The sequence below is a fragment of the Sander vitreus genome, chromosome 14 (assembly GCF_031162955.1).
Source record: "Sander vitreus isolate 19-12246 chromosome 14, sanVit1, whole genome shotgun sequence".
Taxonomy (NCBI): Eukaryota; Metazoa; Chordata; class Actinopteri; order Perciformes; family Percidae; genus Sander; species Sander vitreus.
Genome location: NC_135868.1, coordinates 28,485,743 through 28,557,831, shown reverse-complemented (window position 1 = coordinate 28,557,831; position 72,089 = coordinate 28,485,743). Strand labels below are relative to the sequence as shown.

The window sequence follows — 72,089 nt, the reverse complement described above, 5'->3', positions numbered from 1 at the left end:
TAATAACTGGTTGGGCCACCCTTAGCAGCAACAACTGCAACCAAGCGCTTGCGATAACGTGCAATGAGGCTTTTTACAGCGCCCTGGAGGAATTTTTGGCCCACTCATCTTTGCAGAATTGTCCTAATTCAGTTACATTAGAGGGTTTTCGAGCATGAACGGCCTTTTTAAAGGTCATACCACAACATCTCAATAGGATTCAGGTCAGGACTTTGGCTAGGCCACTCCAAAGTCTTCATTTAGTTTTTCTTCAGCCATTCGGTGGTGGACTTGCTGGTGTGTTTAGGATCATTGTCCTGCTGCAGAACCCAAGTTCGCTTTCAGCTTGAGTACACGAACAGATGGTCGGACATTCTCCTTCAGGATCTCTTGGTAGACAGCAGAATTCATAGTTCCTTTTATCACGGCAAGTCTTCCAGGTCCTGAAGCAGCAAAACAGCCCCAGACCATCACACTACCACCACCATATTTTTACAGTTGGTATAATGTTCTTTTTATGAAATGCAGTGTTCCTTCTACGCCAGATATACTTGGACACACACCTTCCAAAGAGTTCCACTTTTGTCTCATCGGTCCACAGAATGTTGTCCCAAAAGTCTTGGGGATCATCAAGATGTGTTCTGGAGAAATTGAGACAAGCTTTGATGTTCTTTTGCTCAGCAGTGGTTTTCTCCTTTGGGAACTCTGCCATGCAGGCCATTTTTTGCCCAGTCTTTTTCCTGATGGTGGAGGCATGAACGCTGACCTTAACTGAGGCAAGTGAGGCCTGCAGTTCTTTGGACGTTGTTGTGGGGTCTTTGTGACCTCTTGATGAGTCGCCGCTGCGCTCTTGGGGTAATTTTGGGCGGCCGGCCACTCCTGGGAAGGTTCACCACTGTTCCATGTCTTCGCCATTTGTGGATAATGGCTCTCACTGTGGTTCGCTGGATTCCCAAAGCTTTGGAAATGGCTTTATAACCCTTTCCAGACTGATAGATCTCAATTACTTTCTTTCTCAATTGTTCCTGAATTTCTTTGGGTCTCTGCATGATGTGTAGCTTTTAAGGATCTTCTGGTGGACCTTACTGTGTCAAGCAGCTCCTATTTAAGTGATGCCTTGATTGTGAACAGGTGTGGCAATAATCAGGCCTGGGTGTGGCTAGAGAAATTGAACTCAGGTGTGGACAACCACAGTTATAGTATGTTTTAACAAGGGGGGCAATCACTTTTTCACACAGGGCCATGATGGTTTGGATTTTTTTTTCTCCTTTAATAATAAACACCTTCATTTACAAATTGCATTTTGTGTTTACTTGTGTTGTCCTTGACTTTTGTTTAAATTGGTTTGATGTTCCGAAACACTTAAGTGTGACAAACATGCAAAGGAACAGGAAATGAGGAAGGGGGCAAACACTTTTTCACACCACTGTACATGTAGAAATATGCTCGCTCTGTCCACGCTTTAAGTACTGATTATTTAAATGGAGTCTGGTGGGTTTGCCAATGGCAATTTCGGAGCTGTTTCTGGTTAAACAAAAAGGATTTTACTCTTTAACAGAAAGGTCTATCTCTGTGGGGATCCTTTCCATAATGTTGTCAGACACTTAGAATAATAATCTGAGTCTGTCAGCGGCAAAAACTGAACTTTTAGTGGACCAAATTGACGATGCACATTGGCCCAATAGGGTTACATTGCAGCCCGATTCGCGGCTACCGGTTACAGCGTTCTCGCTCAATCCTGGACCAATTTCAAGATTTTTGTTCACATTAGTCACTTAGACAACACTGCAAGGGGAAATAGGGTCCAGGTTGGAAAAAAAACGAAACTACCCATTAAAGGGGAACCCAACTGATTTTACATGATGCTCAGTTTACTCGTCACAAGTTAAAAGAACCCCGGTGATGTCACAGTCACGGTTATCTCATCTTGGGCTTGAGGCTTTTAACGGAAAGCCTGTGTTACAAACTGGAGTTGTTGGGTTTGAAATAAGTTGTCATAAAAGACATTATTGAGTTGCATTACGGGTACTGAAGGAAGGATACAGGGTTTTGGCCGCTTCACGCATAAAGAGACTAAAAGTCAGGATATCTTGGCCTCTGCTGCTTTAAGTTTAAATTTGACCATTTGTTCTTCAATCCGTCTATTTAATTAGCTTTCCAACATTATAGAAGTAAAGTACTAAATCACTGGAGTGACCCTTTATTTAACATGTTTGGCAGCCATTGCATGCTGTTTCCATGGCGCACTGGTCCCAAAACACCCCGCCAAAGGAGCACAGTTGAAAATGTTTAAAGAAATGTGGATTAATGTATGTTGCCCTCATAAATTAAATAAATACAATAAATAAATCTTTAAGAAAAAGAAAATCTCTTTTTAAGCTCCTAGATGAAACAATGCCTGTAAATATTAAAGCCTGCTGTCAAATTGAACAAGAAGGGAGTTCCCCTGTCCCCTGTTCTGTCAGAGTTAACAGTGTGTATCCAGCATTTTAGAAATTCCCATTCATTGAAATGTTGACCATAGTAGCCCTTTGATGAAACCCCCACTACACCAAAAGACCATGAAACACATGGAAATCAGATTTTCAAATATATTGGTTTTTTGTTTTCCGTCTCCTTTAACAATAAAAAATTAGATTCAAAAAGTATTTACTTCTGTTTACATATGACCTACATATAAATTCCCAGTTTAGACGGTCTGGATTATTGCCCATATTTACCAGCTATAGGGACACAATTATTTACGATTTACTGAACCACAATTTTTTAGCAGCAGATCTGATTAAGATTAATTTTCTGTCTGCTTTGAAATGGCTGAACATTTCAGAAAAGTGGCCTGCAGAAGCAAAACTTTGAAAAGCATAAAGAATAATATTAAGGGGAAGCTACAGCATAGGGCTTGGAAACAAAAGACCATTAATCCGCGCATAGAATGGGTGGTACATTTAAGTAGATTACAGCAACCAATCTATTAGATTAACCTCATATTCATTTGAATTTAACGGATAATCTGTAGTTACATCTGTTTGCTGTGACACCCCATGTCATCATCCCTTGTTATTGTCCTTTTAAACCCCCTCGCCTTGTGCCATGCTTTCGCGCAGCCTGTGCGTAATTTGACGTGCGCGCACTGGACAGCAGGGGGGCGGGGAGGCTCCAAAAGGTTTATTCCGAGCACCCAACCGGCGGCATGGGGTGACGCTCCAGTTGAGGAGCTGCAAATCGGACCGGAGGCTCACTTTGTCCCCGGTTTGACCTGATAACGCAGAGAAAAATAGGATCGAAAGCAGACACTTTGCCAATGCGTCACAGCGCATAATAGCGCTGTTTATCTAACCTATCCGAAAGGGAACCGTGAAGAGGGGGAGTTCGGCTCCTTGTGCCTTCTCTTATATGCAAACACACAGTCTGCAATCCCTAAACACGATGGACCCAGTGAACCCTCATCCAGCCACGCTCACCGCCCCTCTCCACACACTAGCGCGGAGTGACACGAGGACACGCCACTGACATAAATCGCTGGAACCAGGGGGTCAATTATGTGGCTTTCAAATATTCACGAAAGGAGTTGTGCTACAGACACACACACGCACTACGGCTAAATATAGAGCAGCTTCTTCCACTTAAACAAACCACCATGTGGTGTCAGAACATTCTCTCATGTGGCCTACCTTCCATCCGGCTGAACTGTTGCTGTCGCCTTTATCCTTGAAATAAGGAACAAAGCGAACCATCCAGTCATAGATTTGGGACAGGGTGAGTCTCTTGTCCGGGGTGCTCTCGATGGCACGGGTAATGAGGTCTGCATAAGACAGGTTCCCCCACGCGTTTCGCCGGGAGGACTTGGCTTTGCGCAGCTGGCCGGCCACATCGAGCGCAGCCCCGGACATGCAGGCAGGAGCGGCCGCGACCGGGGCCGGGGCGCCGGCCGGGTGCTTGATCTCCGCCGGCGCGCCGCCTTTTCTCTCGGCCCGGCACGCGGACACGTTGTACTGCTCCACTTTGACCGACGCCAGAGCCAGACCCGCTCGGCTCGCCTCCTCTCCCCCCCCGGGGAAATCCTCCGGACACGGCAACGACCAGGTGCACGACCGCGAGCGACTGTGAGGCTCAAATTCCGAATCGATGTCAACCTGATGCGCATCCATGCCGCCGCCGCCGCCGCCGTTCTTCATCATCATCAGCATGGTGATCTCCCGCTCAATAGATAGTCCAAAATCGGGCAAGGTCACTAGCCTATAACAACAAAAAAAAGCCTGTCAATGTTGACGTCTGCCAGTGAGTTCAAATGCCCAAACTGCTCCCTTTATACAAATAAAAAAAAAATAAGAAGAAATGTGTCTTGTTTCACACACACACGGATGATAAACCAGTATGGGAAAAGCCGGCAGCGGTGTGGGATATTATAATTCTCCTCAGAGCAACAATGTGGCATCCCATCACAACAGATGAAGGTGTATCCGAGGCATCAACAACAGGCTCAGTCTCTCTTCCATGTTAATGGCACAACACCGGCTGTGTTTGTTGGCTGCATGCAGGACCAAAGTGGCGGTCAAACATCCATGATGAGAGCCAGACCTACTTGGAGGAGAATGTCTGTGTGTGTGTGTGTGTGTGTGTGTGTGTGTGTGTGTGTGTGTGTGTGTGTGTGTGTGTGTGTGTGTGTGTGTGTGTGCTCGCTACGGCTGCAGCAACAGTTGATCCCTTTGACAGATGAGGTCCAGTCAGTGCAGGTTAACACGAACGCTTCTCAAACTCCCCAAAAATCATCTGACTTTTATAATTTCCTTGCGGCTCTGCTCCCAAGCTTTACAGCCGTCCTCCTGCAGACTGGTTGGTGGCCGGCTTCAGCTGAAACTCACCGCGAGCACAATTACTCCTTTAGAAATAGAAACAGGCTCTCATGAATCATTTATATGAAGCCGTGGATTTCCAGACGATAAAAAAAAAGCCCTCATGGATTTGATTTGGAGCATCTTCTCTCTCTCTGCGTGTGTGCGTGTGTGTGTGCGTGTGTGTGTGTGTGTGTCTCCTCTGCACGCCGCCAGACGCCTCACTTGGTGTAGGAGATATTTCTACCTTTGTCTTTGGCTTTCCGTTCACATGTCACATGGGTGCCGCGTCTCTGCCTATTGCTCTGCCTTTATACTACAACCCTGTGCGTCTCTGAAGGCTTGAAGCCACTTAACTGTAGCCTGGAATAAAGTGGGAGAAGTGCTGCTTCCATATAATTGGACGCCGCCTGGATCAAGTCACTCCCTCCAGAACAGGTTTCCAAAAGCAGGAGGAGGGTGTGTGTGTGTGTGTGTGTGTGTGTGTGTGTGTGTGTGTGTGTGTGTGTGTGTGTGTGTGTGTGTGTGTGTGTGTGTGTGGTGGGGGTGACATTTGTATACAGCATATTGACATTCATACAGCATATATTCAATCACATACTTGCAGTTTATCATCATGTTTATTAGAGCTGCAAAGATGAATCGATTAGTTGTCAACTCTCAAGTTAATCGCCAACTATTTTGATAGTCGATTAATCGGTTTGAGTCGCTGTTTATTAAAAACGTCCAAAATTCTCTGATTGCAGCTTCGTTGACTGTGAATATTTTCTAGTTTTCTTCTCTCCTCTGCGACAGTAAAGTGAGTATCTTTGAGTTGTGGACACAACAAGACATTTGAGGACGTCGTCTTGGGCTTTGGGAAACACTGATCCACATCTTTCACCATTTTCTGACATGGTATAGACCAAACAACTAGTCGACTAATCGAGAAAATAATTCACAGATAAATAGACAATGAAATAATCCTTAGTTGCAGCGTGAATGTCTTTAAACACATTTTTCACAAGTGATAATCATCATGAGTTCTAATTCAATTATCACGGATTAAAGATAAATGTTAACTTTATTTTCCTGCTTTGTTTGTTATTCACTAACCTAATTAGCGATTGATTGTGCATCAAATCAATACAAGCCTCTTCAAAGAAACACGTCACTTTTAATGTTTGAAATTCCGTCTTATTTTTTTTATTCCAAAGGCAAAAACCTCTACTTTTTATTTGTAAATCCCTATGAAGGCCATGCATGGTGTTTCTATGTAGTTTGGATTAATGAGGCCGCCGACAGCGTAAAAGCGTGTAAATGCTGTTTCAAAGCCTGCTCCACACTCAGAGATACACTTTTGGAGAAGAAATGCTAATGCCTTTATTTGTTCATCATTTTGTTGGCCTAAAAGTGATCCAACTTAAACACATGGAGTCAAAAATACATTGATTTAGCTTATACAATACCAGCGATGTGCACGTTTTTATTAACACAAAACTAGATGATGGACGATTCTGCAGAACACTGACATTTTTAGTTTGATTTGGTTTTTACTAGAGATGGCCCGATACCATTTTTTCTTTCCCGATACCGATTCCGATACCTGAACTTGCGTATCGGCCGATACCGAGTACCGATCTGATACCAGTGTGTCATATATGTTATTATGTTTTAACAGCTGTATACTACTATCCCTGTATGGATGTGATATGATTTCTATCTTTGTTGTCGGTCTGGCTCAGGTTAAACTCTTTGTGAAACATGAACAAACACAAACAATGAACGCCCCAGAACTTTCTTTTATTATCCAGTTTGACAGTCAGTTATAACGGAAAAAGAACATAAATAAACTACTTTAACGTAGATTTTCTTTAGGGCTTTATTACGTGGTATCAGATCGGTGCGTTAACTCCAGTACTTCCCGATACCAGCATTTTAGGCAGTATCAGAGTGGAACATCTCTAGTTTTTACGTCTAATGCCACATTAAAAAAAGAAAATTCTTGCTTTGTATTATATCTGCACAATGCAGCTTCGTTATGTTAAAGATAAGGAAAGGATTGTGGCTGTGGCAAATCAACTATGGTTAAGGTCTGCTTAGGGAAAGATTGTGGTTAGTTTGTAAAAAGGCAAATGTTAATTGTTAACTCTGTGATGGGACCAATGTTACAGTAGTTTAGAATTTTTAATTAGTTTTTATTTTGGTTTTGACTTCGGGGCGGCTGTGGCTCAGTGATAGAGTGGTCGCCTGCTAATTGGAAGGTTGGTGGTTCAATCCCTGGTGCTGCAGTCCCATGTCAAAGTGTCCTTGGGCAAGACACTGAACCCAGAGTTACAAATGTGTGTGAATGTTTATCTGATGAGCAGGTGGCACCTTGTACAGCAGCCTCGGCCACAGTGTGTGAATGGTGTACTATGTAAGTCGAGTTGAGTCGTGAAGCCTAGAAAAGTGCTATATAGAAACAGTCCATTTACATTATATATATAATTATATTATTATTTTTCCCCCCCAAAATTAAAATGTCTGAAAATATACAGTATATGATTCCAACATATTATTAGCAAAGATAAATCAGCCTTATAGTAAAAAACAACCACAACCTCCTCAACGACATTGATGATATGGTAACTGGCCTATAGGTGAGGTAGCCACTATGGTAGCCATCCACAGATACAGTTAAGCTTAAAGCGTAACTCTCGCCAAAATGCAACCTAGGGTCTTTTTGTGAATGTACCCGAGTCAAACTTTCGTTTAAAAGCATAATTAGTTAACGCCACTTTAAGATTGACCGTATTCTCGTTTTCGGTCAAATGGCCTTTTGAATGGGAGCCCTAGGGGCACTACTATGATCGCATCAAAATCGCTATTTTTAAAACAATAAGAAGGCTCGACACAACATGAGACTTTGCTCAAAGTATTACCAGGGCTATGAGGGGCCGTCAGGGACATTATTCAGAATTACCTCTCACAAACATATGTGAAATGCTCTCACATACACTTCTGAAACACTCACATAAACAACTGAGAGATTATTCGCTCGCACACACTACTGAAACGCTCTTATAAACGCTACTGAAACGCTCTTATAAACGCTACTGAAACGCTCTTATAAACGCTACTGAAACGCTCTTATAAACGCTACTGAAACGCTCTTATAAACGCTACTGAAACGCTCTTATAAACGCTACTGAAACGCTCTTATAAACGCTACTGAAACGCTCTTATAAACGCTACTGAAACGCTCTTATAAACGCTACTGAAACGCTCTTATAAACGCTACTGAAACGCTCTTATAAACACTACTGAAACGGGAATTCACTTTCAATAGTGTATATGAGAATGTTTCAGTATAGTGCACAAATCTGTTTCAGTAGTGTATGAGAGAGTTTCAGTATTGCGTGTGAGAGGATTTCAGTTAAACAGGAAGGCGTTTCAGTTGAACAGGAAGGCAATTTGGTGTAACAGTAAGGTGGCTGGGAAAAATTGTGTTTATAAGAGTGTTTCAGTAGTGTTTATAAGAGCGTTTCAGTAGTGTTTATAAGAGCGTTTCAGTAGCGTTTATAAGAGCGTTTCAGTAGTGTGTGCGAGCGAATAATCTCTCAGTTGTTTATGTGAGTGTTTCAGAAGTGTAAGTGAGAGCATTTCACATATGTTTGTGAGAGGTAATTCTGAATAATGTCCCTGACGGCCCCTCATAAGGGGCTCTACACATGAACTCAGCATTGAGAACATTGTTTGTGTACACAGAGTTTACTAAAAAGAACTCACTGTAGCTGTTGGTTTTTCCGGTCCGCGTCCATCTTGCCAGTCAAAAATAGTCGATCTCTGAATGCAACATAACAGGGAGGAGAGTAAAGATAGAAAGCTTAGTTCCATATAAATGCACGGATAATTTGTTGTTTTGTCGTTAGTGAAAAACAATATTGACCTTGTAGTTGAAAAAGGAGCCTCATATAAGAATGACATGTCCTCCTATGGAGTCCGTTCATTCGCATTCAGAGATTGACACTTTTTGACTGACAAGATGGCGAATAGCGTAAACAACAACTGCTAAAGTGAGTCGTTCAAAACCTCTTTTTAGTAAACTCTGGGTACACAAACAATGTTGTCAATGCTCGAGTTCATGTGTTTATTTCCAGGCAAACCGTAATGAGAAGGATGGAGGACATCGAGGGAAACCTGGAGATTCAGCTGCAAAAAGAACTGAAAAACAGCAAATGAGGTAGTAAGACTACAAACAAAAAGATAACACGTCGTATAAAGTTAATTTAATGCTGTTCTTTGAAAATGGCAGAAATATGTACATTTTGTTCACAATTGCTTTGTGAATGCTGTTCAAATAGTGACAATGTTGGCATTTTGTACTATGTCTGCTTCACTTTTTCATGTTCTAAGAAAAAATGCTGTTCTTTGAAAAATGGCAAAAACATGCACATTTTGGTCACAATTGCTTTTGTGGATGTTGGTTAAATAGTGACATAATTGCATTTTGTAATGTCTGCTTCACTTTTTTCATGTCCCATTCATAAAATTTACCCTTACCAGTCACAGTTTATCAAAGACCTTACAATTTACTGCTTTTTATAAAGAGATAAAATTAATATTGAGCAGAATTTAGTTTAGCCCATTGGTAAGACCCTCCACAACAGTCCCTGTTTCTCATGTGGTCCCTTGGGAAAATTAACTGCCCACCCCTGGTGTAAAGGCTTTAGGCCACCATACACATTATTGTTGGCCCAGTTTAATATGCAACTCAATTTTATATAATATAAATGTAATAGGGGGTCCCTGGTTTAGAGCACTGGTTCTCAAACTGTGGTACAAGAACCACTGGTAGTACGCAAGCTCCCTCTAGTGGTACGCGGATGGAATTTCTGATATATTTTTGATTTTAAAAACATAATACTATAGAAATATTTTAACAATTCCAATTATAATACTTAAACTATGATCATTTAAAAGTAACTAATTGTTTGTTTAAGTGTTATATTTTTTGTTTCGATATCAGCTTGCTACGTAGTTACAAATGAGTGCGCATACATCCATGATTAGATGTGATGGCAAGATAGTAAGCAGAGGTAAAATGAATAGTTCAAAAACAATGCCTTGTGTCTTTAAACTATTAGGGGGAGAAGTGTGGATGAGGAGGAGAATATTTCAACAGCCCTGTTGAGACTATAGTGGACGAGCACAAGGGCTAGTCACTACTTAAGAACATTGTTAACATTCTACTGGCTACAGTAAGTAGTTGGTAACATTTCCATTTTAGTTTTTTGTTTTCCTCTTAATCATATTACTTTTTGCTGGTGAAACCATCTAACTTCTCTCAACATATTCATCTAAACTGTGCATTACAATAAAATCAAACAAGATTAATTATCAGATGATTATTCCCATGTATGGGGTCAAAGAACCAAACTACCAACTCCCCTCGCTGTCTTTGTCACACGCCATTGCCTTTGGTGGGTCTGAGTCCATAAAACGGGGCTCAATAGCGGCTCTGTGTGTTTGTAAGCTCTTCTGGAAACCCCCAACACTGATAGAGGCTGCCACTCTTTGACAGCTGGTTGTCAGTGACAACCATAACCTCAAATGCACCTAAATGGAATGCTTTCATGAGGTCTAAATGGGCCTATCAACATGAAGAGACAGCGAGAAAGAGAGAAAGACAGAGAGAGAGAGGGATCAGTGTTTGTGTGTGTGTGTGTGTGTGTGTGTGTGTGTGTGAGAGAGAGAGAGAGAGAGAGAGAGAGAGAGAGAGAGAGAGAGAGAGAGAGAGAGAAAAGTGGAGAGAGATGCTGTAAATGCGAACAAACAGAGGGAAAATTCAAAACACATGGCTCTGCGGTTTCCGAGAGGAGATTTTTTATGTGCTGCAGAGAAGTTGTAACAGGAATGTGGTGTGACTCCTATCATATGGAATGAAAACACTGATGCCGTGCCAGCAGGGTGGATATAGGGTGTTCAGCTGTGGCTTACAGCAAAGCCCTCGTCATCACGGCTAGGCGATGTACCGCCACAGCATAAACATGACGAACATGAGTCACACGACTGGACACGATACGAGGAAGAAAGAGAATTACATGTTTTCACACAGGCGGGCGGGGGGGATTTGTCAGAGATACTGTGGCTGTTTGTGCAAAATATGAAGTGAGCCTGAACACTCTTCCTAGGGAACATATTTTTATTTACATCAGTGTTTCATTTCCAGCTAGTGTATGTCAGATTGAACTGATTTCTGCCAACTGGATTTGTGTGAGAGCCATGTTTATCTATTGTCCCTCGGCATCAAATATTGATCATATGCATGTTGACTGTCACTGCCGCCTCCGTCAAGATGACTCTTCTTATTAATCTCTATTAAGTTCACTGATGCCCTTATGAAAAGATGTAGAAAGGTAAATACCCTGTCACATGAAAAATCTTATGGCACACGCTTTAGGATGGCAGAAATCTGTCCCATTTAAAGGAACAGTCCAATGTTTTGGGAAATATGCTTGCCATTAAACATACAGTAAGATGAGTGGCCAGTGCCCCTGCATTATTAAGCCTCGACCCCCCTCTGGTCCCCCTAACTGTGGCAAATATTTTCATACATTTTTAACCCCACCTTTATCACCAAAGAGGGGATATTATTCATGTCCAGTGATGGATAAAATGTAGCTTAACACTGAATGAGTATTCTTGTGTTTATTGTAATATGTGTATCGTTAGTCTTTTGTTAGTTTATTTCCTTGACGTTCCACTTCCGGGATTGCTCAGTTGCCGACGGAAATTCTGCCAGATTTAGGCCATTTCTCATTTAGGCTGATATCTGTTGCGTTGGGCTTCCTTTGTGTTGGCGTTCTAAACTCTGGTGGATTAATAAGGACTATGGTTAACTGCTCCTCAGATCTCTGCAGGGTAAATCCAGACAGCTAGCTAGACGATCTGACCAATCTGAGTTTTCTGAGACTGAGACTAAAACAACCTTTGAACGTACACGTTCCACCAAAACAAGTTCCTTCCTGAGGCTATTTTGCAGAGGCGGCTTTTCCCGGTGCTTAGCACCAGCCAAGGTGATTGTGATTGGTTTAAAGAAATGCCAATAAACCAGAGCACGTTTTTCTCCCATCCAGAAATGCTGTGTGGACTAGCCAGACCTTCCTCGGCTCCATAGTGTGTGGATGGTCTGGCAAAGCGAGACTTGTCTTTTGTATTACATGAATGGGTGGACATATCAGGAGTGGCCCTACACTGGTTTACATCCTATCTCTCAGATAGAAGTTTTGATGTCTCTATTTGGGATTCCCACTCTGCATCATCGCCCCTGTCTTGTGGTGTTCCACAGGGTTCAGTGTTGGGCCCCATATTGTTTACTTTATACATGTTGCCTCTGGGTCAGATTATTCGCAATTTTAACATCTCTTATCACTTTTATGCAGATGACATTCAGCTTAATTTTACCTTCAGGCAAAATGAGTCATCCAAACTTACAAGGCTCCTAGATTGCATTGACGCCATAAACAACTGGATGGCTGAAAGCTTTTTGCACCAAACCCAAATAAGACAGAGGTTTTAATCACAGCACCAGACAGCGCAATCCCTCTGATTAAGCGGAACATTGGGCCTTTGTCATCTGCGGCCCGGCTTAGTCTAAGGAACCTTGGAGTGACATTTGACAAATCCCTATCTTTTGAAACTCACATCAAATCACGGACCAAATCCTGTTTTTTCCACTTACGCAACATTAGCAAATTAAGGGCTGTGGTCTCTCAGTCAGAACTGTAGATGCTCATCCATGCCTTCATTTCCTCCCGTATTTACTATTGCAATTCACTCTTATCCTCACGCAACAAATCTGACCACCTGCAATCCATTCAAAATGCTGTTGCTATGCTACTTACTAGATCAAACAGGCGCACCCATATCACCCTTCTACTCTGCTCCCTTCACTGGCTTCCTGTAACCTACAGGATCCAATTCAAAATTCGCACCATAAACTATAGGGCTCTACATGTTCAGGCCCCTGCTTATCTTGCCAACATAATTCACCTACACACCCCCTCCCGGTCTCTAAGGTCTATTAATCAAAATCTGCTATCCACGCCATGCACTCGTCTGAAGACGTGGGGATAGAGCCTTTGCCGCTATGGCACCCAGAGTCTGGAATGCTCTGCCAACCAGCATTAGGTTTGCTGAGAATGTGGACAGGTGAAGACTCACTTGTTCAGGCTAGCTTTTGGGTAACCTCTGTCTTTTATTTATTGATCATTTTATCTGTTGTATTTTTACTTTATTTTATTCTTAGACTATTTTTCTATGTTTTATTGTCTATGCACATTGTAAAGCACTTTGTGACACTGTCTGTGAAAAGCGCTGTATGAATACATTTTACTTACTTACTTACTTAGAACCAGACCTATGGAGGGTTGGTGGTATGTAACACTTGTGCTTAAAATATTTGGTACCCCTAAAATCGCATGTGGCCCAAGCCTGGCCCCTCCGTTTGAGGTCTAGAACCGCCACTGGAGTGGAATAATATCAACGTCATCGTTCAATGTGCGTCTAGTGCAGACATATATCCCAGATAAAGCTGCAGTGGGTAGACAGCAAAGAATGTCAGGATTTGAAGCTGAGTTATACTTCTTCCTGCAGCTCTCCCCTCTCTGTCGTATGGCCATATGCATGTGCAGAACAGCCAATAGGAACGCTCTCTCTCGCTCTCTCTCTCTCTGAAATTACCTGTGATTGGCCAAAGTCTCCTGTCACAGGCTAGATATTCTAAAGCCTAAAATACAGAGCCAAAAGGCGATGCAATTTTACTAGTATTCTCTCAGACTACTTGAATTACAATATGCTGAAAAATGATTATAGAATCTTTGCCCAGCGACGACAAGAGGGAGGGTTGGATCAAACAAACACAGGACTTTCACCCAGGAGATCGCTGTTCATGTCCTCTGTCTAAGCAAAAGTCAAAGTTGACTTATTTTAACTTACTTTTGTTAATTACTTACTTTACTGTACATAACGCCACAAAAACCACAATCTTAAAACTAAACAAGTAGTGTTGTTGCCTAAACAGATTGTTCACTGCAGGGGCTTGCACTGGCGCACTGATCTGTCACGTTGCTGGACATTCGTAGGAAAATGCACGGAACAATTGTGCATAATTTTTCATAACATATCACACAAAGCATGTATGAGGAAACATTGCAGAGAATCATCACTCAACTTTGCAGTTCCCTTCTGCTGCAAAGGTTTTCATCCCCTTTAAGCTCACTGTCATGGTTCAGTCTCACCTCACTCGTAAACTTGTTTCCAGATGCAGGCAGCTGTTTTCAGTAAAATAGGCTCTGAAAAACACTGTAGCACCAAACAGTAAACAGACAAAGTTACAGTCAGGCGGCCAGAAACATGACTCCAAATGAATGCTTATGTTGCCCCGTGTCTGTGGGGTCCTTAAATAGGCAAGGATTTGCAAACACGTCCACAGAAACAACTTTTATAAGGTGATAATATGTCATTGTTGTGTTTATAGCCAACCTAAATTCCAACCCTGTTTCACAGTCTTCATGTGACAAAAGAATCAAATACTGTACTGCAGCTTTAACCTAAGAGGCGGCAGATCAGTAAATCTTTATGTGGGTTGTTTTGTAATCCACATGGTAAGACCTACTTTGTCATTTAGGTATGGAGACTTGTTGTGAAATGCAGACACCACAATGTCTTGTTTTTACATTTCTATTTCTACATTGCATGAGAAGGGAAATTTTGAAGTTGTTGGAAGGCATATTTGTGTACACTTTTGACAGAGTTATAGGCTAGCTGTGTCCGCCTGCTAGTTGTTGTGCTACAGCAAGGCTGAACACGCCAGACCAGGCTGGTCCTGGAGACATAGGAATGACATAGATATTGATCTTTAAGATGACAAAGAGTTTATTACCTAAAACGTCTGTTCATTGAAATTCATGGAAGCAGCATGGTAAGTAGTGTCCAGTTTATGAAAGTTGGAGACTGTCTTCCCCCTAATAACGTTCCCAGACGTCGTTTGTACAAGCAACAATTACGACCTATATTTATGTTTCCAGTGGCGGCGCTCTCTAGTGGCCGTATTCAATCTGACGGGAGCAAAGCAGGAAGTATGACAACGCATTCTCATGAATGGGTCCGTATGATATCGTACGAAATTAGGAGACTGCCGGCTGGTCACGTGACGCCAGCTGGTCACATGATGCCGGCAGGCTACGAGCTCCATGAATACTAGCAGCGGCAGTTGCTAGTTGTTTAAGCCGTTACAGAGCGATGTGGGCTACGGACCTCCATCACAGCTCTGTCGTATCAGCGGCAGTTGGTAGATGGGTTTAGCTGAAAATGGGTGACTGTGAGCCGGGTACGAAAAATTAAGATTAGACACCAAAACGACTAGTTAAAATTAGGAAAAAGATGGTGGTTTGGATTAAAACACTCCTAAGGAACACACATTTCCTGGGGGAAAGACTTTAGTTTTTCCCCGGGAAGCAAACTTTGCTTCCTGGCTTGAAAGTCGGTTTTTATACATCGGCCGTCAATGTGGTGCATACAGAAAAAAAAATAAGTGGAATGCTTACGAATTATAGTGCTTAACTTTTCGTAGCTTTTTGAACAAATGGTTTATGAGAACAGGCTGAGTGTGAAGGTGTGATGAAATATAAGAGTGCCAAAATTCCCTGTAAGGAGGTAGACACCGGACTTTCAATATAAACAACATAATAACTTAACGAACATCACATTCTGCGTCACATGCGTAACCGGAAGTAAAGTAATGTCTGGTTTTAACCCAAACTAGAGATGGTCCCTTTTTTGGTTCTCGATACCGATTCTGATACCTGGACTTGTATATCAGCCAATACCTAGTACTGATCCGATACCAGTGTGTCATATATTTTATTATGTTTTAACAGCTGTATACTACTACAGTATCACTGTATGGATGTGATATGTTTTTTTTTTCTTTTAAATTACGCAATATCGGATCGGTGCATAAACTCCAGTACTTTCCAATACCGATACTGGCATTTTAGGCGGTATCGGAGGCTTTTCCGATACTGGTCTCGGAACATCTCTAACCCAAACCACAATCATTTTCTAAATGGTGCCTAAAACATAACCAAACTGAGACCATTTCACAACGTTAAAGACGTGTTCAAAATTGCGACCGTTCTCTGATTTACAGTGGCACTCATAAGTTTATGAACCCATGCTAAAGTTGACTGAAAAGAGGAATACAACAAATCATCCGACCTTTAAGGACACCAATTTTTTTTGTGAATGAATAACGTATCATAAATAAATAAATGTTCTTCCTCAAAATACAGGGGGCATAAGTCAGTACACCCCTATGTTAAATTCCCATAGAGGCAGGCAGATTTTAAAGGCCACTTATTTCATGGATCCAGGATACTATGCATCCTGATAAAGTTCCCTTGGCCCCCACATCATCACATACCCTTCACCATACCTAGAGATTGGCATGGGGTACTTTAAATCATCCATCCTCCATAAAATCATCTCTCAATGCAAATCAAACCAGCTATTAGGCTAACTGAAATAAAACCATGCCAATATCTATAAATGATGATAAAGAGATGATAGAGAGATGATTTTATGGAAAGTACCCCATGCAAATCTTATGGTTTGGAGGACTTATTGGAAAGTTGCTGTGCATGATAAGGGTTCATAGAGGGGAAAAGTTCACTCTTCTCTTAGCAGCTCTTAACCAACTGGGACTCAGCGTTTACTCTCCTTTTTAGCACTACATCGCTAAGTATTCCAAGGCCTCGTACCCCTTAGAACACTAATTGCCTCTTCTCCACGCCTCTTCCTCCTTCATTTCCATGCCCTTTTCCAGTGAACCAGTCAGTCAACCTGCAGGATTATTGATGTGTTTACTGGCAGAGTGGGATGCCACTCCCTGCCTTGGGAAACCCTGAGGCTTTCAACTGTTGAGTAACACTGACTGCTGCTTGCCACCGCCTCCAATCAGGAAACTTGGGACGTGCTCGTCTCTGCTCATGATGAGGCAAAACAGAAAGAAAGAGATGGTGTCACACTGAGTTTCCGACTCACCTGTGTCACCTCATTTAATCATATAGCGGAGTTTCAACCATGGCTCATGAATTTCTTCATGCCAACCCAACACAGAGGAAATACATCTGTCACAACTCTCGCAGCTCATACAAGCTGCTTGAACCTGAAGCAGCATTGATTGAAATTTTGGTTTATTAAAACTTGGGTCTTACTTTTGTAGTTTTGGCCATCAATTGTATTTTCTGGCTACTTTTTTCTTAGTCTATATCCACGACGTTCCATATCCGGGATTGCTTCGGTGCCGCCGGAAATTCCACCATATGTCCCTCTTTTTGGCCGGATGTCCGTCCCCTTCCTCTTCCTTTGTGTTGGCGTTCTAACCTCTGGTGGATTTCTGAGGACTATGGTTAACGGCTCCTCAGTTCTCTGTCTGCCATTTGGTGTTGTGCAGGAACTGTATACTGGTTGTAAAAAGAGGGACTGAGTATACAGGGACCTCATGTGAGAAGGGGGCCTACAAAGATACTAGAATGAATAGCCGTGGATGCAGTGAGGGGCCCAGGATGCCTTTGTACAGGGTCCAAATTTAGTGCTACGCCCGTTACTGAATGACCTCTTTCACATTACACAAAGTCATTTAATCCATTGTTAATATACTGAAAATAAAAATACTGCTCTTAAAGCTATAGTGCGTAGTTTCTGTCTCCTCCATGAGGCATTCTAAGTAATGACAACAAAAGTGTTCCCTCCAGCCCTCCCATTTCTTTACAACCATCCCCTGCCAAAACTGTTGTTTTCCAGTGGGACTCACTGCTGTGTGCGGAAACTGTGGGATCGAGGGTTGGGCATCTCAGCCCCGTACAGTGCCAATGGCCATCCCAGGAATGCATCCTCTCTGTGGGTCTGGGCCGCAGCCAACCATGTGGCCTCCCAATGTCACCGAGGCACTTAGACAGAAAGAGACCAAGTTTTTTTCCACCCCCAAAAAACAAAAAAGGCTGCATTTTGCTCCCACATTGGCAGTACATGTTGAGGTTGTCTAATACTGCACGTGTGTATTCTTTTTTTTGGTTATTAAAAGGTAGAAACCACAACATTGTGTTGCGCCTGCCTGCCTCATAGCCCTTTGATGAATACAAAGACAGTTATAGTAATATTTAAAGAATCCCCCCTCAAGCAATGTTCAATGGTGAAAGGGTTCAGGCAGACGCAGTGACAGACTTCTCTCTGACATAAAGAGGTTTAGCTAACAGTACCCGACACCTACTGTTAATCCTATTTCAAATGACACTCTCAACCATGAAATCCACTCACAAGAGGAGAAAAAATACACAGTGATGCAGTGCAGAGGTGTTACAAAGATAATCTTTCCCCTGCCACTTTTCCCCACCGGCTTTAAAGCAACAAAAGAGTGCAGGTACAAAAACAAAGCACGAGTAGTTCTTCTGAGCAAAAAAAAGAAGGTTAGGTTTTTGTGAAATTAGGTTATCTGGGAAATAAGAAGGGGAATGGTATCACACTGTTTCAGCGGGTGGTGCCAGACATATGGCAGACATTGGTGGTAACCACGCTGTAAGGTTGTTGCTGTTCTTTTGCCAAAAGCTTGATTTGACCCAGTCCTATAAAGCTTCCTGATGGTGGTTGCAGAAAGTTAATCACATGAACTCTTCCAGGCCTTGCGGTCTGCTAACCCAGCACTGATCCTAGAACCCAGGCATGAATGGGTCTGGACGGCCGTTTTTCAGCGCAACATGGCCTTTGCACGACCGTCACAACTGAGGGTTCACAGAAAGGAGCAACACGGACAAAACTGGGGTTCTACCAGCATGTCCTCCAACCTCAACGACACATTAGGCTGAGGTTTAAAAGCTCATTCTTGGCCTTGGGAATGGAAGTCAAGAAAACAACCTCACTATTTAGTAGCTGTTCTGGTCTGATCTACGTCAACAGCTGGAGTTTGCCCAGTTTTTGTGGAATTGTGGTTGTCCAGATTTAGATTTGAGCACATTAACGACTTCTTGTCCATGTTGGTTTAAACGCTAATGTTCAAAGTACATTCTTGACTGATGATTTGATAGTGATGTCATCGGGGTTATGTCTGCTTCGTCTTCATACTTTTACCGTCGTCTTTGGTTGCGTCCGAAATCGCATACTCTGCTAGATACTCAATATCTATACCGTCGTTTAACATACTTTTGTGTAAATAAGCAGTAGCGTGGATCTTTTCGGAGTCACTAAGCTATAATCTCAATGTCACTTCCTGAGAGCCCCCCATGGTGACCCCTGCCGACCTCTGCTCCAGTGGCATCGCCAGATAATACTTAAATTACTGAAGTTGCATTTGGGGAAATGTAGGATCCAGAAATTTAGGGGTGTGACGCCAACACGTTCTCATCGTAGACTGTAAAAAAAAAAAGAAAAAAAAAGAGAAGACGTAAAAAGATTGACGTATGACCTATACTGCAGCCAGCCACCAGGGGGCAATCCACTGGTTCTCACCCCAAAATCGTCACATACGGACAGTTGGAATCACTTTTTAACGCACTGGGTAGCCCTTTAGCGTAATTTCTCAACACGCAGGGTATTCCGATAGATGTGGTTGTGAACTCACAGAAAACTGCTTGGTTAGGTCTAGGAAAAGATCATGGTTTGGGTTGAAATAATTATGTTTGTTACGTAAGTTAAAATACTTACTTATATACTTAAAATACTAAAATTAAAGGTTTGGTTAAATTCAGGCAACTAAAAATACTTTGTTAAAGTAAGGAAAAGATTGTGGCCAGGGTTGAAAGAAAGTAGCCTCAGGCTGGCATTTAAGATGCGATGCCAACTGTGGAAAAACATTTTTTGACAGTCTATGTGGGGTTTAGGAGAAAGATACATGTGAGCTGACGCATTTTCAGGTCAAGCAAGAACACAATTTACTGTTTGTCATGAAACTACATGTCCAACACATTCTCACTCCCAGCGCGTCAAATAGGGACGCTTGGTCAGGTGTTACTGACGCAAAAAGTCTCCTTTAGCGTCAAGACTCTCGGTGTCACTTTTTGATTTGATTTGGTGTCATTTAAAAAAATGAACGTTTAACTGAGATGCGGCACAAGAACAGGACAGTTTAGCAAAAGACTGTTGGTGGACTTACAAAATGTACATTTAAGTGACAGGCGGGACAAGAATGGGACACGAACCCTGGTTATGTCTGCTTGGTCTTCATACTTTTAATAGTCTTTGTTACAAACTGTTTGAGAAGACATGGGCATTTATCAGGCATGGAGCGTCTAATTGAGTTGCATTCGGGGAAATGTAGGATCCAAAAATGTCTCACCATACACTGTAAAAAAATAAATAAATAAAGGCTGACGTTGACCAAGCGTCTCCCTATTTGACGAGTTGGGAATAACAACTGGGTTGCCATGTCACTATGAAAAAAGGCACCAGTTGGACAGTGACAATACTGGCGCAATTCAGTTGTTTTTTCACGCACTACTTCTGAGCTTCTGACTAAAAGATATGAAAAACTAACCGAGAACAAGTTGGGATTGCTGTGAATTGCAGCCAGTGAGGGGTCCGCAGGCTGACAGGAGGCTGTAAAGAAAAGGCAGCAGGCAGTATGGGAGGCCGGCTGTGACAGAGGATGGCAGGCTGGGTGTCACCAGGTACGATTCCCCCCTGTCTCGCTGTATCTCAGGAGTTTCGCCTGGCTGATCAGGGACGACAGGGCCGCTGCTCCCAACCTTCAGTCAGCTGTCACACGAGGTCACTGCAGAAGACAAAGTATGCGAGTCACACACTGTACAGGGCAGACACACGTCAGATACATGCGTCGGCATTCAGTAGCGTGTGCTTGTGCTGCATGTGAAGTTTGACACCTCTACCCCCCACCTCCCTCGTTGGTTTCAGCCCCGGGAACAGGCTGGGGTGGGCCAAGAGGAAATGATGTGGTGCTGAATTTAATTTCTCTATAATTTCTATTATCTTGGCGGTCACGGGCTAACACTGGGGAGTGAAAATGGAGGAATAAAAACACAACAACTTGGATTAGAGAGGGAAAAAAATGGAAAAGGAGTTCAGAGGGTCGTATATCATTAAGCAATTGAGAAAGTTAATTAGGCAGCTCTGATAATTATTGCCATGGCAACCTGAGCGCACTCATGCAGATTTGATTAACGAGGTGCCATTTATCTGCACCGGCTAGACAGCAGGGCCTGCACAGAGCTTGAGAGACCCCTAAAGGTGGAAGATATGTAATGTAGGCTTCATTCACAGCCGCAATCTACTCGTAAAATCCATGTAAGGCACACAAAATACAGATTACAGCTTCTTATGGAGAACAGAAAAGCATATAATGTTGCACACTTCATTGCATCACTCATATTTTGGGAATATGTGAAGTGAAACAAAGCTTAAGTTTTCTGTTTTCCCTCATTGTCTCATACTACTGACACAGTCTGAAAAGTGAGACTGTTGAGAGGGTTTCCCATTAAAATAATTGCATTATATAATTAATAATGGCATTTCTATATACATAAGAGACTGTCAATGGCATGGTATTGTGGGGAAAAAAAGTGTAAAGAAAGAATGTGATTTCCATGTAGAGGTGTGGAGTGAAGGATAAGGGCTGTTTGTGGATTACAGTACACATGTTGCCCTCTGGTGGAAAAACAACATCATTTTAGGCGTGCATGCCTTGCTGCTGAAGGGTGTCTGGAGTCTTGTTTAGCAGCAGGCAGCATATTGTCAGACACTTCATTATGTGGCTGGGACAATTATTAATGGCTGTTAAGAGAGCACAGTACAGCAGTAATGTGGAAAATAAAGCAATGACAAAAAGCCATTATGGATTGGAAAAGACGAGCCGGGTGAGCCATTTCAAACGCAATACCTGTCACCAATCAGCACGCAATTCAAAAAGAAAGAACAGATAGGTGCTCAAAATCTTCAGAGAATAATTTGATCAACTCGGGGGGGGAGGATGACACATTTAGCATGTGCTAGAGACATGCTATCAAAATCAGTTTGCTAAAAAAAAAAAAAAAAATCACTTAATTAGTCTTTTTTTTTTGCCATAGATAGGACCGACCATTCAGCAGCATGCAGACAAAAGTGAATACATGAAAGTAAAGTAAGCTCAGCGGGAGATTTCTCCAGAGACCCGCTAATCCTCCTTCACATCATTTCACACACAGCCGAGTGAGAGGTATGGATTATAGTTTATTATCCAAATATCAAGCACAGATGAATTCTAATAACAGTCATATCAATTAAAGCCCTCTCACTCAAAGTGTTTCGTAAATATCTGACAATGGCACTTGCTTAGAAAGCCACATTCTGCTATAAAAATAGAAAAAGAGAGAAAAAATAGCATTGATTTTACTGTCACAAATAGCGGTTTCTTTATTGAGTTCCTTTGAAGTCAGTCCTCACCCACAGTTCATAGCCTTGTCACAGTCTATTACAGGTATGTCTACTACTCCTTTCCTGGCGTGTGACATTTTTCTTCCTATTTTTATGAGTAAATCAGCTACTGACCAAATAGTATTCACACAAAGAAGAATTTGTACAGAGGGTGGTAGGCAAAAATATACCTGAGACAGAAAGAACTTGAGAAGTTCGAAGTTGGAAACTTCTGCAAAAAGCTGCAACAGCAGTTCAAGCTGATCTAAAGTAGGCCAACTAGTGCAGTGTATCCATAAAACAAACTCCAGGAAGATACCAGTTAAAGCCTCAAATCTCAGGCTAAATAGCTATTTATTTTTCTCCTTTGCTCAATCATCAAACTGCTGAGGTCACAGCGTACAGTAACAGTATTTGTTTGCCCTGTCCAGGAGAGGGATAAGTCTCCATGCAGCCATGATTGGAGTCATCATAAAAAGTCCATAAATGGTATATATTCTCTAATGAAGCTCAGTGCAAATTCTTTCAGGAAGACTTCTAATCACCGCTCTCTCTTCCGAAAACTATTCAGCTGTTTAGAGGCGTTCACTTTTCAGTAAACCAACCAGAATTGGCCACGAAATTCACGATCCAATCACAGCATGACATCCTGCTTTAAATGTCTTTTCTCCATTGCTGTCAGCTGTCTTTTCAGGCAAACTTGCAACCCTCCTCTTCCACCTCTGGTCATCGTCAACCACGGCACCCTGAGTCCCATCCGGCAGACGGCTCCTTCGTCCGGTCTTCAGGTTCCTTCTCCACCATCACCAGTGTCTAGGCTCCATCGGGGGGAATATGTCTTGGCTTCTCTACCCCTTTAAAAAAATTGCGATGGAGTCTAATCTCCAAAGGCTCTGTTCATTTCATATTATGCATATGTACAATAAATCTTTGCATATCTGCAACAAAGTCTCTCCTGATTGAATTACCAGCCATGTGAGAAAAGGGTCCAATGTGGTATTGTTGAAAGTAAATAACAATCAATATTTTTCATATATACAGGTGCTGGTCATATAATTAGAATATCATGAAAAAGTTGATTTATTTCAGTAATTCCATTCAAAAAGTGAAACTTGTATAATGTATACATTCATTCCACACAGAGTGATATATTTCAAGTGTTTATTTCTTTTAATTGTGAAGATTATAACTGACAACTAATGAAAACCCCAAATTCAGTATCTCAGAAAATTAGAATATTACTTAAGACCAATACAAAAATAGGATTTTTAGAAATGTTGGCCCACTGAAAAGTATGAACATGAAAAGTATGAGCATGTACAGCCCTCAATACTTAGTTGGGGCTCCTTTTGCCTGAATTACTGCAGCAATGCGGCGTGGCATGGAGTCCATCAGTCTGTGGCACTGCTCAGGTGTTATGAGAGCCCAGGTTGCTCTGATAGTGGCCTTCAGCTCTTCTGCATTGTTGGGTCTGGAGCATCACATCCCATAGATTTTCTATAGGGTTAAGGTCAGGTGAGTTTGCTGGCCAATTAAGAACAGGGATACCATGGTCCTTAAACCAGGTACTGGTAGCTTTGGCACTGTGTGCAGGTGCCAAGTCCTGTTGGAAAATGAAATCGGCATCTCCATAAAGTTGGTCAGCAGCAGGAAGCATGAAGTGCTCTAAACTTCCTGGCAGACGGCTGTGTTGACCCTGGACCTCAGAAAACACAGTGGACCAACACCAGCAGATGACATGGCACCCCAAACCATCACTGACTGTGGAAACTTTACACTGGACTTCAAGCAACGCGGCTTCTGTGCCTCTCCTCTCTTCCTCCAGACTCTGGGACCCTGATTTCCAAACGAAAATGCAACATTTACTTTCATCAGAGAACATAACTTTGGACCACTCAGCAGCAGTCCAGTCCTTTTTGTCTTTAGCCCAGGCGAGACGCTTCTGACGCTGTGTCTTGTTCAGGAGTGGCTTGACACAAGGAATGCGACAGCTGAAACCCATGTCTTGCATACGTCTGTGCGTGGTGGTTCTTGAAGCACTGACTCCAGCTGCAGTCCACTCTTTGTGAATCCCCCCCCACATTTTTTTAATGGGTTTTGTTTCACCATCCTCTCCAGGGTGCGGTTATCCCTATTGCTTGTACACTTTTTTATACCACATCTTTTTCCTTCCCTTCGCCTCTCTATTAATGTGCTTGGACACAGAGCTCTGTGAACAGCCAGCCTCTTTAGCAATGACCTTTTGTGTCTTGCCCTCCTTGTGCAAGGTGTCAATGGTCATCTTTTGGACAGCTGTCAAGTCAGCAGTCTTCCCCATGATTGTGTAGCCTACAGAACTAGACTGAGAGACCATTTAAAGGCCTTTGCAGGTGTTTTGAGTTAATCAGCTGATTAGAGTGTGGCACCAGGTGTCTTCAATATTGAACCTTGTCACAATAGTCTAATTTTCTGAGATACTGAATTTGGGGTTTTCATTAGTTGTCAGTTATAATCATCAAAAGTAAAAGAAATAAACACTTGAAATATATCAGTCTGTGTGGAATGAATGTATACATTATACAAGTTTCACTTTCTGAATGGAATTACTGAAATAAATCAACTTTTTCATGATATTCTAATTATATGACCAGCACCTGTATAATGGCATGAATGACTGAATATTATGGGTGGGAATCACCGGAAGCCTCACGATGCGATATTATCACGATACTTATGTCACAATGCGATTGTAAACATATTGCGAGATATTGCAGTTTATTACCTTTTTCCCACTTTAAATGATGTCCCCAAAGGAAAACTTTATCAACATCTGTTTGTTTATCTCACTTCAATTTTATTGCTGCAAAATGGGATTGTCAAGCAGACGAACTGACAAAAAAGGTTTAATTTTTATGTGCAAATCATATAATAAAAGATACCTGGCGGCCATGTATCGGTAAAGTATTGCCACAGAAAATATTGCGATACTATGCTCTATTGATTCTCTCCACCCCCCCCCTACTGAATATGTGTAGTATGAAAGCGGTTGCCCGTAGTGACAAACTGACAGAGTTATCGCCTAACCTCAGCTGTACAAAGCATCTGTTTTAGCTTGTTTAAGCCAACAAACTCTGCTCCCAACATCTACGAATTAGCAGCAAACCAAAACAGAGCTCAAAGTGAACATTTTACTAAAATTGAAAAGGTGACCAGAAAAACACAGGCTGTCCTCATTCACTGTATAGAACTACGAAAAGTAATGCATTGTAGTTTGTATATTACCCATGTATTCATTAAGACCCACATAGAATAGAATAGAAAGCCTTTATTGCCATTGTGCAGAACACAACCAGATTAGGAGCGCTACTCCCGATCAGTGCAATAAAGGACAGGACAAATATTACAAAGACAAAAACAACTTAAGCAAATATCCAGAGCCGACAACACAGGTTCAAACTTAATAAGCCAGATACATGAATCCAATGTAATTTGTACTACAAGAAGAGTTTGTATTGCACTAGGATAAATGTAAATATTTTACAGGTATGGATGTAATTATTGCACTGGAATAGAACATAAAAGCATGTGGTGTTTTACTTGCGGTGGTGTGTGGCACAGGATGTGACAGTGCGGTGCGTGAGGGCTGGGTTTAGTTATAATGGGTTCAGTTATAAACAATGACTACATAACATTATCAGATCATTTAGAAAGAAAAAGCTATTTACATATTAAACTAATTAGATGATTTTTAATACAGATGAAAATATTGCGACACTATGCTGCATCTGACACAATTTCAGGGTAGTTCTTAAAGCGTAACTCTCGCCAAAATGCAACCTAGGGTCTTTTTGTGAATGTTACCCGAGTCAAACTTTCGTTTAAAAGCATAATTAGGACGGAAGCGTCACTTTTAAGATTTACCGTATTCTCGTTTTTTGGTCAAATGGCCTTTTGAATGGGAGAGCTAGGGACACTTTTATGCTAGCCTCAAAATAGCTATTTTTAAAACACTAAGAAGGCTCGACACAACATGAGACTTTGCTCCAAGTATCACCAGGGGCTCTACACCTTAATGAAAGCATTAACAACATTGGTTGTGTACCCAGAGTTTACTAAAAAGGAAGGTTTTGAGCAACTCACGTTAGCAGTTGTTGTTTACGCTATCCGCCATTTTCCCAGTCCAAAATAGGCGATCTCTGAATGCGAAAGAACGGACTCCATAGGAGGAAATATCATTCTTATATGAGGCTCCTTTTTCAACTACAAGGTCAATATTGTTTTTCACTAACAACAAAACAACAAATTATCCGTGCATTTATATGGAACTAAGCTTTAGGAGCTTTCCATCTTTACTCTCCTCCCTCGACTATTTCTGACTGGCTCGATAGACGGCGACCGGAAGAACAACATCTACAGTGAGTTGTTAAAACCTCTTTTTAGTAAACTCTGTGTACACAAACAATGTTGTTAATGCTTTCATTAAGGTGTAGAGCCCCTGGTGATACTTGGAGCAAAGTCTCATGTTGTGTCGAGCCTTCTTAGTGTTTTAAAAATAGCTATTTTGAGGCTAGCATAAAAGTGCCCCTAGCTCTCCCATTCAAAAGGCCATTTGACCGAAAAATGAGAATACGGTAAATCTTAAAAGTGGCGTTTCTGTCCTAATTATGCTTTTAAACGAAAGTTTGACTCAGCTACATTCACAAAAAGACCCTAAGTTGCATTTTGGTGAGAGTTACACTTTAAGGCAGCACTATATGAGGAAAATGTGTAATATGCCCTAACGTTGTTGAATATCGCGATAATGATATAACTTGTGAGAAACAGATATTAAAATGTAGCCTACTCAGTTCTGCTTTTCTGCTGCTTTCAGTATTTTGCTAAAATACAAGAAATTGCTCGTTAAATTTTAAACAAATGCCATAATGTGCTTTGTCAATTAAATGGGTTTTTGTGCCAAATGTTAACGGTTCAGCAGATAAAATACCTGTAGTACTACTATGATCCAAACAGAAAGTTATTATTAATCTCAACACTGTTCCCTCCTAACTCCTGTTAAATCATATAAAACTAGGGCTATCTAAAGTTAATTATTGTTCATTTTGTTGGTTAGATCATTGTTTGTTTTTTGAAGTGTATTATAACGGCCGGCAGGATGCCGTTGTGTTGACTGTTCTGCTAGGCAGTGCAAAGGATCATGGGACTAGGTTATTAACAGTTCCTGTCCTAGTTTAAGTGTGTAAATGATGTTCTGTTAGTGTTTTCGTTATGCATTTACGTTACCTAGGTTTTAGTTTTGATGTAGTGTTCATGTTTATTTACATTTGCTGGGTTACCATGACTGAGACACTGGGGTAGATTGATGACCTCTGTGTATCTAGTGTGTGTCCTATAGGATAGAAATAAACTACTGTAGTTTTCAATATCTCTGGCTCTTTGACTTCTTCCACGTAGCTCGCTACAGTACTAATTCGTGATTTGGGGATCCTAAACACGCTGTTCTGTACTTAAGGAATACCAAATTCACTGGTTAAGATTCTGCCGAATCCAAAACCGATACCGAATCCTCCTCCCATCCTCAGTCCATTAACACAGTAAACACATTAATGAAGTAAACAACGTCCACAGCCTCTAAAATACCTAATGTAACAACTTAATGTTGAATCCACACGCTCTTTTCACATCGTAGGAAAGCACATCGCTTTTGCCAGATGAGTGACAATTTTGTTTGGCAAATTTTCTCTAACCGGAGTATGATGAAGGCATGTTGGGGGGGTGAAATTAGAAAACTAACGCTAGCTAACGAGCAGCAGCCGGCCGTTCGGTCGCTCCGCTCCCACTGTAGGGAGACTCATTTACCGAGAGAACAGCTGACAGCCCGGGAGAGGCACTGTCTGGTTAACACCAGTTTTTAGCTGTGACTGTCCTTCCTTTGCCGTACCTGAAGTTGCTGCATTTTGGCTGCTGTCTGTAGATTCCTTCATGCACAACTCGTATTCTTTCGGATGTTTCATACCAAATGTTTTAACAGCGGCCATGTTGTGTATTGTTTAGGGTCCTCGCCACCACCAGACTAATCGGCATTGCAAATTGAACATGTAGCTGGACTTGAATGGCCTTCTTTTGACTGAAAGTACTGCCAAACAACACTTTTTCTGCTCCCGAGTTCCATTTTCACTTCCTCACAGCCTACTGCATTGAACGCTCCACCTACGTAAACACCTTCCCGTAATCAACGGCGCCGTCATTATGTCGACCAGCGTAGCGTTCGGTTCAGTGGGAAAAAAAGTCTAAGGTTCGGCAGAAACCCCAGTCAAAAAGCCCAATATTTGGCCGTATCCGAAGCCGAATACTGGATTTGGTGCATCCCTATCTGTACTATAGCTAACGTTACATGTCCTATTGCACTTAATTAGATCTCATCTGTGTAGTAATACGTTGCTGTCACCTCCAACCACTAGGTGGCTGTAGTGTTGGCATAGCTACCTGGTCAATATATAAGTATGCCAGTAGTGGATTAGAGGAAGTGAGTGAAGCCATGCTGCTGAATGTGTATGCTGACACCGTGAATTAATAAATAGGTTTATATTAAGCTCAGTCTCGTAAGTAACATTACAATCTGAGCAGTATTCTGTCATTCAAACACCTCTAAGTTGTAGTTAAAAACTTTTACAGATAATTTAATGAAATTAAGGGGTTTATTCGGGCTTGGGTCCATAAATACAGTTAATGGAGACAGGCACGGAGAACTGAAGGCTCGGTTAGCAACGCTCTGATTAGCGGTTAGCTCCAGTCAGAGCCGGTTAGCTAGCTCCGTTATAAAGATATGGAGCGGAGGAGAGAGGGGTAACAACCAGCCGCGTTGTTTCTACGGTTTTATTAGTACAGTTAATCCCATTGCAAGACCAGCAGCAGCATGCTACTATTAGCCTCTCTGAGCAAGTGCAACGTTGACACTGTCATGCAGGCGGCACACAACTTCACGAGGGGGAGGGGCTGGAGGCAGCTCCTCTGTGTGCACTGTAAAAAAATACACCGTTGTTTGGCATAGGGATGCACCGAATCCAGATGTTTGGGCTTCCAAGTAGTATGGGAAACACTGGCATGAATAAAAGAAAAAACATTTCAGTGAAAACAACATATTGCTTGTGTTTGGTTTTTGTAGGAGTTGAGTGTGCTTATGGCCCAGAGATGGAAAACTCTGTCCATCTATGAGTATGCCTCTATATTGACGTTTGTTGTTAGACAGCGACCTCTTGTGTGTAATGTGCTGTAGTAATTTTGACGTGAGCAAAGGAAGTCAGGGTCATATAGTATAAAAGCGTCACAGTCCGCCTATGGAGAAGGTCAGGGTGGTGGATGGGTCCAAAAACATAGGACTTTAACCCAGGAGACTGGTTTGTTTCCCCTGTGAAACACAGGGCCCTATCTTGCACCCGGCGCAGCGCAAAGCCTGACGCAAGTGTCTTTGCTACTTTAAGATCGATGCAGTTGTCAGTTTCCCGTCCAGCGCCCGCGTCTTTTAAATAACAAATGCACCTGCTCCAGGTAGGTGTGTTCAGGTGCGTTCTGGGCGTATTGCTATCTTGGGGCAGCGGAAAGTGATCACGCCATTGACCAACAAAAACCTGGTCTAAAGTCAATAACGCAGCATTTCATTGTTATTATAACAGCAAATTTGTAAAATGCTCCTAGGCTCGTGCACAGCACGCGCACACTATGCTTGTTACACACACAGGGACGCACAGCAGCACACACACATGCAAAAAATTAAACATAAAAATATTACGGTGCAAATCCTCCATCATAACAGCAATGCTCCAAGGTCCAAACGCGCCTGGCTTTTAAAGGGAATGGGAGATGATCTCTGATTGGTTTATTGCATGTTACGCCCAAAACACACCTCTGATTTTTGTAAGATATCACACAAACTGCTGTATGAATATTTAAGTACGCAGCTGGATTGATGACTTCCCTCCCTCTTCATTACTGAAGGACACATAGGAGCTCATCCTCCTTTATATTTTAATAATGGATCTTGTTTTTAATGCACACCACTCTTTTGAAAAGTGCTATACAAATAAAGTTTTTGCTTATTCTGTCTTGCGTCTGGATGTCCATGCAGCCCAGGTTTGAAACCCACATTAGTACAGAAGAGTAACACAATCTTATTTTAAAATATATATGAGCCAAAGAGGCATAAAATAATTTGTCTAAAAAGAAAACCAGTGTAAGCTATACATTATGAATGCCTCTATAGCTGTCAATCTTCAGCTCTGTCAGATCCCAAGAAATGCAGTTGCATTTGGAGTTTGAAGCTGCTCACAATGAAGAGTTTTGGCTTTCTTTCAATCCAGACTTTTATTTTAAGACCCTGCTCAGAACCGACAGCAGCAAACAAAGACATCTATCTGGCTCTTCAGGCAATCCCAGCAGGCCTTTCAGCTCTTCACCCTCCCCTGCCATCAGCTCCCCTGGTGCGCTACTGCTTTGGGTTTGGGGTTTTTCCCTAACAATGTAGACCCGCGTAGACGCCCTGAACCACATGCTGGAGTCTACCCTGCTGGGGCTTGTGTGGTTCCACTCGTATTTGTCCCAGGAAAGTCCCAGGCGCTAAAAAAGACACGCCAGGGCCAAATGCCCATTGTATTTATTTCTTTGTTCTAATGGACAACAGTGAGACATTGAGAAGAAACAAATAGCAGAGATGGCATTAAAAAAATTGCAATGATTGTTTCTACTTACATTTTTCTGTGTGGAAAATCCTCTAAAAAGGACCAGAATGCATCTGTTCTGTGACTAGAGACTAAATACATTCACATCAAGTTTCAAGAGTTTACAATTGTACATTTTAGGAGCAGCTTGCAATCGTCTGCCATCTAACCCACAACCTGGACTAGAAAAAATCTGTTTAAATGATAATTCTATTTAAAAGGTCCCATATCACGCTCATTTTCAGGTTCAGACATGTAGGATTTCTACCAGAACATGTTTTAATACTTTAATGCGTCTTTCTCTTCAAGCCCCCCCTCCTTACACAGCCCAGTCTGCTCTGATTGGTCTGCATTTCTTGGTCTTCCACATATGTGCTCTCAGAGTCTCTGCACCTTCATTGCAGCTGGGGAATGACAGTAACGGCACTGTAGCGACACTTTCTACCTATATATGTATAGTTGAGTTGTGACATCAAAACTGCACGAAAGTCCTGCCGGCTCGTTTAAAAGGCACAGTTTCTGAATACAGGCTGTGTGCCTTTCTCTGTGGAATTTGATACTTCTACAGTATTTATATAGCAGGTCTATACCTGCATTATGACCCCTTAAGGGCCTACTGACATGCTAGGGGCTCTGTGAGGCTTATATAGCTTGTTTATTCCTACCCTCTAATACGACCCACAGGAGCGTCTAATAAATTAGCGCCCCCTAGCGGTGGCAGGAAATACAACCTCATATCTAAACCAGAGAACGTAACGGTCAGTTTTTAACCTGTTGTTAAAGTGAAGCTGTCACAGTTTGGTTAGGTTTAAGGGTGAAAGTCCTTTGTTTGACCGATCCACCACCCATACCTTCTAACCTTATGCGGAAATTACCTGCTTTGCTCCCGTCATGAATACTACGGCCTAAATACTACTACTTGCTGCTTGAACAGGCAATGAGGGCGTTTTTCAGGGGAGAACATTCTTACTTAAGCGTGATTTGTGCTTCTGCATTAAATCTTCGCCGTGGCTACGTACGTAGGTACGTGGAGATACGAACCTACGCCGTAGCCTGACGTGTACCTCTCGAAAAATTTTAACTAAACGTTGCTCAGCCGTGGCTTGGTAGCGTTGCATTTCCCCCCCCGACTCATTTCCTGGTTCTCCTTCTCCATAAACATGAAATCAAGGAGAGGGTTAACTTTTCCTGCTCCAGATTTCCCACCGTGGTCAGAAAGAACAGGGGAGACACTTTGTTTCTCTCACTAGGACTCTAGAGGCGGTAAGCTAATCACCGTCACTCTCTCTACCACACACTCCCCACGCACACACATGCCGGCCCTGCTATTTTGTTAAAGTGATTGAAGCACACACCAACGCACAAGTATAAACTTCAGGCCACTTACGTAGGCTACGGCGAAAGCTCTGTGTGGCGCCTCCGCAGGACCATAAATCACACTAAAAGGTATCAGGAAAGTTTGTCATGTTGGCCGTCGTTGAGTAGATACCGTGTTAGCATGCTCAAAATTGCTCATTAACACTATAGCTGAGGCTGATGGAAGGTCTTTAGTCATAAACCAACATAGTGGACAATTTAAATGTTGATGGCACTGAAAAGTCAGAGGATCACCAAAGTTATTACAATTAATCATGGGGGATTTCATGGCATCTATCTAGTAGTTATTGAGAAATTTCACCCTGAACCTAGATATTTCCAATGAAAAAGTCAGGGGATTATCAAATGGGGGGGGACCATGAATTTCTTTACAAAATGTTGTGCTAATCCACTTAGTAGATATATTTTATTTCTCGAAATCATTCATGGTTCAAATGAAAGGTGATTAATCCTCTAAGGTCTGAACAGCAATTTCATATATCTTCTTAAATGTACCTTTTAAGGTATTTGCATATAACTGATCCCCGTGTGTTTCATATCAAAATGTTCAGAACAAACTCAGCATTCTGTACAGAGAAACCTGATTTTTTTCCTAAAACAATGTGTAAAGAGATCATTTGACACTAAAGCTGAAACGTTGGCGTTTCGAAAGTCCTCAAATCTCTTTTGAAAACAAACCTTAACTTATGATGTGTTGTAAGTGGTGATTGAAATGAGTTTACCAAAGTCTTTGGTTAAAAATAGTAAATAAATGTCTGAAATGAAAGTTTGTTATTTCGCATTTTGAGCAGGAGTTTTGTCAAACCGTTTGGATGCGCCGCTGCGTCTTTGGTCCTCAGAGGGTTAAAGTAGGTGTGTGAAGAACACAAAGTGGCCTTACTTTCACACCTCTGCACACCTGGCCAATCACAGCCTAAAGTAGGCCTGAGTGTTTCAGAAGGTTACATAGACTTGTCAGATGCAGCCCCTCCAGATTTCACTGTCCAAAAGGGGTTTCGGTTGCTCATAGATGATCTGGCATGCACTTAAAAAATTAAGTGAAAATTAAATTTAAATTAGTCTATAATGGTAGTAGTGCATAACAAAAGATGCACACTAATACTAGTGTACTGTGATAAAAAATAAACTATCTGCAAACTTGTGTGTACATTGTTACAGCTGTTTGAGGTTCTTTCTTAAAGTGCCCATATTATGAAAAATAAAAAAATTTGGGGTGTTATTTTGTGTCTCTGGTGCTTCCACACACATACAAACTTGGAAAAAAAAACATCCACGCTGTTTTGAGTGAGATACGGTTTCTGAATGTAACCTGCCTTCAGTCTCCGGGTGATCAAAATGGGCAGGGCTTTCTACGTCATTGGCCGAAACATTTGGTGTGTGCTAACCACTTTAGCTAATACCACATCAGCTAGCTGTTTCTCCAACTTCCTCGGGAAAATAAGTATTTGGTCACCTACAAACAAGCAAGATTTCTGGTTCTCACAGACCTGTAACTTCTTCTTTAAGAGGCTCCTCTGTCCTCCACTCGTTACCTGTATTAATGGCACCTGTTTGAACTTATCAGTATAAAAGACACCTGTCCACAACCTCACAGTGTCACACTCCAAACTCCACTATGGCCAAGACCAAAGAGCTGTCAAAGGACACCAGAAACAAAATTGTAGACCTGCACCAGGCTGGGAAGACTGAATCTGCAATAGGTAAGCAGCTTGGTGTGAAGAAATCAACTGTGGGAGAAATTATAAGAAAATGGAAGACATACAAGACCACTAATAATCTCCCTCGAGCCGGGGCTCCATGCAAGATCTCACCCCGCGGGGTCAAAATGATCACAACAACGGTGAGCAAAAATCCCAGAACCACACAAGTGAATGACCTGCAGAGAGCTGGGACCAAAGTAACAAAGCCTACCATCAGTAACACACTACGCCGCCAGGGACTCAAATCTTGCAGTGCCAGACGTGTCCTCCTTCTTAAGCCAGTACATGTCCAGGCCCGTCTGGAGTTTGCTAGAGAGCATTTGGATGATCCAGAAGAGGATTGGGAGAATGTCATATGGTCAGATAAAACCAAAATAGAACTTTTTGGTAAAAACTCAACTCGTCGTGTTTGGAGGGGAAAGAATGCTGAGTTGCATCCAAAGAACACCATACCTACTGTGAAGCATGGGGGTGGAAACATTATGCTTAGGGGCTGTCTTTTGTTATTGACCAAATACTTATTTTCCACCATAATTTGCACATAAATTCATTAAAAAATGTGATTTTCTGGATTTTTTTTTTTCTCATTTTGTCTCTCATAGTTGAAGTGTACTTATGAAAATTACAGGCCTCTCATCTTTTTAAGTGGGAGAACTTGCACAATTGGTGGCTGACTACTTGCCCCACTGTACATGCTTCACAATGTTTACACCTGGGATTGTAACTCCCTTGTCATCTGTGAAAGAAATGTATATGGAGAATGATCCATAGCTGCCAATATGGCTTAGCATGTCTACAGTACATTTACAGACACCAAGAATCACTTCATATAAATCAGACCTGCTACAGACAACAGACAAGACAAGACTGTGAGCAACTGCAAATGATCCCCGAGGGGATCAATACAGTATTCTGATTGATTCTGATGATGAATCACAGTCCCTTTATATACAGCAAACATGAAAACATTTGCAGGGTACAGGCACATTCAGCACACATATACAACTTAGAAATAAAAAATATATATATATATATATATATATATTTATAGTATATGGTCAAACATAAAGAAGCCTGAGCAATACATCAGGGCAGTAATTCTATACACTATAAACCCTGTTTGTGTAATCCCACAGGGTATAACATATTTAGACCAAGACAAACAAAGCCATCAGCTACAATACTAGTTATAACTTACTAAATTTAACCAAAAACAGATGTATGTCACTCCAAAAATGTGGGTACATCCTGATCAGATCCAGGACTGTGATGCCTCCAGCTAGCCCGCTAATGCACTGTTGACTTGAAATGATGCTCGTCAATGGTAGAGAAGACATGGCCTTCATTTATCAGAAACGTCAGGGACGCTCTGTACGGAAAGAGAGACAGGTTGCCGATTTAGGTTGCGTCTCTTTGACAATCAGTATCAGATAATAAAGTGTGCAGTATGATACGTTAATGATTAGAGTAGATAAATGTTTATGTTAAATGTTTTGTGGTACGTCGGGGTTTTCATGGATGCGTTTACTTCTGTTGCCAGGCAGCCTGCTTTCCTTTACTTACAATCTCTTCTTCTCTACTACTTCTTGCTTATTCACAGATTATTTTGTTTGTACACCCCCTGGTGTTTTTGGAGAATACTGCCACTCAATTCTGCCACCCCCATGAGGAATTCTAAGTAATGACAACAAAACTGTCGGCGTGTCCACATGATACAAGCCTTCCATAGCCGTGCACCGCGTGTAATGTTTGGCTGGTGTTGAACTGGATGCAACGTGTGCGTTGCGGATTATCTTATTAAACTTAGCTAGGCAAACCTCAGTTCGGCAGTCAGTTACAGCACTTTATTTTTCGACAGCCCGCTCCCAGTCACAGCCCCTAAAACCACCCTCTCCCGCGAGATGTGTGTTGGGTCCCATGTAGTCTCGCATTGCCAGACCTTCCTCCAAAGCGCTGTGGAGGAGGGTCTTGCTAGTCCACACAGCATTCCGGGATTGAAGAAAAACATGCTCTGGTTTATTGGCATTTCTTTAAACCAATCACAATCGTCTTGGGTGGCGCTAAGCGGACACAATGACAGAGCCTCTGCAAAATAGCCTCGGGAAGGAACTTGTTTTGGTGGAACATGAGTACGTTGAAAAGTAGTTGTAGTCGTGCAACAGAAAACTCAGATTGGACAGATAGTCTAGCTAGCTGTCTGGATTTACCCTGCAGAGATCTGAGGAGCAGTTAACCATAGTCCTCACAAATCCACTGGAGGTTAGAACGCCAACACAAAGGAAGAGGAAGGGGACGGACATCCAGCGCTATCTGAATAATCCCGGAAATGGAACGTCGTCGATATGGACTAGGTCTAAGTGGCCTATCATCACCCAGCGTGCCTCTATCCAGAGATGAGTGAGGTCAAGAGGTACCTGAGGTCTCCCATGCTGAGGTAGTTGAGCTGGGACTGCAGTTCATGGAACTCGATGCCAATATCGCTGACAGAGAACCTCCGGATCACATGCATCACCTTACACAGGAAATCAACTAATTACTTTCCAACCCCGTGGTGCCGTCATATGGCATCTCACTAAATGCACAATCATTTTTGTCATCAGTGTCTTTATAATGGACTATTTTCTATAGTGAAAGCTGTCCTCAGTGAGTTCCTAAAAAGACACTACTGTGGAGCCTTCTAAAACGATGTTTATTAACCCATGCTAAAGTGGACTAAAAAGAGGAATAAAAAAAAAAAGAAAAAATCATCTTTTGGAAATTGATCTTAATGCCTTAATTAAAAAATGAAGAAAAATCCAACCTTTAAGGACACCAATTTTCTTTGTGAATGAATAATGTATCGTAAATAAATAAATGTTCTATGTTCTAAGTATAGACACCCCTGTGTTAAATCCCCATAGAGGCAGGCAGATTTTTATTTCTAAAGGCCAGTTATTTCATGGATCCTGGATACTATGATCCTGATAAAGTTCCCTTGGCCTTTGGAATTAAAATAGCCCTTCATCATCACATACCGTTCACCATACCTAGAGATTGACATGGTTTATTTCAGTTAGCCTAATAGCTGGTTGGATTTGCATTGAGAGATGATTTTATGGAAAATACCCCATGCCAATCTCTAGGTATGGTGAAGGGTATGTGATGATGTGGGGGGTATGGTGAAGGGTATGTGATGATGTGGGGGGTATGGTGAAGGGTATGTGATGATATGGGGCTGTTGGAACGAATACCGAAAGTCGAATATAATTCGAATAGTAAAAAGAAAAAAAAAAAAAAAAATCAGTAAAAAAAAAAAAATCAATGCTGAAATTACAGTACTATTCAAATGTGACTTTTTTATAAATATGTTGGCTAACGTTAGCTAATCTCCCTCTTCTCGCCTTGGCCTACCCGCATGTGTCACTCATGTCACGTCTTATGAACAATAACGTTGTGAGGTCTAAGCTAACGTTACGTACCGAGTAACGTTAGTACAACCAGTAGTGTTTTTTGGCACGGGCGAAGCGGACAACCGCCCGGGGCGGCATTTATTCATGATACATTGGGGGCGGCACTAGCGCTTGAAAAAAAAAAAAAAATCCTCTGCGCCGCGAAGCTGTTTTCCATTATCTACATAGACAGTGAACGAAAAGGACACAGCGACGCCGTAGACTTCGACGGAGACCAGTGAGGTCAATTAGAAGCACTTTTCCGGTGATGGCTGAGCGTTACTGAGCAGCCTCCAACTGAGCTTGAAGACGTAGATGTGACGTGAGCAACGTGTCTGAAAGTTGGAAGTCTTCTGGTAGCTGTGCCAAGAGAAATCTCAATCATTCCAAATCTAGCAGAGACGGAGAGTATGAGTAGGAGCTGTCCATGACCGTAGAAGCAGGAGCAAAAACGTTGCTGAAATATGCTTTCATGGACTCTCTATGTGCTTCTCCCTTGACTGTATGCCTCCACATCCCCCCCGATTGCCTGCGAGCTTCTACTGTACGGTAATTTCTCTACAGTGCAACAGAAAGTCGCGTAATGGAGCCTTTTATACATTGTCGTGTTTCTTTAGAAATAAACAACGGACAAATAGAGTCTTTAAACGCTTCAGATGTAAAGTTATTCTCTGTCAAAGTGACGCCAAAATGAAGGAGTCAATGGGATGCTAGCAGAAGGTGATGCTTGTTAGCTTCAGAATTTTCCCATAGGAGGTACGCTTTCCTGATGCTCGCTTACCCCCTTGATTATCTATCATTTCACTCTGTGGGGAATTGGCAAATTGGTGCCCCCTGCAGCTACAGGCGCCCCTGCTTACTGAGAAGGTGCCGTGCACAAAAGCTGTGTGAGAAGGGGAAAGGGGAGAGGGGCGCAGGGCACAGTTCACCGCTGGGTCTCCCAAATAGAACAGACAAGGGGGGGAACGGGGGATCCACCATATAGAGCAATACTCTAATGGAATTAGTGGGCTAAAGTCAGTCACACCTCGACTTTCTTCCAAAAAACAAACATTTCATTCATAATACTATAAACACAAGCCTATAGTTCCTGCACATTTTGTTTTTCTGAATTGTGTGAAATGGCTAATAAAAATAGGTAATACAAAACGATTATGTGGTCACCAAGGTGAATTATTACCCGCCGATAATCAGGAATTGCAGTGGCGAGGCCCCTGAAATCGTGTGTATCGGGGACTCCATTGTCCCAGTACCATTATTTACAGTTTCTCGGGCGGTAAGGTCCAAAACTATATCAAACTTCTCCCACTGTTACTTGAGCATCATCCCTCTGCACACCGCGATTGTCCATGCTGGTATGTGTTACGTCATGTCAAGATAATCGGTGAAACTTCAACAGGAGTTTGAGCGCCTGACCTGTACCGTCGAGAACCTGGGTAGAACCTGCATTCTGTCAGGTCCTCTGCCAACGATCACACATGGAAAAGAACGTTTCAGTAGACTATTCAGCCTGCATCAATTTCTGTACAGCGACAGGCCTGGCCTATGTTAGTCATTTCGACACGTTTTAGTCGAGACCACAGCTATTCAGATTAGACGGGCTACATCCTAACAGAAAAGGGTCTAGACAGTTAATTTCCAATTTCACTAATTGTATTGCTGTCAACCTCCCACCTAGATTAGACTGACTAGCAACTTGCCAAAGTAAAGGCCCGTTAACCAGCCTACACTCCCCACCCCTGACATTTTGCCCCCCACTGATTTCTCCCGTTTCTTCTGCCGGTTCATAATCGGAACCAGGCGGAGGCGCCTGAACAGCGCTGCCAGTGTCTGGCGGGGGAGCTGCACCTTCACAGTCTACGTCTGCACTTTCTGCTATAAGGCCCCCAGACCCCTTAAAGTTTTCACTACCGAACATAATATCAATGTCCAGTAAAACTGTGTACATTAATGACCTTGTTATTGAACATAACTTAGTTTTTTTTATCCTTACTAAATGCTGGCTATCTTCCACTGCCACAAGAGTTCTCATTGAGGCTTCCCCCCCCCCCCCAGAATACAATTTCTTGTTTTCAGCAAGGCAAGGCAGAAAAGGGGGTGGGATTGCCGCCATCTTCTCCGATGCCAGTAACTGTACAAAAGTGGCCACTTTTCCACTTTTGAATACCTAGCTGTTGTTGTTAGAGCCCTTCAAAGCACCCTTGTTCTGTCAACATGCAGGCCCCCAAAACACAACTCCGATTTCCTCTCGGAATTCTCAGATTTGCTATCCATATGCTGGTTAAATATGACACTGTGCTGTTAATGGGTTATTGTAACCTACATATTAATGACGGTGATCTCTAGGGAATTCATGGACCTAGTTAATAGCCTTGACTTTGTCCAACATGTGAATGGTGCAACTCATAACTGTGGGAACTCACTAGATCTAGTTTTTACACGCGGAGTAAATGCTGATATCTCCTCTATCGAGCAGACTCCCATCTCAGATCACTTTTGTATCTTTTTTAATGTCTATTTTAATATCCTAATGTGTCCTGACCCTGGAACTTATACATATCGTCGAATCGACAGTACTGCCAAATCTATGATGGCCCAGACTCTACCAGACATTCTAAGCTCCTGTTGCGCTGCCGCCTCCATAGATGACTTATCTGACAGTGTTAACAGTGCCTTAACCACGGCATTGGATTCCGTCGCTCCCCCAAAAACTCGGAGACGAACCCGGTCTAAACTAGCCACATGGTTTAGTGACAATATTCGTACACTAAAAAAGAGCTGCAGGGAATTTGAGCGAAAGTGGAGGACGACTAAACTACAGGACCACCTTCTTGTATGGATGGACAGTTTTAAGATCTATAAGCAAGCAATGTTGAGTGCCAGGATAGCTTACTATTCAGAGTTAATTAACTCTGAAAGTAATAACCCGAGGTTTCTTTTTAAAACAGTCGCCAGTCTCACACGTAATAGCACTGTAACAAAGTCAACTTTTACTGCTGAAAACGTTCCAGATTTTTTTATGGCCAAAATTGATCTCATTAGAAGTACAATAACGGATATGATTGATGCCTCATTCACTGAGGCTGACACAGACTCAATAGCCCAACCCACTGGCACTCTCACCCAGTTCACCATGGCTTCCCCAGAATCATTCATGAGCATAGTTACGCCTCTAAATCCACCACATCTTCATTAGACCCAATTCCAACCAATCTATTTAAAGAATTACCACCTGTCATAGTCCTCATAAATCCACCGGAGTTTAGAACGCCAACACAAAGAAAGAGGAAGGCAACGGATATCCAGCTGAAAATTAGGGACATTTCCGGCGGCACCGGAGCAATACGGGAAATGAAACGTTGTCAATATAGACTAGGGAAATGAGGACTAAACACAAATTGGGGAACACAATGGGTGAACTGAACCTTTACACCCATTTCACTTACCTGACCCTGGATGGTGGACAAACCATTTGGTAAGACACCTTTAGGATGTTCACTGTCACCATGGCTGACGACAGTGGTATTCATATTCACATCAAATGCCTGGATAAACATAACAGACGGAGAAAAATCAAAAAATGGGTTTTTGTAGTGTTAAGAGGGCAGAGACCAAAATCAGGCCAGCTGAGGCCATTTACAAAATACCTGAACCTGAAATGATTCAAATGCAACTCTTAACTCAAGGATACGGGGGCCCTAAGAGCTCAACGCACTGAAAATGAAAAGAAAACACATGCAAATAGACATGACACAAAGAGATGAAGAAACCTCTTCACCAATTTTACTACACATTTGAAAACACTAGAGCAGTGCTCGTTTACTGCGCATGTGTGCGGCCGCATCAGCGCTGTAGTTTAACAAGGAAAGGGAAAATCATTTCAGCAGATGAAATGTGCCTGACAAACACGTTAGTTATTTTTAGGCCACTTATACTTAAAATTTTTCTATGAAAACAAAACAGAAAGAAAAGATTACAATTTGTAATATTAAAAACGATAATCGTATTGGGCGACGCTAAGCTTGACGCAGCACGTTGATGATGTTTCCTGAAGGCTATTTGCACATTTTCTTAGTTTGCAGCATGTTGAGCTCTCACGGCCACCGTACGAGTATGCAAAAATCAAGGGTAGAATATCCTGTTACATGGTCGAAACCTTCCACAAGCTTGTGTACCTTTCCAAAAAGCTGCATGTGTGCTCGTACCACTTCCAACATGTGGGACGTGATCTCATTGAGGTCCTTGATACAACGAATGTCCATTGCCAACAATGACCTTTGACCCTAATGCAACATTTATAAAAAAAAAGAAATAAAAAAAATAAAAAAGGGAGGAGGCACAGATATTGTCACAAAAATCAATGCTCACGTCCCTTTAAAGCCCATCATCTCGAAACCTTTTGTTTGTGTTGCTTACATCCAAACTGCGTAGGGTTCCGGTCACCTTCACATACGTTCCAGGAGAAGCACATCTCGCCGGAGCACAGTCCTGTGAGAAACACAATCTGAAACTTTATTATTTAGCAAAAAAAGTGCACATTTCTTTAGATGATTTCTAGATTCCCGTTGATGCTACTGGCCTCTGTGTTAACCCACTGCTTCACATTTAAAGGTGGACCAGTCATGTCATCCACAGAGTACTGGATGTTTGTCACAAAGGGAGCCGATCCTCGGATGACGCCCACTACAGACACCTGCAGCGACAGGAAGCACAACAAGTTATCCTCAGACCAAATTCCATTCAAGAATTTGGCAACTTAACACATTCCATGTGTTCCTACAAGCAAGGGCATAGATTTTGTTTCAAACTCTTAATTTTCTGCTTAAAGCCAGAAGCTCAAAAGTTTATATTTATTTGAAAGACATGAAATCACGTCTTTATTTTTCACTCTGGTCCACTAGCCTGGTCTTACCAGACTCTGGTCCACTAGCCTGGTCCTACCAGACTCTGGTCCATGTCATTTGTACAGAGAGTCTGGCCACTCTCCATTGGCAAGTGTTAACGTCCTTGAAGGCGGGTACTCTGTTGAAGTTTAAAACTATTGGCTCTGCCCAGAGCCACTCTGGATCTGCCATAACCAATCGCTAACGTTTGGTCGTGACGTATTTCACGCGCATGTGCAACAAGAGGGGAGACCGACAAGGTGAAGAAGGATTTAACTTCTGGATATTCGGCAGCGTTGCCACAACGGACTGAATGGCTTCGCTCACATCTTTCTCCGCCGCCATTACGGAAACAACTCAAACTAGCGCACGACCTCAGCGTCATCGTTCTCAGCCACTCCCTCTGTTCGCTGATTGGACCGCCAAAAATTTGGCTGGAGAAAACTCAAGAATATACCGCAAACCCAGACGGAGTACTGAAGGGAAATGAAAATTGAGCGTACATACGTAGGAGGGCGGAGCCAGGCTACATACCCCCTGCATCTCCCCCGAAATCTACGCCTATGCCTACAAGTGAAAAAGGCAGAAGTATACTGCCAGGATTTTGAATGACACCCAAGAACACACAATTGGTACATCATTTACCATTTCAAAATCACACTGATGGCCTTTAAAGTTTTTATTTTAACATCCATTGCCACGTTTATAGTGGAATGTTACAATATTTTTTTCTCCCCCACCCCTGCCTCTCCAAAATCAAAACTTTTAATTAACCTGGACATTTTCACATTCCGGGAACAGCAGTTGGCAAACCAGTCTCACCTCAAGATCTATTTAATGTGCTCTCAAGCTTTCAATCATATCACATTATCTTCATCAGCAGATGAAGAATTTGCCACTCACATTATAGATGTGAAATGGCAATTTTATTTCATTCATCTATCTATCTATCTATATATATATATCTCTATCACCTACCTTCATTACACAGCAACCCAATGCATATACCTGGTTGAGTTCCCAGTTGCAGATTGTAAAGGTTCTGTCGTTGCCCCGAGAGGCAGACAGCAGCTGAGACACTGTGCACGGCAAAATCAGAAGAGTTGTCCTCTGTGGCAACATCAGGGAGGAGGAATCCATTACAGTCTGCATGAAGGAACACATTTTCTTCAGGCCCTTGCATAGTATTTCACTTACAGACAGAAGCACCTGTGAACTCACTGCTTTGTGGCTGGGCATCCCATCCGAGGGCTGACTGCAAGCTGTGGAAAAGCAAAACATGCTAACCATATTCAAACAAAGACTTGAGGTTTTTTTTTTTGTTGTTCGGGTGACTTCTATATTTGCTAACTTACATTGGTTCCACATGACAAAATATCTTCAATATTGTCACATTGGCAGCTACAGGTATTTAGAGCAAAACCCTGAGACTTCCGGACCGTCAGAAGGCAGTACACGAACACGTCGGGGCTGGAAGCACTGGGACAATAGAGCTAACTGTGCTAGCAGCTTCATTATGCTAGGCCAACAGGTGTGTGGAATTATAGCAATTACCCATGGTGCAGTGCAGGACCAAAGAACATGGGCTGAGGAGGAACTGGACATTTGCATGCTACATTTCCTTTAAAGCAATTCAATTACCATTTGAAATGTTTTTTCATTGAGAATCCATTCAACAGTGAATAACAGGTGTTCACACCACTTTTGATAAAACTTCATTTAATCTCTTCAAAATATGTTACAATGACATCAGGGCAGAAATTGTTCATACAAAAGTGGGAGAGAAGAAGTTTGCCTGGCTGTGAGTTCAGATCTATTATTTGGGGAGATATTCATCGCAGTCCTGCAGCGCTATCTCCTGGAACTTCAACATTTCAGTCGCCAAGTGACTCGTAACATTCCTAACAGGGATGTTGACAATCTGATCTCCATTACAATCGCTACAAAAACATGGTGCAGATTTACGGACTGAAAACTGAAATTAACTTATGTTCCTTTTTTTTTTTATTATTATTTTGTGGGCATTTTTATGCCTTTATTTTGACAGGACAGCTGAAAAAATGAAAGGGAGGAGAGGCGGGGGGGATGACATGCAGCAAAGGGCCGCAGGTCAGAGTTGAACCCGGGCCCGCTGTGTCGAGGAGTAAATCTCTATATATGGGCGCCTGCTGTACCAACTGAGCTATCCGGGCGCCCTTTATTAGTTTTTTTTTAAGGAGGCAATTTTGTGTTTAGCTTTAATTTAGTTTCAGTGTACTAAAAAGATATATTACTGCTTATTTTTGGTTTTAATTCACTATAGTAACCCTGCTGCTGAGCAGTAAAGAAGCTAAATGAAATCTGGTCAAGTTTTCTGTAAATTTAAACCTGCCTAACAGTTTTATTTCTCCATCTAGTCGCTGAAAAGATTTCCAACCATGTGGCAACGGTCTTCCCATAACAGATTCTATGAGCCACTCGCTGACTGAAATGTCTGAGTCCCGGGAGATGGCCAAACACTACGGCAGTACGTTGTATGCTGGTCCTGGATCAGGGCTGGCAATGTGGCGAGGTTTGATTGATGTCCCAAAACTCCAACGAGAAACTGCTGTTCCATTTCCAGAAGAGCCCGGTACCAGGCAGAAAAGTTTCGACAATTTGAGTTGACCCACTTTATAGAACTGCGTTTGCGTACACAAAAATCACAAACTAAAAAGGCAAATGAAAAACATAGTCATCATTAGCACACCGACAGTATCAACCTGTAAATATATATCACATCTTTTCCAAGTGAACTGAAGCTGAATTAAGAGCTGAAGTCAAATTGAATCCATCACAGCAATTTACATGTCAAACAAGTCAGGCTCTTGAAAACAGAGCACATCCAGTCCAATGTACATCAACCTTTGTTCATCCCCCCCCCCCACCCCGCCCGTTGATCCTGTACAGTATTTACACATGTGCAAAAGAAATGAATACAACAAATCAAGGGTGAAATCTCTTAATACCACAGACCGAGCACTTGTTTGGCAAATGTCTTCAACCCCACAGGAAGCCAACTGTCTTCCTCCTCCCCACCCCCCCTCTCTCGAAAGGTTGAAGTAAGAAATCTGTCCGGAAATGACTCTACCCATCATCCTCTGCTCTGCTTAGAGCAGAGGATATGGGTGACCTACTTTTGAGTCCAAACTTTGCTGCTCATGAAACAGAAAGCCACAAAAGCCCAACGTTGCCCGAAGCAGTACAGGTGCCCTGCAGGTTTTAATACTGATTTGCGGTATTGCTATTCATAGCGGCGCACCGCGCTGAGCCAGTGAAACGCGGTGCGGCGTCTCAAGCACAACTTCTGCCAATTCTGTGCTCGAGTGCAATATCAATGAGGCCAGGAATTTCAGAAATTAAGGCAAATCTCAATCGCATCATGACAGGAAATGAAACTCCTACAGCTAAGGGGAGAATTGAAGGCCATCTAGCAGATAAATATTGGCAACAAGTCAAAAGAAACTGGTTATTTTCCGCCAGAGTTTGAGAGCAAAGGAGGAGCCAGGATTGTTTGGTTTTACAGATTCCTGTAGAATTTGGAAAAAATTTAAATAAAAAGTGCAAAAATTATGTATGACGTGAAAGGCAAAAAGGGGTCCCGTGCATGATCCTCTGCCAAATGCTGCAACAACTTAATAGGCTTAGCATTAGCGTGTCAGAAGCATGAAGAAAGGGATTACTGTAAGATCCAGAGCCAAAGGAAACGAGGAGCAGTGACACAGTATGGAGATCAAGTTAAACACAACAACATTATGTATCAAAAAAAAAAAGCATAGAATAAAAGCAGAGATCCTCTGGCTCATGGAGGATTGTGTGCGCTGGTGTCTTCTCTCACGTCTTCCCTGAAGGTGAGAGGCACTGCATGCATAAGTAGACTGTGGGCTGACATTGGGTTGGCCTGGTAAACAAATACCGAGGCGATTATCACACTGAATCCAGCCTCACACAGCTCCTCCATATAATGCAGTTGGTAGTTATGATGAATAAATATAAACTAAATAAAAGTGCTTTCAGTGACATTCACTGAATCCCTTGCCTTTTTTTTTGTTCTTCTCTCATTTGGGTCTAAATGGACTCCGATGTGAATATGCATGTCACTGCTCTTGTAATACAGGCAGCTTACCCTTACTAGATAATTAAATTTATGTTTAGGCAACATAGGGATTTCTCTTAAGAGTAGATTTAGTTTGCCATGTGTGGGGGAGTCGCTCTTTTGAACAGAGGCCAGCTTGCTTTATTGTAGTGTGCTCCGTTGTTTGGATTTTCTTATAAAAAAAAAAAAAAAAAAAAAAAGGGATAATTCTGGTTTCACTTTTGGTTTTTATAGTCAGTCTGGGACATTATTTCTATTGGCTATGATGACATTGGGGCAAGATACACCACCAGACTGGTTGTAAACAAGCCAATAGAGTACCTAAACCACTTTAAAATCGGAGCTGAAACCGAAAAACGAGCGCGTTGCACAGACAAAGCTGAGTGAGCACCAGAAAACATTCAAAAGTCAGTCGGAGACAGAGTTAATTAGAGAACATTAGCTGGCTACAGCCAAGAAAATCTGCCAATGACTGTCTTCAGGCCACAGAGACGTGACGTGTAACACGACAGTGTCTGCATCTAGTGTGTGTGTGTGTGTGTGTGTGTGTGTGTGTGTGTGTGTGTGTGTGCGCGCGCGCGCGTGTGTAGGGTTTTTCCTGCATAGAGGAATCGCCCAAAGCGGTTTTAGCCAACCCCAAAGGAAAATCACCAGCACCAAAATGACAAGAATTGAGGATAAAAATAGCACTTATAGCACAAATCCTCTCTGAATGTGTTTAAGAGCAATCTACCAAACAAACGTTGCCTTTACTGTACGCGGACCGATCCTGCTTTCATACAGAACGGCCAAGCAGAATAATGGCGCAACACTCCCGCATTGAACAGGCTGTGTGAAAGGGGCTATTGTCAGTACAATGGTATTACCAACAGTAGCCATGGCCAAAACTATGAAAGTAAGAATAAACCAGTATTATCATTTAAGCTCTCCTCCCCAAGTGTTTTAAAGGTGACCTGTCCTGATACATTCTGGTATACTGGTAAGGGGTGTGTCTCCCCCCCGCAGGAAAAAAAAAAAAAAAAAAAAAAACAGTCATCTTCAAGCACCAAAGTTTGGTATTTCCCCCCCACCTCCCAGACTACTGAGCAAAACTGACCGTGATAGTAGACGTTTGCCTACAAATACCATCATGCTGTATGTTTTTTTTTTTTTATTACCTGAGCAACCAGGGCATACCTGAATTTGATGCCAATAACAGAATTGAATCCTGTGCCAGGCTGAAATCAGTTCTTGAGTCAGGTTCTGTCACAGCCTTCCGACATCCAAAACATTGAGGCGATTGTGTGTTAATACTGGCCCTTTGGATTAAATGCACGCTGTAATGATCACAGGAGAACGTCTCATATTGCATTTTAGTTAGCATTTAACAATTAGCACCGAGTCCAAGACGGTATTTGTAGACAAACTGCCACTTTGACTCTCTTCTAAATGAATCCAGGAGTTTTGGTCATTTTTGCTCTTCCAGCGCACTCAAGTGATTCTGTGAGGAGGAAGTGGAAGCTGTGATGTGATTAGCCTGAGACTAAGCTCCAATTCTGAGAAGCAGCAGCGGTGGACTGGTCACACCTTTTCCCTTCCAATAGAAAAAGACACCGCTAGTAGAGGACTGCATGTGCTTGGAACAGTGGATGACATGTAGCCATTAAAAACAGACAATGACTATTCTACTTATCGTTCCCTAGTTAAAAAACAAAACAGGAATCCCATTATGTGATGTAGGTTAGCAGTAGCTGATGAAGATGTGTACATTAGCTTGATCGGCTGAGTCTGTGCTGCCGTGTTGCTCGTCCATCACGTGTCCCAGTCCAGCTCTCTGCAGGCGATACGGACCAGTCTGAGCTCTAGTTCAAAGGCGTCGGGCCGCTCCTGAGGGTTGGCCGACAGCATCTCCCTGATCAGCTGCTTCATGTGGCTGTTCATGCTCTTTTTCCTGGCAGGGATCAGCAGCTCCATCTTTGGGTTCTCCAGCAGGGCCTCGCCTAAGGGCACGATCTCCGAGCCCTGCTGCACGTAGCTCCCCAGCAGCTCCTTCTGGGTCTCTACGTCCACAAAGGTGATGCGTTCCACCATGGCCCAGATGATCACGCCCAGGGCGAAGATGTCCGCTTTTGCAGTATAGTGGCCCTCCCAGACCTCCGGGGCCATGTAAAAGTCCGTGCCGCACGCAGTGGACAGGAAGCACTTGTTGACGCTGGCCGGCTCCTCCGAGCTAAGCCCCGAGGCCGAGCAGACCTTGCTTAGGCCGAAGTCGGCCACCTTGAGCGTGGGCTCGGACAGGCCGGCCGGCGTGCAGGCCTGGGAGATGAGGATGTTGTCGGGCTTGAGGTCGCGGTGGATGATCTGGTTGCGGTGCAGGAAGGCCAGCGCGCTGCCCAGCTGCAGCATGAAGCTGGTGTTGGTCTTGCGGCTGGGCTTGCGGGACAGCAGGTAGGCGTTCATGTCGCCGCCATCGCAGAAGTCCATGACGAACCACAGGTAGTAGGCACAGCACGGGTTGAACGTGATCTCGCCTTTCAGAGACGTCTCCACCAGCTGCAGCGGAGAAGCACAAAATGGAAAACTAAGTCAACACAAGACCACTGGTGAAGGGACAGTCAGCCGCTGCGTGCTGCACACGTTGGGATGGGCTCAGATTTTTTGCTTCAATTATTGAGGCCAAAAATATTACTGTAAACAGTATTACCATGATATATTTGTCAAGCTTTCCTGAAAAAAACAAAACTGCTAGAGCTGAAATATACAACATTTCACAGCTGTAAACAAACATTATAAATGGCCCCAAATTAACTTCCTACTGCAATATGTGAATGACATCAACTGACAGGAAGTTAACAAGGGGCCAGGCTGTTGCCTAGCAATGGAATTCCATTGAAAAGGTCTATACACTATGCTCAACTTTGAATTCATCAAACCTAAAAAACGCTGAACCGTATACTAGGGCTGCACAATACATCGTTTTTATAATATAATACAGAACACAATCTGCGTAATCTCGAGGCAGCTCTTTGACAGCTAACAGACCAGAGGCCTGTACTATGAGTCGAGATCAACATGCCCTGGATTTATTTCATTACCCGGCTTCACCTAACAACCGTGGTCCCGCATAAGCTGTGTGACGACGCTGGTTAACAACTAGTTCAGTCAACCCAGGGTTTCCCAATCCAGCGGCGTTAAAGAGGCGGTGTTTGCACAGCACGACCAATCGCAAACATCTACCAGAGCCGCATATTTTACACAGGAAGAGCAAACTATAATTCTACATAAATATGAAGAACACAGACACGATTTAACAGGCAAAACGCAATACAGTCGCTGCTTCCTAAAACAGGAAGGAAAGCTGGCAAAAAAATAGCTGACGCTGTAAATGTGTAAATCACTTACGCTTATCAATATCACTTCCCCATCAGTCAGGACCAAGATCTGACCAGAATTACACTCGTGCTTTCCATGAACTGCCGTTGCTGTAGCCTGTTCTTTCAGTTGCAGCGTTAAGCAATCGTGAGAGCAAATAAGAAATATAAAAACATAATTCAAACCGATGTGCGCATTGGCAACACACGGCTCAAGAAGCCGACAAATAGCCTATACGTAATTCCCTCCACTAAAAATCTCTATCTTTCATAAAAATACCCATCAGGGAACGGGGTTGCCGGTCTCTAAATGTTTTAACTTGTATGAGCATCTCTCTCTCTCTCGCTCTACTGGATCGTCAAAGAACGGTGACGCCGTTATCAGATTTGACGGATCAGATCAGTCGGATTTAAAAACAGCTTCAGCAACTGCACGGCCTGTTTCTCGCTTAAAATGTTTTCAGAAACACGTTTCGGTGAACTATTTTCATAAAATACGAGATCGTATTCTGAACGAGCCGCCATTATGGTCGGCCAGTTTTTTCATTTTTGGGCGACAATACAGATTAACGCCGCAAGCTGTTATGGAGACGTCTAACGTCTCGCGCCAAACGTATGCTCAAGTCAGCGTTGCTTAGGTGTGTTCCGAGGCACTTTCTGTTCTGAGGACTATCAGTCCGACTGCCTTTTCTGCCGACGGTCGGCCGTCGGGTTGGTGTGTCAGAGCCTTAAGAGCATGCAGCATGCTGTCTAACGTTACACGTCATAGAGACACACAGAAAAAAAAAACTCTACGTTGCACAGAGACTGCTCACACAGCAGGAGCTGAAAAATAAAAAAGATTTGTGTTGTAATGTGTAATGTTGTAATTTCTTTTTGTTTTATAAAATTGGTATCGAAAAATTATCGTTTAGGAACCGGTCTCAAAGTCACAGTATTGGTGTCGGTTCCTGTATTGAATATTTTTTAACGATACCCAGCCCTAAAAAGCTTTACCTCAAACTCCAACAGACAAAGCTGCAACAAACGGAACCAACAAGGTGATATCAGTTAGTCTGTTCGAGCTTATATGATTGATACAGTGGCTCTGCAGTGTGAGGAGGAGAGAATGTCACTCCTAACTAAACAAGCAACCTTGCTCTGGCTTTATATTCATAACATGCCGTCTCCAACCATCCTGTATGGACCTTTTTAAATCCAAAGCAGCGGAAGAGGCCTCTCATCTTTTATACCTGCTGGAAAAGCGAGTTCATTTCATCTCCCTTTTTGACAGCGGACCACAAACCTGTGAGGTTTCATCCATCTTACAATAAATTAAGATTAAATGGGATGTTTCTGGAATTTGATAGATGGGATTTTTATTTTTTTTATTTTATTAAAACAGAAAAGCTACAGGCTAGTTAAAGAAAAAATGTAGACTATAAAACAGCTACATTTTGGAACATCTCAGTGTACATGGAGCAGAAGATTTCATTTGGGAAATTTGAAAACGTTGAAATAATGCAAGCCAAGTTGAAGTGGCAGTTAGTTAAAGTGCCCATATTATGCTCATTTTCAGGTTCATAATTGTATTTTAAGGTTGTACCAGAATAGGTTTACATGGTTTAATTTTCAAAAAACACCATATTTTTTGTTGTACTGCACAGCTCTCTCTCACTGCTGCAGATCCTCTTTTCACCTGGTCTCTGTTTTAGCTACAGAGTGAGACCTCTTTTCTTCTTCTGTACTATCTTTGATTGCACTCGCACATGTGCAGTAGCTCAGCTGTAGATCATGTCAGCTAGCTAGCTCCATAGACAGTAAAAGAAAGGCTGTTTCTCCACCTTCAGTCAGTTACAAGGCAGGATTAGCTGGGAGACTTCTAAATGAGGGCGCACATGTAAGTAGTTCTTTTGTAGATTATGGTGAACTTGTGTGTGTTGAAGCAGAGCTTTGCTATTGAGAACGAGGTAGCATGCTAGCGTTAGCATTAGCATGCCAGCTCGCCCGGAGACTGAAGGCAGGACACATTCAGAAACCGTATCTCACTCTGAACAGCATGGAACACCCCAAATCCCAAGCAACTGCACGGCCTGTTTCTCGCTTAAAATGTTTTCAGAAACACGTTTCGGTGAACTATTTTCATAAAATACGAGATCGTATTCTGAACGAGCCGCCATTATGGTCGGCCAGTTTTTTCATTTTTGGGCGACAATACAGATTAACGCCGCAAGCTGTTATGGAGACGTCTAACGTCTCGCGCCAAACGTATGCTCAAGTCAGCGTTGCTTAGGTGTGTTCCGAGGCACTTTCTGTTCTGAGGACTATCAGTCCGACTGCCTTTTCTGCCGACGGTCGGCCGTCTGGGTTGGTGTGTCAGAGCCTTAAGAGCACCTTTAATACCCAATTTCAATAAAGACTAAATCTCATCAGCGTCAGTGAGCCAATCAGCATGCAGCATGCTGTCTAACGTTACACGTCATAGAGACACACAGAAAAAAAAAACTCTACGTTGCACAGAGACTGCTCACACAGCAGGAGCTGAAAAATAAAAAAGATTTGTGTTGTAATGTGTAATGTTGTAATTTCTTTTTGTTTTATAAAATTGGTATCGAAAAATTATCGTTTAGGAACCGGTCTCAAAGTCACAGTATTGGTGTCGGTTCCTGTATTGAATATTTTTTAACGATACCCAGCCCTAAAAAGCTTTACCTCAAACTCCAACAGACAAAGCTGCAACAAACGGAACCAACAAGGTGATATCAGTTAGTCTGTTCGAGCTTATATGATTGATACAGTGGCTCTGCAGTGTGAGGAGGAGAGAATGTCACTCCTAACTAAACAAGCAACCTTGCTCTGGCTTTATATTCATAACATGCCGTCTCCAACCATCCTGTATGGACCTTTTTTTTTTTTTTTAAATCCAAAGCAGCGGAAGAGGCCTCTCATCTTTTATACCTGCTGAAAAAGCGAGTTCATTTCATCTCCCTTTTTGACAGCGGACCACAAACCTGTGAGGTTTCATCCATCTTACAATAAATTAAGATTAAATGGGATGTTTCTGGAATTTGATAGATGGGATTTTTATTTTTTTTATTTTATTAAAACAGAAAAGCTACAGGCTAGTTAAAGAAAAATGTAGACTATAAAACAGCTACATTTTGGAACATCTCAGTGTACATGGAGCAGAAGATTTCATTTGGGAAATTTGAAAACGTTGAAATAATGCAAGCCAAGTTGAAGTGGCAGTTAGTTAAAGTGCCCATATTATGCTCATTTTCAGGTTCATAATTGTATTTTAAGGTTGTACCAGAATAGGTTTACATGATTTAATTTTCAAAAAACACCATATTTTTGTTGTACTGCACAGCTCTCTCTCACTGCTGCAGATCCTCTTTTCACCTGGTCTCTGTTTTAGCTACAGAGTGAGACCTCTTTTCTTCTTCTGTACTATCTTTGATTGCACTCGCACATGTGCAGTAGCTCAGCTGTAGATCATGTCAGCTAGCTAGCTCCATAGACAGTAAAAGAAAGGCTGTTTCTCCACCTTCAGTCAGTGACAAGGCAGGATTAGCTGGGAGACTTCTAAATGAGGGCGCACATGTAAGTAGTTCTTTAGTAGATTATGGTGAACTTGTGTGTGTTGAAGCAGAGCTTTGCTATTGAGAACGAGGTAGCATGCTAGCGTTAGCATTAGCATGCCAGCTCGCCCGGAGACTGAAGGCAGGACACATTCAGAAACCGTATCTCACTCTGAACAGCATGGAACACCCCAAATCCCAGAAAAAAGTGTTTTCATAATATGGGCCCTTTAAAAAAAAAAAAAAAACTATAATATAATAATGATATCATGAAATGTAAGCTTTAAAAAGTAATTGAATTCTCGGTTGAAGAGTAAAGTTGCTTTCAGATAGTGAGCGGTCGCCTCCCTACCTCTCCTTGCCGCAGCCAACGACCTCCATCCTGCCATATTTACATTAAAAACAATGGAAGGGCGCTGTCTGAAAGCACCTTGAGATGAATTAAGTTGAAATATCAGTTAAAAAGTGAGAGATGAAGGCAGTTCAAAAGTGAAGAGTAAGGGACCAATGCAGCTGAAGAGTAACAGACGAAGGCAGCCAAAGTTTGCAGTTGAAGACGAAGTGCCAGAGAAAGTTGAAGTGTGTGTATAAAGTCTCAGTTGGTATGTACAGGGCACCCCCAGGTTTCCACAAGTTCAATTTAAGAATTTTTAAGACCTTTTTAATGCCATTTAGAATGAAATTTAATACCAACTTTATGAACATACTGGCATAAAGGAAAGGATTTTAGGCTATAAAAATGATTGTTTACCAAGTACTTGAACTTAATACAACATGTTATTGTAGTAGGCTACTTAAAATACATGCTTTGGAAGAAAGAGTTATTTAATCTTATGAAATGACAATACAAAATGTTAGACCTTTGTGAATGAAATTTAAGACTTTTTAAAGAAATGTAAGACTTTTAAGGTCTTTTTTTTTTCAAATATTTTATTTAAGATTGTTAAAACTTTTATGACCCAGCGGGTACCCTGTATGTAGCCAGTGACGGAAAGTTAAAAAATGAGTTCAAGTAGATGAACCGTTAGTTGAAGAGTAAAATGTGTTCAAGTGTCAGTTGAGGCTGTCGAAACCAAACATTAAGTCTTTTGATGCAAACACAGGCAACACAAACGCTCTGAATGTGTGTCGTAGACTACTACTTGCTAGTGGAAGCCGTGCTGTAAACAAATGGCTGCAAACTGTTTGACCTGCCACTAGCCAAAGAATCCACTACCCAAAAAGAATAGATGCAAATTATCCCACAGTTGTGGCGGTCAGATAATTCTGCCCCATTATGATTTGATCTTCTGTAAGCACGTACTGGAACATTACAGAGCAATAAAACAAGAGCTGGAATAAAAGGTATTCTGGGAAAGTGTCCAATGCTAGCACTGCACAAAAACAGAATGAAGGGTCTGACAATGGCCCCGCGTGCCGCTGAGGGACTATAATCAGGCAGTGACAGAGTGCCTGAGCGCCCACCGTCAGACAGCAGGGAGGCACTGCGACATGACAGGGTGCAGACAGGTTGACTAGGGAGGGGTGCACCCACCCCCCTCAACCTGATAATAGTCCCCTGTGACAGTGGGGGCACGGAGGCCAGAAACAACACACATCCAACTAGAAACTTCCAGTTCTTGTGCTGAGGCCACAAACAATCTCTGACACTAATAACTACAATATCAGTTTACACAACAAATAGCTGGCTTGCTGCTAATGACTCACTTTGTGTTACAGAAGAAAAAAAAAAAGGTCACATTCTTCTAGCAATCTAGCATACGTCAGAGGATATCATGATACACTTTGTACATCAAAACAGGCTTCCAATTCAATACAAACAATGATAGTGTTAGCCAGGCAAGGTTATAATTAGGGCTGAAACGAGTCTTCGAGTACCTCAAATAATTCGTTAGATAATAGTTGAATAGCCCTGCTGTAAGCTTTGTACCGTCACATTTTAGCCTGGTTGACACCAGACCCTTCTCAGTTGTAACAGGGTGGTTCTGGGGAAGGTTCATTCACAGCCCATTTCCAAAGGACGCCGCTCAAATGCCTCTGGGCACAACTGGATAGTCCTTCAACCAATCAGACCAACGATCCGGGTGACGTAGCAGCGACAGCGGCATCAATGGGTTGCTGCGCTTCGGTGGCTGTCATGTTGAATGTAAACAAGCTGCTTGCTGTCGCTGTGCTATCGTCATCGTGTAAAGGTCGCCTCAACGGTTGTGATTGGTGCATCAATTTGGGAAAATTGGAAATGGACTTGAATGGGCTCTTGGCCAGACTGACTTGCAGAGCAAATCTCAAATTTGCCCAAAGTTCGACAGGGTTTTCCCAGGCTAGTCACATTTCCCTGAGCTTAGTGAACAGCTAAGCAGAGAGCCAGAGGCAAGAAGGGGAAGGGGACCAAAAAGATTTACATTTGGGCCACCAAAAATTTCCTTTTGCCAACAGAATAAGGGGCTTGGTGGCCCATGCGGCCTGTGCTTAAAAATATTAGCATCTATCCCTGTTATTGTATGCAGTTTAGGCAATAAAAAAGGTTGCTTTTTCGAAAAAAGGAAACCTCTTTTGTATATTTGCTATTCTGTTTACTGTAAAGCAAAAGTATTTCTTATCCGATTACTTGATTAATCAATTAAATAATCAGTAGAATACGCCATTACTAAAATAATCAATAGCTGCAACACTAGTTATAATCATTAACGAAAACTAACAAAATAACCAAGAACTAGGTGGGAAAAAAACGTTAACTGAAATAAAAATAAAAACGAGGCACTGCAAAAAAACAAAAACTAACAACTGTATCGTCTGTTTGCAAAACTAACTAAATTAAAATAAAATGATTGAGTAAATGTCCTTAGTTTTCATCTTTGTCAATGTCTTTCATAGAGCAAATAACGTTATCTTTCAGAGTTGACATTTCCGACCATAGACCTTTTTTATACAGTCTATGCCGTAGACATGTATCGTTTCCGACTGGGAACCCAGAAATGTAGACATTCCATTTCAAATTGAACACTACATAGTACATGCCCCTCGCCTGGCATCATGGCGGCACCGACAGTCGGCTGGCTGATTACAGAGTACAGAGTGTGGACTGGTAGCTGAGAGGTAACTGCTCGGAACGCTGTGGCGACCCATCATTCTGACACCTCTCCACATTGATGCATGTGCCTGTGTGTGTCTTCATCAAGAAAAATAACAGACTGAAAAAATGTATTTCCCTATGGGGGCAAACAAAGTAGCCTACATTGTTATGGTTTTATTTTGGATGCTTTGACACACTTATCTAGTGTCCAAACCTAGCATTTCTACTTACTGTAATTCCCCAGTACTTGACACTGTGGTTAGTCCTCCCTGACTATTACAGAACAAAAAACTGCTCTCTATACTTTACTACTGTGTCCATCAAAAAGTAATGAAACCCTGCAAAGACACCGACGCTTCAAGTCTGGTAGAGTGCCCACTGGTGAATTCATAAGCAATGTGTTATTAGAGCAAATCAGATTAAATAAGATAAAAAGTAGAGGTACTGAAATGAATCAAATAATCGATGTATCGAATCGTGGACATGGACGATGCTGCATCGATAATCGGCCGAATCGAGAGTGAAGATTCACACCTCTAACAAAAAGCTAATCAATTTTGGGGTGGCTGGTTAGCACCATTGGCCTACCCAACCAGTAGATAGTAATAGTCAGATAGTAGACTTATCAAATGAAATATTCATTTGTATTATGTGTTTCAAATACAAAAATTGAACAGAGGTTTTTCCACTCAGCATCTAAAATACTTTTTATGGTGTCAATTTGCCAAAATGTGAACAAATGTAGGCTGAAAAACAGGGTTCAAGTCGTAGCACACCACTTACTCATTGACTCCATGGCAACATCAACATTCCTGTTTGTTTACATCCCCAAAATTATGGGAATTGCAGTTCAAAAACTTACATCAGCATCATTACGCCTCAAATCAAAGAATAATGAGTGAAAAGAATCTATTCTTTTTTTTTTTATTGTTGCACTATGAATATTTTCATGTTCCTGTAGACGGACACTGTCCTCTATCCATTAGAAGGGTGAAGGTGGGGGGTGTGCAGTTGTCAGTTTTAGGGGGGCGCATTGTCAAACATCGATGATTTAGGTTTCACAACTTTACAAAATTCCTTTCACTGACAGCGCTAAAACTAAATACAGAAAGAGAGATCTGTCCAGTGTGCAACTCCTAAGGTCCTAATTTCAATAGAGATACAGTATATACTAGGGATTATCAGGACCTTTTTTGGCAGTTTGCAGATCATCTGTATCTGCATTTTATTTGCCCGATAACCGATAGTTAATTAAAAAGTGTTCTACTTGGACTCGGCTACAGCTCTGTGTCTGTCCCTCTGCTTCAGTTTCACTCACCACTGAGTCTGACAACACTATCTGACTCTCTGTTACTGGGTATCATGTTGAAAGTTTCTCATTTATTAAATAATTGCTTAAAGCGTTTAAACTAAGTTTTGTGTTGGAGTTTGTAACTTTCCAAAATCTTAATTTGGATTTAAAGATTTTCAGTTTCACTGTAAAGGCATATCGGTTCCAAATATCGGTTCCATTAACTACTAATGATCTGCATAGGCCTTGAAAAAAAAAAAACTGTATCGGTCGATCCCTAGTATTTAGTATAATCAAATTCAAGTCGACGTCAGTCGGCACTTAGGACCAATAATGCAGTTAAAAAATGGAAAACAATCAGCTGATTTCCAGCAGTTCCAAACCATTTCACATTCGATTTGCTTGAAAGTCGCCTGATATAGAAAGTAACATGTATTTCAACGTTTTCATTGGTCAATCAAGTTCTAGCCTTGTAGACATCTGAAGTAAACAGTGAGTTTACTTGAAATATACTTGATTTCTAACTATTCCATTGAAAAAGGTAACCAAATCCATTTAGCATACATTCAAAGATAATGTCAGCCATTTACCAAACCAAGACAACTACAGCATCCCTGCACTCCACCATCCCTTGCAATGGGGGGGTAGGGGTGCAGCCATATGAGTGAAGATTTTTTTTGTTAGGCTACAACCCACCTTTCGCAGGGAATGGGTACCGAAGCCCGTATTAAACTAAATCATTAAAGACCGTAGTATTGAGAAGCTCCAATGTTACTAGTTCTTTTTAATGTTTTGGTGGAATTTATATCACCCCGCTGCATCTTTACTGCTCTGTGTCAGGCTAAGTTCCTCCAACTCGATCATTAGCGCAGGTGTAATAACACCTTGAGTAAAAAGTCAATACGTTACCATACATCTGTTCAACAAGCATAAATATGTAAACGTGAAGAAAAGCAAGATTTCAATCTCTGTCCGCAGTCTTTCATCCCCGCATCTATGTTTTACACAAGCACAGCACGCTAGCCTGGCGCTGTGGAGGTAGGTCTGGCAATGTGAGACTACAAACAAGCTAAAACTAAAATTTGGCAAATTCTTGTAGACTTAGCTGCTGGCTGAGACAACAAATATACAGTAAAAGTCATAAGGAATCCTCTTCCGTGGAAGTCTCTTACTCTGAAGTAGCTGCAGGAAATGTTGAGTATATACCTCATCAGCGCAGTAACTTTGCAAACAATTATCTGTTCTATATCTGTACCACTCAAAGTGAAGTAAACGCATCAAACATTCAGTACATCTGGCGTCTGGCTTCATAAATGAAGTCATCAAGATCCACTTACAGCTTGAATGCTGGGTGGCAACAACAACATTGTTTTAATGCCTGTGTGTACCATCTTTACTGTTCAACATGAACGCAACCAATGGAGAATCATTGTTAAACTAATGCGTTCTGCCCCCCCCCCCGCCCACCCTGTTACAGTGAATCCTGTCCCCTCACCTCCAGGTAGAGCGGGGAGCTGGAGCCGTGGTTCATCCTCTGGGCCAGCTGGTCTCGCTGCAGGATACACTCCTCCAGGTGGATGACGTTTGGGTGCTGGCTTTGGATGCTGCTGAGGGCCCAGAACTCCCGCAGTGCCAGCTCCACATTCTCTGGAGAGTGGCAGCGGATCTTCTTCACCGCCACGCGGGCCCCTGTGCGCTTCACCACTGCCTCATAGACCACGCCGTAACTGCCACGCCCCACCTCCTGGATCAGCTCGTACTTCGGCTGGCTGCTTACCATCCTAGTCGTCACTGTGGACAAGGCACATGGGATTAGTTTTAGGGCAGCACAATATCTCTGGTTCCTTTTTTTCTTTTTAATACGGTCATCGCAAAATCAACTGCCACTGTAAACTCATCGCGAAAGAAAACTGCACTCTAAAATGTTATGGTCATTCTTTCTTAAGTGGTGCTTTCTTAAGTGTATGTGCTGTATTTTAGCAGACTACTGAAAGCAGCAGAACTGAGAACACTTTAATATCTGGATATTTATCGCAAGTAATATCGTTATTGTGACTTTCAACATTGTTATCGGATATTTTCCCCATATCGTGCAGCCCTAGTTAGTTTTCTATCCATTCTACTTCTGTATAGTTTACCTTCTATGGAATCTTATTCTGTATAACTGGTTGATTCAGGAAAACTTACGACTTATCAAGTCCTAAGTCATGCCGGCACACCAGAAAACTCATTTTTGGAAAGATAAATTAAGACTACACACATTTCATTATTATTAGATGCTTGACACTAGTTTGGCCAACACCAGAGGAAAGGTTATGGTGTTATCTAAACCAAATGTTTGACCCTTGTTTTAGTGGCCTTTTTGGGACTTCTCAGGCTCAGCAATGTGTTTCTTCAGTCTGAACTGTGCTTTTACAGGCTCAGCTGTTTGAATCCTGAAAATTCATCCTGTGAATGCCAATGCTAAAATGTTCCCACGCTAAACTTTGGAGCGCTATTTACATCCCTTCCCGTCTAGTTTCATACAATACAAATATATCTCAACCCTTGTTTTAAAACAGAGCGTCTTAAAGACCGTAATGTCGGCTGAGATTGCCAGCGGTCCCCCAGTTTTGAGATTTTGTGTATCGTATCTGATGTTTCAAATGAAAAACGATTGGAATCAAAACTGTTTTTTTTAAACCAAGCTCTAGTTTTCGCTATATTGTGGTTTGCTAGACGTGACTTCCCAGGAGACATACAAATATTATTACACCTGTGTAAATTTGCTTAGGAGCAGCATGGTGAGGCATAACTCCAGCTTGAGCCTGGACAAAGAAAATGCTTTCTTAAGTTCAGCCAAAGCTAGTATGAGGTTTTAGCAGTTTAAAGGTTAGCCTGATCAGAAGTGTATCTTGTAGGGCTGAAGTTTCGAAACTTCATTCATAACGTTGCCATTCCAAATCTAAAATCAACATTTGAAAGCAGCGCAGCGTCCTTTTTTGACTGGGAGCACTGTAGCCCCGAACTAAAAACTTTTAGTGGCACAGGCGGTAAATTGAGGGGCGCGCACCTTAAATTGACCTGCAACGCAATGTTTCACATATTCCCCATTTTAAACTGTTTTACTCATAAATGCTTCGGGGATAAATACAGAAACTACAATGTGCAAAACATGTGTTAGTGTAATAACTGGCGCAAAACTTCAGTTAGTAGCTACTGCAACAAACTGCCATAGGAACGAAACGACTGGACAACCAGAGTTCCAACTCAATTCAACACCTGTCTGTACATGGCTATTCAGTGGGAGGGGGGGAATCATAAAACTTAATTTGAACGTAAATATACTTGAGACTGGTCACTTTGGTGATGAGAAACATCTCCAAAAAAGCCGGAACCGAAAAGCTGACTCCTTGACATAGAGAATGATAGCCACATGCTAACGAGCTAATTAGACATCCGCTTGGCTGATTGGCTAACAGGCACAGCTATGTGGCCTGGCCCCCGTCAGCTAACGATGTTGTTGGTTAGCTAACGTTAGCTAATCACGTTAACACCCGCTAACAAAGAGTCCAACACTCGCCAGCACAGTCGACATGTATAAGCTAGATGCAGACATACAATTCAAACCTAAAATAAGTCCCTTTATCTTAAATTGTAGAAACGTTGGGGCACGGAGAAGGCATGCACGATAAGCACTGGGTTTTGACAGTTTATTGTCCAGTGTGTGTGTGTGTGTGTGTGTGTGTGTGTGTGTGTGTGTCTGTCATCAAGAATTCAACCAGATTTCTCCAAAAAAAAAAACACCTGCGAGCCAAGTCGACAAGCAGCCACAGCAGACGAGACAATAGTCTAAATGTAGAAGAGGCTGCAGTTGTTGAGCTGCAAGTTGTCATCTTTTCAGTCTTACCTTTGACTCGTTTCTCAGGGGTTCATTTGTTGTCTTCCTCACTCTCCCTGGCAGCCATTACCGCCGCACACGTTCTGCTCACACAGTCAAACCAAGGAGGTTTTTCAAACACTGGACGTGAGAGCGTGCAGCTGCTGTGCAGTGCAGCGCAGAGGTGGACAGAATGAGGCGACTTCCGGCTACACATTTCAAAATAAACTCCTGTTTGAAGGAACGATGGCCTACAATTTAAATAAACAAATGAAGCCCACCGTGACCATCACAACGTTCCAATATAAAAGAATTACACTATTATTGTTTTAGTTATTTTTTAATGCAGTCTCATTTTCTTAATAAAATACACGTAGGCAAAAACATGATCATGTATGTATTATATAATAGTTTCAGGTAATATCATAACTGCAAAAGTTGTATTACACCAAACACAATCATATTCATTATATTGCAAGTTTATAACAAATTCTATTAACACTAAACAGAATTTTTACTTTTTGCTTATTATTACATGTACATATCTTGAGTAGCTTTTTCCCAAAAGTGACAAATTCATACACTATATTTTGAAGGGAAATTACAGCACTTCCGGACATCCTAGGTAAAATCTAACTTTATGAAGTTCCCATATGTTTTACAATGTCAATACGAGGATGCCCTCTGCCCTCCCCCTCAAACTGTTACTAACAGAGGGTGGACAAAATAACGTGAACATCTGCACACATCTATGCATGTCATTCTTCCTGAAAGTTATAATTTGGCATTTTTGTTGAGATAATGACACAGTGTGATATGTGGTAGGTTCAATAAAATAAACCTGTTCTTCATGGCATCGTTTTCCTTCTCTGGTGTTTTAAGGATGAAACCATCGGGCAGTTTTCCGAGTTATACTGTACCTTGAGAAGTTAAACTTTTTATCATTAGGTATAAAAGATGTGCATTCCTTCCTACTAATGTTTCAATCAAAGCAAGGATAGAAAGCTATCTTGTCTATTTGCCACAGTTTGAATGATTTGAATGATTTTTTCTCCGAATATTACCCCTCTCTCTTGGGTCCGTGACATTATTTTTGTTCTTCCTACAACGGCCCTAGAACGCTGTTGTAGCAGAAGAAACTTACGTTTGCCAACATCAAGCTGACAAGAAACTTTGTAGCAGATACAGTTTCTGATCTTTCTGGAGAGGTTTACTGGTCTGACACCCCTGATTTACAAGCTTTTTCTCAGATCTATTAACCCTATCTTGTGGTCTTCATGGAGATAACTTGGTTTCATACTTGGCGACAACTTCGCTGTCTCAATGACAACTTAGCAAACTCCATCCACTGAGGAAGATGACTAAAATGTGTTAGCTAGCTAGTAAGTGCACCTTTAGTTGAAGTTTTTTTTCACATTTTAGACTATATTATAATCTTTTATTATCATAAATCAGATTTGTTTCAGTGTTATCCAAATCTGGTATGCATGGCACAGAAATTTGATTGATTAAATAATTTGTCATAGAACTGATCAATACAATATTAGACTATGGCGAAGAGTTGACAGGGATTGACATAACATGTAGATACAAGAAACTGGTAAATGAAACACAAATCTTGTTAGATCTTTAATTTTCCATTGCATTGCAGCACAATATATTTCAGTTGCAGGCTGAAAAAGTGGCAGATGATCCACATTCAAAGACAAACTTAATCATTGAGTTTAATAATAAGGCTACAGTACGTGTTCAGCAACAACCCTGAGTACTGAGTAAAGGTGAAACCTCTACCCAAAGTTAACATAACCATGCATGAACATTCTTTGTATGCAGTTATGGTGAGGGACTCTGGTATTGGAGTGCAGTTTCCAGAAAGACAACAAACATGGTGGGTGTGTCTGCTCTGGTAAGCAAAGATATGGGTGTTCATTTGAAGAATGCAAGTGAACATCTTATATGGGTATTTATCAGTGATTATGTGTCTCTCTATTTCCTGGAAACAAGGCTAAGACGTCATTCAAAAGCACCACTTTGGCTTAAAGTTCAGGATCTTTTGTGATATATATAGGCAGCAACAACAGACATAAAGATACCAGACAAATTGCAGAATATGCTCTATGAGGTAGCACACATCACATTCAAAGAAGATGTAAAAAGACAAAGTAATAAATACTTGGGCAGACCACTCAATAAACAAAACAAAAAAAAATGCACAATACATACAAAACTATTTTTTGGACATGCTGTTCTCAAGCTGTCCAAAATCACACCTGAGGTAGACTTGTATAGATTTTTTGACAAGACGAGTTCTGTCTTGGTCACACATGAGAAGCAATACAAACGACAAAGAACGACAAAACACTGAGACTTGGGCTAGAGTATTATACATGGTAGATTGGACTCCATACTGCCGCCTAGTGAACATTATGGCAAACCCAAGCACATATTATAGGCGTAATGATCTTTAATAATGATCAGTACTGATGCTTTTAAACATCCGTTGTGCTGTGTAAACAGTGGGCTTGGGCGTTTAGTCCCCTTTTATATGAAAAAAAAGCTAATCTATCATTCTACTCATTATCATGCAGACACATCATGAACATTATATTAATACCTGTGAAAATGACACTGGATATATACAATAAAAACAACATCATGGTGATTTCTAAATTACAGAGCCATTCCAGGGCTTTTATTTTGTGATGAACTGTTTTAATTTACTTTTGGTGAGTCAATGTTTTTCCTTTACCTGCTTTGTTGGCTTTTTATCTACTCAGGGATTTCTTTACACGTCCCCTAATGTCTTTCAGCAACCAGACAACCACACAAAAGGCATAAGCTTTACAGAATAGTTATGGGAAATATGCATATTTTTGGTTTTTTTTCTCCCATGTGTGAGATGAGAAGGCTAGCTGTTTCAACCTTAAAGCAGCTAGCAGCTAGCAGGAACCACTGGCATGGTTTCATTTAAAGAAATACACCTACCAACATCTATAAAGCTCACTAATTTACAAAATTGTATCTTGTTTGTTTATTCCGTAACACAAAGAGAAATGTACTGTATGTAGGGGTGCACAATTAATCACAATTTTATCGAAAACTCACAAGGACAAACAAACTCCAAAGCCTGAAAACTAAACAATGTGGTAGCCTAGTTAGCTAGCTAACTGGCTAATCTATTGAGCTAGCTCAGTGGCTCACAGGCCATGTGGAGACCAAGGCATAGGTGACTACTGGCTGGCATAGGTGACTACAAGCTACATAACCTTTTAAAAGACTTTAACTACTAGTCAAAAACAGGCTACTACTTCCGTCTACAGCAGTTTTTTTTTACAGGCTATAGCGGGAAAAAGTTTCTTCTGTCCCACTTCATTGTAGCTAAATATCTTATAACGACATCACACGTCAAATATGATAGCAACGAACAACCCTTACCAAGAAACGCAATGCACATCATGCTTAAAGATACATCAAGGTGTTCAGAGTGAATGGTTCCTTTAAGACATACAAGGTTGCCACAGCATTTGCTGCTCTGTGTTTTGTATCAGAAAAATGACATAAAGTGCATGGCTCGTTTGGTCTTCCGGCACCCCAAGACACTAAATTCTTAAACATCTAAACACATCCTGAAAGACACTATAGGTCAAAAAAGTAGAGTTAAAAAAAATTAAGATGCTAAATAAACTAAATACAGGCTGAGGTCACTGAGAAAGCATTTTCACATACATAAGCCATGTTTCCATTGACATGTTTTTATGCAAAGTAAGTAATATAGAATGAAAGTGCCTCATGGACAATTGCATGAGGCATAAATTGCATTTCATGAATATCGACACAAAGTTTATACGTTCGATCTCATCGGATTTTCTCTTAATCGGTAAACGGCTTATGTGATTCATGATGATGCAAACGTTATTTGCCAAATAAATAATGAATTGTAATTACGTTTTAGTTCATTTTATGTTGTAAACTGCCATGAAACGAAGAAGAACAAGTTTTTGGTAATTTCTGCTTTCATTGCAGACATGGCGGGTGTCAACAAAGACAGATATAAGTGGACGAAAGAGCAGATGAGAGACTTTTAAATTTAGTTTACGAGAGAAAGATAACATCTATTTTAGATAGCTGTCATCTGGCATTTACGTGCATCTGCGTCATCATAGTGATGATTTGATAGGATGTCAGGGTGGATGGGTTGCCGTTAAAACATAGGACTTTCATGCAGGGAGTGGAGTTCGCTTCACGGGGAAAACCCAGGAAATGCGTGTTCCTTGGGAGTGTTTTAATCTTTAAGAGATCTCTGTATTGTGGGTCTGGAAAAAAGCCTCTTATGACGCAAAAGTCGTCATTTTGCGTCATAAGAGGCATTTTTGCCCAGAGGCTATGGACTACAGCCAGTAGTCGGAGCAACTTCCGCATGTTTCCAACCCGCCCATAGGGGGTTGGACTGTCGGCTTTCCCCAAGTATTCCCAAGGCAATACGAAGGTCAGCCATCTTGATGCATCGCTAACAGGGAGCTCCGTCTTTTCAACAGAAAACTTTTACAACAATTATGTGCATTCAAAGTACCGCACATGTGTACCACCAGGATATATTGGTACAGATCGGAGAATATGCAGGACACTTTATTACCCAACCCGAGTTCAGAGACTGTTGTGTTTTTGTTGTTGTGGAAACATGGCTGAACAACAGCGTACCGGACTATCAGACAGACGGAATCTGCGGCGGAGTGGGATAAAAAAATCGACCAGGAAATTTCGTAGACCACCAGCCCTCGGGGGGCGGGGGAGAGATGAATGTTCGGAAATAAGAGGTTGCTGCGGCCCGCCGTACAGGTTATTTTGACCAGCGGGCAGCAGCGGTGGCCGGAGCGGGACGGAGCGGGCAGCAGCGGGCAGCAGCGAGCAGCAGCGGTGGCCGTAGCGAGCAGCTGCAGCGGCCGTAGCGGGCAGCGGCCGGAGCGGGCATTCACGGGGGGACATCCTCAGCGGTGAAACGCGAACGGGGGCTGGAGTATAACCTAGCTAGGGGGAAAGCTAACGCTAGCCGGCCACCTGTTCCATCAATCCTGCTTGCAAGTGTTGGCTCATTAGACAAAAACTGGACTACATCCAACTTCAACGAAACTCCCAATGCGAGTTCAGAGACTGCTGTGTTTTTGTTGTTGTGGAAACAACAGTGTACCGGACTCTCCAGCTATGCTATCCAGGTAAGAGTGGAGATGGGCTGTTTTAACACGGACTTGTGCAGAAATTAGCTGCTTGTATCCAACTAAATGCTAACTGCTAGTGGAGTTTGTGACGACCATTCTATATTCCACATGTTTATAATCGTGTTTACAGTCCACCAAGCGCTAATGCTAGTATGCGTTAGCTGAACTTTACGGAGCATATGTGTGTGCACTAGCTAAACGTAGCCTGTTTCGTATGTCGTTTTTATATAATGTCGTATTTATATATTTTAAATGTGTAACACCACTAGAGCCATGGTGAAACGTTGTTTCGTGTATATGGTTAAAATGACAATAAAACACATTTGAGTTGAATGCTGCCTCACTGCTCACTTTTTGTGGACTAAATGTAACCGTAATCTCCGCCGAAATGACCGGCAGCTGTGCTCTGTACTGTGCTCTGTACCCGGCTCACAGTCAACTATTCTCGGGTAACTGAACCACCAACTACCGCTGACCTGACGGAGCACCATGCGGAGCACAGTAGCCGGTGTCGCAGAGCTCTGTAGTGGCTAAACACATCTACTAACTGCCGCTGATACGACCGAGCTGTGACGGAGGTCTGTAGCCGGCAGCATGAAGCTCTGTAGCAGCTTAAAACAGCTAGCAACTGTCGTCAGGGAGCTCTAAAGCCAATGTCACGTGAACAGCTGGCGGTCTCCTAGTTTTCATATATCATACGTTTTAGTGTGCATAACTTTTTGTCCGATATCATGAATGCGTTGGCTTTATGGCAACTCACTGGCTTTATTTGCATACATGTTGTTAGCAAACTCAAGATAATTTGATTGACAAGTGGATGGAACCATAGCTATAGATAGAAAATGAAAACACTGGAATGCTGTGTTTTTCTGTGCAGTGACAATCCAGTTAGGTTGTAGATTTATAAAACTGACACAGAGTACACTGTCAGCAAACAATTACACGGTAATAGCATTACCAGAATGTGTCCAAAAAAGTTAGGACATACTGCACGACATGTGCTCAAAAAGAAGCCGAAGCTTTGCAGAATTTGCAATGCATTGGTATTGAAAAAGATATTTCTGAATCCCAGCAGTCTATGATCACAGCATGAATCAAATGTAACTATTAAAGCTGGCAAATGTTCAGTCTGCCCTTCAGGGTGGACAACTCTGAATAAATAGTGAATATAAAAAAAGATAATATCTATGTACATTCAGCCCCCTCACTAAAATGAGTTAAGGCAAGTTAATAATAAGTAATAACTGAGCAAATATTGTTTATGTGAAAAAATCCCTGATACATGTGTGAACATTCCCTTCAGATTAATAGTGTTTTGCAGACAAAGTCTACCATACAATCAACACTGGTCTTGCATATAAATTCAAATAATGAAATGGCAACTTGGTAATTAAGACATAATTTTTACCGAAATAATGTTTTCAGTGGAATATGACAGGAGCTGGCATCAACCTCAGTAGGAAAGTGGAGGTTATGGCAGTTATGTTGTAACATTCACTTTTCACTTAATACCTGAAAAGGTTTTCTGATAAAAGGTAGACATAAATATTTTGCTGCCCGGGATATGTTTTCTCTCTTACATTCACATGTTGGATTGTTTAGCTCGTCTTTCAAGTTTAGTAGCCTAGTTGCTTTTTTTTTTGTGGAAATTATATTGTAATTTTCCGAGAAAAGTTTTTTACGGGAGAACAAACGCTTTTATTTTGGGAGAATAAAATTGTAACTTACAAGAAAATAAATTATGAAAATAAAGTCATAGTATTACTTAAAATGTTAAAAATCACATTTTTCGCTTGACTTCTCAAAATATAAAAAAAAAGGTCTATTATACCCATCATGCAGGTTTTATAGAACACGCTGACATAGACTCATGTCAACTATCTACGAACCCATATACGGTATCAGTCAAGTCTACTCTGGTGCTTTAGGCCACACACCCTGTATATGTGCAATGCTTTGGAGAGTTGTAAACCAAAAACAAAAAGGCTCAGTTAACGGAGGCACACGTCATGTCAGATCAGCCCAGGGACTTGATATCTGGTGTTACTACACGGCTGAACTAGCAGTAAGTCGGATTGTTTCATTTCAAAGCTAAGACACTTATCTGAGGCGGGAAAAGAACTCGGAAAGAAAAAGAAAAATAGTTTTCAAAGTGGACATGTCTGCCAGCACTCTATTGAAGAAACCATCACACCCATAACACAGTGATGATCCCAATGTTGCCGCTCAATAAATAAAACCTGAGGTAGCTCTTTTGTATAAGCAGTGTTCCAGTGGAAACCCTCACAATTCCCCTCACTCTGAGGGTGGCCTGGCTCTACTCCTCTTCCTCTTCCTGTTCCCTCTGTGAGGTAGCTGATCCCTGAGAGATTGGGGACGAAAGCTGCTGCTGCTGCTGCTGCTGCTGCTGCTGCGCTTTGAGTGGACAGCTGGCCACCATGTGGGAAACACTCTGACAAAAATGGCACTTTTTGGGCTGAGGGGGCAGCTGACACTCTTTGGCATGATGGCCGGGTCCTTCGCAGTTGTAGCATCTACAATGAACAGAAGGCAGAAAATCAGAGACCTCAGAGGGACTATTGCAGTTTTTCTCAGATACTTTGGCACAATTGCTGAATGCACATCATCACTCTCCAAACACTGTGTGCAATTCTCACAAACCAAAATGTTTCATATTTTCAGTCATCTGGCTTTGACATAACGCCACAAGAACTGACAACAGGTGAATCTTCATCTTCATCCTCATTTTTTAGTGGAACTTGTTGCCAAAAAGGAAATTACAAATGAAGATGTTTGCACACAAAACACATGTCGTTAACATAAAATCTGATGTTTTGTTATACATTAACCTAGCCAACAATATAACGGCCTACAAGTCCAGCTGAAATGATTAGACCATTAAACACACAACTGTTTGGATCCTTTACACTTTCTACAATGGGAGGAGAGTTCTGCATTGAGTTATTTTACTTTAATACTTGAACTACATTTTCCTGACGATACTTACATACTTTTACATAAGTAACATTTCCAATGCAGGACTTTTACTTGTAACAGAGTATTTTTTTTACAGTGTGGTGTTAGTAAAGGATGTGAATACTTCTTTCACCGCTGTTGAATTATTACAATGCACATCATAGTTTTGACAAGTAGCTGGTTTTCATTTCAATCTGAATCTAATTCCATCTGCAGTGAAGTGATTAGATTCCACCATCAGAGGGCAGCACAGCCCAGCTTTGCGTTCAGATCCCTGGGTCTCTTAACTTATCTGTCACCATGCATCCACATCAACTGCAGCCCCAGTGGGGAGCAGCTGTTCAGGGATTCAGCCAAATTGATCTCCTTCCCTGAACGGGGTTGCATATTGTATGTGGGGAAGAGGATTAAGGCTAATGTGAAATATGTGAACATTTGATTTCTGAGTTCAGAGCCCAAATTCGGAGGAAAAAAAGGTCAGAATTGTGACTTTAAAGGTCCGGTGTGTAACGTGTTTAGTTGTTCATTCTCAAAATCTGTGTTGCCCGTTCACAAACTTGTCCTTTTTCATGAATATTTACCACCACCATCAATTCCAAGTATTCTTTTTGGCTTGACATTTTACATTTACATTAACATGAACTGGGGTAGACGCTCCATATTCATGCTCCATCTTGAAATACGTTAGCCAGTAAGAGACATACAGGACATACTGCTCCACCTTTCGCGTTTTCGCTGTCACATGATAAACTCACAGGCGCTGCTAATGCTGCTAATGGGTATCGTAGCTTCCCGGCCCCCGGCAAGTTTGAAGAAGGAAACATGGAGGACCACAAAATCCAAATTTCAGGAACAGGAGTCTTCTTCTTCGCCCAGAAAAAGAAAAAGGAGATTGAAAAGAGCAAGAGACCGGCTTTTTGAAGCGTGAAGGCTACCGTAGTTGTAATACGTACTTTGAACTGCGTGTTGCGAGAGAGTTGATTGCGATATATGATCTCAACGCTAGATGGGAGAAATTCCTACACACTGGACCTTTAAAGAATTTAGAATTCTGACTGTATTCTCGTAATTCTGACCAGTAGTGGAAGAAGTATTCAGATCCTTTACTTAAGAAAAAGTACTAATACTACACTGTAAACAATACTCTGTTACAAGGTAAAAGTCCTGCATTGAAAATGTTGCTTAAGTAAAAGCATGTAAGTATCATCAGGAAAATGTATTTAACGTATTTAAAGTAAAAGTACTCAATGCAGAAAAATCCTCCCATTGTAGAAAGTGTAAAGGATCCAAACAGTTGTGTGTTTAATGGTCTAATCATTTCAGCTGGACTTGTAGGCCGTTATATTGTTGGCTAGTTACAGCATAGAAAAATCTGCTTATAAATATAGGAAATGTTGGATAGGATAGAACAACACAATGTAAGTCTGCTAAATAAAACATCACATTTATTCTTAGTTTCACTTGTTTTCATTTTAAACCAATTGTCTATCCGAATACAACACACATTTTCTATAGGCTCAGTCTGCCACTTAAAAAAAAAAAAACAATCCCAGTACTGGTTCCATGGTATCCGAATTTTGCATAGTCGTCATGGAAACATTAATTGGTCATGTGACAAGGGCTGGGAAGATTGGCAGAACAGGCAGCCAAGTGACAGTACTCTGATCCATTGGAAATCACAATTGACAGCACTCTAGCCCAATGGATTGGGGATACATTGTACAACCCGTTTTCTATCTTCTCCTTACACTGCACCCCAAACAACAACTGATGTGGCAAAAATTCAGCCCAATTCTTAATATAAGGGGCTCAGATCAACAGAATCTGTAAAGAGTCTGCCCATATTTCCTTCCTCCTTTAGTCCTTTAGACATTGTTCCTGCCAGGATAGTGAAGGAGGCTTTTAATAGCACCATTGGGTCAAGTCTTCTTACTTTTTTTAATTCCTGTCTTACTTTAGGTTCTGTCCCAGCTGCTTTTAAACATGCTGTGGTCAGGCCCCTACTTAAGAAGCCTCAGCTTGACCCCACAGTATTGTCCAATTTTAGACCAGTTTCACATCTGCCTTTTCTGTCAAAGGTTTTGGAAAAAGTTGTTTTTATACAGTTACAAGCCTTTTTGCAACTGAACTGTGTGTTTGATCTGGTTTTAGATCATGTCATAGCACTGAGTCTGCACTGCTTAGAGTGCACAATGATATTGCCTTGACTGTGGATACCGGGAATCCGGCTGTTTTAGTGCTGTTGGACCTCACAGCGGCGTTTGATACAGTGGATCATGCAGTCCTCCTCTCTCGCCTTGATCAGTGTGTAGGCATCCGAGGCTCAGTACTTACATGGTT

General features: G+C 41.8%; 4 protein-coding genes across 5 annotated transcripts in view; all 4 read right to left on the bottom strand.

Moving 5' to 3' along the window:
* foxo6b (forkhead box O6 b) overlaps positions 1-5,146 on the bottom strand; it is a 49,981-nt gene extending 44,835 nt beyond the window's left edge. The window contains exon 1 of the mRNA XM_078268302.1: positions 3,651-5,146. Coding sequence (XP_078124428.1) covers positions 3,651-4,166 — 516 coding nt within the window. The 5' untranslated portion in view covers positions 4,167-5,146. The remainder of the gene's footprint in view (positions 1-3,650) is intronic.
* Positions 5,147-19,680: 14,534 nt separating this feature from the next.
* On the bottom strand, positions 19,681-43,681 carry LOC144529116 (replication protein A 32 kDa subunit-like). 2 transcript variants are annotated; one of them, XM_078268067.1, is made up of 9 exons: positions 43,669-43,681; positions 43,535-43,575; positions 43,322-43,459; positions 42,010-42,123; positions 41,847-41,918; positions 41,606-41,713; positions 40,877-40,975; positions 36,417-36,514; positions 35,290-35,371 (listed from the first exon to the last, which is right to left on the bottom strand). In XM_078268067.1, the coding sequence occupies exons 1-9, from the start codon at positions 43,679-43,681 to the stop codon at positions 35,290-35,292; spliced, it is 765 nt and encodes a 254-aa protein (XP_078124193.1). The 2 variants fall into 2 exon arrangements, 1 of the variants encoding a protein (XP_078124193.1); XR_013502956.1 differs by lacking the exons at positions 35,290-35,371; positions 36,417-36,514; positions 40,877-40,975; ... (3 more) ...; positions 43,535-43,575; positions 43,669-43,681 and adding an exon at positions 19,681-20,601 and having other exon boundaries at positions 41,847-41,923.
* A 334-nt stretch (positions 43,682-44,015) lies between these two features.
* Positions 44,016-61,739, bottom strand: pdik1l (PDLIM1 interacting kinase 1 like). The gene is made up of 3 exons (XM_078267700.1): positions 61,591-61,739; positions 59,197-59,492; positions 44,016-48,959 (listed from the first exon to the last, which is right to left on the bottom strand). The coding sequence occupies exons 2-3, from the start codon at positions 59,479-59,481 to the stop codon at positions 48,219-48,221; spliced, it is 1,026 nt and encodes a 341-aa protein (XP_078123826.1). The 5' UTR covers positions 59,482-59,492; positions 61,591-61,739; the 3' UTR covers positions 44,016-48,218.
* A 7,351-nt stretch (positions 61,740-69,090) lies between these two features.
* The window catches only part of LOC144528492 (protein lin-28 homolog A-like), a 19,810-nt gene continuing 16,811 nt past the window's right edge, over positions 69,091-72,089 (bottom strand). Inside the window, exon 4 of the mRNA XM_078267101.1 lies at positions 69,091-69,307. Coding sequence (XP_078123227.1) covers positions 69,091-69,307 — 217 coding nt within the window. The remainder of the gene's footprint in view (positions 69,308-72,089) is intronic.

Bases quoted from the DNA above. Each gene is read 5' to 3' on its own strand.
- LOC144529116 (XM_078268067.1), bottom strand. The intron at 41,714-41,846 runs GTAAGCAACACA...ATGTTGCATTAG, and splicing joins GAACCCTACGCAGTTTGGAT to GGTCAAAGGTCATTGTTGGC. The intron at 36,515-40,876 runs GTAAGTGAAATG...TTCCTGTGTAAG, and splicing joins TGTCCACCATCCAGGGTCAG to GTGATGCATGTGATCCGGAG.
- pdik1l (XM_078267700.1), bottom strand. From the start codon at position 59,481: ATGGTAAGCAGCCAGCCGAAGTACGAGCTGATCCAGGAGGTGGGGCGT. The intron at 48,960-59,196 runs GTGAGGGGACAG...TCTCCGCTGCAG, and splicing joins GCTCCCCGCTCTACCTGGAG to CTGGTGGAGACGTCTCTGAA.